The sequence below is a fragment of the Miniopterus natalensis genome, chromosome 3, assembly GCF_054644295.1.
Source record: "Miniopterus natalensis isolate mMinNat1 chromosome 3, mMinNat1.hap1, whole genome shotgun sequence".
NCBI lineage: Eukaryota > Metazoa > Chordata > Mammalia > Chiroptera > Miniopteridae > Miniopterus > Miniopterus natalensis.
Genome location: NC_142083.1, coordinates 95,580,861 through 95,646,974, shown reverse-complemented (window position 1 = coordinate 95,646,974; position 66,114 = coordinate 95,580,861). Strand labels below are relative to the sequence as shown.

At 51.9% G+C, this 66,114-nt stretch overlaps 1 protein-coding gene across 1 annotated transcript; it reads right to left on the bottom strand.

Moving 5' to 3' along the window:
* Positions 1-14,750: 14,750 nt before the first annotated feature.
* Positions 14,751-51,641, bottom strand: LOC107539670 (interleukin-4 receptor subunit alpha-like). The gene is given in 11 exon segments (XM_087815762.1): positions 14,751-14,773; positions 14,776-16,244; positions 17,068-17,117; positions 18,560-18,638; positions 20,466-20,565; positions 23,541-23,697; positions 26,300-26,451; positions 27,543-27,694; positions 30,200-30,326; positions 31,827-31,917; positions 51,590-51,641. Coding segments are annotated over 10 exon segments (2,379 nt in total). The 5' UTR covers positions 31,897-31,917; positions 51,590-51,641.
* Positions 51,642-66,114: the final 14,473 nt, after the last annotated feature.

Below are 66,114 nucleotides of genomic sequence, written 5' to 3'. Positions count from 1 at the left end.
AACACAAAGCAAAGCCTGATATGTGGTGTCGGCTGCTTTCCCAGTGTGAAGGCTCCCGCCACGGCCTATTCCAAGCTGCCAAGGCGATGGCACAGGACACAGAGCCGAGAAAAGGTGTGTGTACAATCGGCTCTCAGGAGCTGCTGCGAGTCAGCCTCAGCACCCCACCGAGCCACACCCCTCTCTGCCCAGGGGCACAGGAAGGATGGAGCCAGAGCCCTGGTGCCCGGGGCAGGGCAAGAGTCCCAGCTGGAAGCACCGAAGACCAGAATAAAACTACCTGTTAGCTCTTAAATGCCTGCTCTGATTTGTCCTTCTATGAACTCACACACACACCCCCATGCTGGACACTGGGCACCCCAAGGTGTCTCAGACCATCCCTACCTGAGCTTATGGGGAGCACAAGTGCTGAGGAGCAAAACCTAACCAAGGCCTGGGAGCCAGAGGTCTTCCTGGAGGAGGTGGCATCTGAGCTGAAACGTAACGGAGTGAGGCAGTGAGTAAGGGTAGAAAAGAGTTCTTTCCAAGCAGAGGAAGTGGGGTGTGCAATGGCTTAGCGATCGCTTGAGCCCCATGGTTAAGCCAGCCAAAGCATCCTGTTTAACAGACTTCTTAAATGAGCCAGCATCGTCTCAGTGCTGAACACGTCTTCACTCACTGAATCCTCATATGACCCTACGAGGTACTTACTATTTTTAACCCCATTGCACAGATGTCACAACTGAGAAATTAAGTCAATGTGCCCACAATCAGCGGTTCGCTTTGCCTGCCCACCGCACTACCTTTAAGCATCTGCAGCAGTGAGGCTTGGGGAAATTTTGGGGGGTACCCAGACGGGGCAACCAATTGTAAGTTTAGTTTTGGGTTTAATTAAATGTCAGAGTGTGGGAAGCCATCGGTTCAGTTAAAGCATGCTCCTCCGCCCCCTTCACACACAAACGAGGCAAGGGTGTCACCCAGCGTGGAAGTGTTCAGCAGAGACATCGGTCAGCCAGTCAGCAAACCTGTACCGGCGTCTGAGCCTTGGCCTTTCCTCGGTGTTTTTTTCCACTGAACACTTCATCTGGGCCAGGCCCTGGGCTGGGGCTGGGAGACACAAGAAGAAATAGGCCATAGCCCCTACCCTCAAGGAGTCTAGCAGGAGAGACACAGGAGTGGTGGCTCTATGTATGTTCAAATTATTCCATTATTAAAAACAAAAACCAAAATCGAGTATTACAATAAGTGATAATAAAAGAACACGCACAAAAGAGAGAGTCCTGCCCTGTGCCTGGGAAAGGCTCAGAGAAATGCCCACTGCAAGTGGGCCTGTAACGATGAGGCTTCCTTAGTGGTGACCAGCGAACCGGGGAGCAGCAGTTGGGGTCACTGCTAACGAGTTAAGGGGTTTTTGTGAAGGATGGTGGTGGGTGATCATGGAAACAGGTAATGGCGATGGGTGCGCAACATTTGGAATATACTGAAACCCACTAAATTGCATATATTTAAATGATTAAATGGAAAATTTTATGTTTTATGAATTCTATCTCCATAAATTAAAAAAAAAAAAAATGTTTCAACCAGCAAACTTGTAGTTGCAGGTGACAAGACCAGCTTTTTTAAATGAGTGTCCTGGCTCAAAAAATTTTTTTTAAGGTTAAGAATACAGTTTCAGGTCAAGAAGATGCATGCATGAAGGTGCTCAAATGGCTTTTTCAAGCTGCGAGGCTCCACCTCGGGGCTCTGCTTTCTTCTGTGCTGGTTTCATCTTCAAACAGGCTGAGTGAGACTCAGTGGCAGAAAAAAAAAAAAAAAAGAAAGGTTCTCAGAAGCCCAGGTTTATAACGTACCGCTTAGGAAGCACCAAGGAAAGCGCAGGTCTTTTTCCAAAGGTTCCCATGATCATCCCACGAAAGGCTCTTACTGGTCAGTTTACTAACACGCCTGTCCTTACGCCAGCCAGGGTATAAATGGGGGGACACCATCCTGATTGGCCAAGCCTGAGCCGGTGTCCTACTGAAGAGCTGGGAGTGAGTTTAGTTCCATGCAAACAGCACGAGCTGAGCGTGGGAAGGCCAGGTGCTGCTTTCAGAAGGCCCGGAGCCGGGAGACACAGCCAGAGCCCCTCTGCTGAGCACGGAGGGGCCGATGGAGCGGGGGTGCTCAGGGAGGGAAGGGCAGGGCTACGGCTTGGGGCTTAAAACTTGGAGTGTAGCCTGGCTCCAGTGGCCAGGCTATTCCTGGTGTCTAGGGGTGACCGGTCATGGTGTCTAAGGGTAACCAGGAGCCATCCTGACGCTGATTCCGACTGCATGTGTGTGCATTTGTGCTTGTGCGTGTGCATGTGTGCATGCGTGCGTGTTTGTACACTACAAGAATTAACTCAGTTCTGACACTGTCTGCCTGGAGATTGCATCAGATCCCACAGGTTGAGGGCTCGGTCCTGCAAGTCTCCCCCCTTACACTTCACACACCGATCTCATGTCCAGTGGCAAGCCCAGGTTGTCATCTGGGCTTCTGACCAACCGGCAATAGACGGACGGTTCCAACGACCCCCTGTGGAGGTTAAATTTATTTGCTAGAGTGGCTCAGAAACTCGGAGAAACATTTATGTACTAGGTCACTGGTTTATTATAAAAGGTCACAGCTCAGGGACAGCCTGATGGGAGAGATGCGTAGGGCAGGGCATGTGGACAGGCCCCCTCCAGAGCTTGCCACCCTCCCAGCATCTCCACATGGTCCCCAGCCCGAAGGCCCCAGGCCCTGCAGTTTGGGTTTTATGGAAGCTGTGTAACGGGGGCAAGGTCGATTAAATCATTGGGTGTTGCTGATCGAACTCAATCTTCAGCCCCTTTCCCTTCCCCCAAGTTTGAGGGGTAAGACTGACAGTTTCCCTCCAATCACATGGTTGGTTTCCCTGGCAACCAGGCCTCATCCTTAGGTGACTTAGGGGCTTCCCAAAGGTCACCTCATTAAAACAACAAAAGATACTGAAGGTTCTCACCACTTAGGAAACTCCAAGAGTTTTAGGAGCTCTGTGCCAGGAACAAGGGCGAAAACCAAATTTATATGTCTTATTATAAATCACAATATCACACCAGGTCATGAATTCTGGAGGTGCGCAGGTCATGGGGTCTAGGAGTGACAGGTCACAGTGCCCAAGGGTGGCCAGGTCATGGTGCCCAGGGTGCCCCTGGTCACGGATTCTAGGGGTGAGAGTGTAACCACGAAACCACCTCCAGATGGTCCCGTCCTGCTTAACGAGACACTGAGCTGCTTCTCAGAGACAACAGACCAAAACCACGTGCCATGCAGCCCAAGTCTGCACAGAGGAAACTTTGACCTCCAGCTGCACCCGGACCCACAGTCTTGTCCTGCCCCCGCCTGATACCAAAGGACAGGACGCGACCAGAACGTGAACACCGGGACCCTTTCAGAACCCAAGTGCCCATTTCCCAGGAAGATCCGTGTTGACGCCCCTTTACCAGAAATGGCCAAGTGCCAAGGTCCTCCAGGTAAAACCTGCCCCCAGCACTTCTGATACTTGTCCCCCCAGCCCCTTAGATACCCTCAACCTAGTCGGGCGAGCAAGACGGATGTGAGGATTAGGCCTCTCGTCTTCTCGGGTGGCCCCTTCTTGATCAATGAATCTTTGCTTACTCCAAACTGACATTTTCAAAAATGGTTTTATGATTTGAGAGAGAGAGAAACATCGAGGTGAGAGAGTGACGTCAATTGGTTGTCTCTCGTAGGCACCCCGACCCGGGATCGAACCCACAACCTAGGCATGTGCCCTGACAGGGAATCAGGCTGGTACCCTCTCGGTGCATGGAGTGTTGCTCAGCCACCTGACCCACACCCGCCAGGGCCAAACTGACATTTTGAGTTCTGGCCTTTTGAAGAATCGGGCACATGGACTTTGGTTCAGGTCCTGGCGTCTAGAGGTGACAAGTCACGCTGCCTAGGGGTGACAGGTCATGGTGTCTAGAGGTAATAGGTCATGGTGTCCAGGGAGTAATATAGGCTGAAGAAATGAGAAAGGAGGGAGCCAGGAGCCAGCTAGGAAAGGAGTTTGGACTCTGGTCTACAGACCAGTGTCTCCCAAACTTTCATCCCCCTTGAGCACTGCCACAGGTATTTCTTCCAGATTTACATTTGCTCAAGTGGTTAGAGTGTCAGCCCTCGGACCGAAGAGTCTCGGGTTCGATTCCTGGTCAAGGGCACATACCTGGTTGCAGGCTCAATCCCTGGGCTGGGTCGGGGTGCTTGTGGGAGGCAACCAATAGATGTGTCTCTCTCACATCGATGTTTCCCTCTCTCTCTCTCTCCCCCTCTTCCTTCCTCGCTCCCTTCCCCTCTCTCTCTGAAAAGCAATGGAAAAAAATATCCTCAGGTAAGGATTAACAAAAAAAGAGAAGCACTGTGATCATCACGAATGGACAACCAGGATTCTTGATCGTATGTCAAAGAGAACTGTAAAAAAAATAAATAAAACCAAAACTCAGTTATTAAATTCTTGCTCCATGTGGTGTAGCCTGTGGAGGGCTAGTCAGAGGAGAGAAAGAGAACTGAAAAAGAAATCACTTTCTCAGTTTGATTCCCTTAAACACCACACCCTTGTGCCACCTAAAGTCATCATAGGGACCCCAGGGGGCTGTGTCCCTCAGCTGGGTTACCCCGGGGGAGGGGTGTCCCATGCTTTTGCTTAATGGGAGCCAGGAGGCTGTGTGAGCAGAGAAAAGACACTGTCAGGAAAAATAACTCCAGTCATGGTGGGGAGAATGTTCGAGAAGAAAGATGCCATTTGCATAATTCTAGGTGATAAAAATGAGGAGGCTGACATGTCCAAACAGAGTTGCTGGAGAGAAGGGGCCCTAGGGACAGAGTCCCCGCACCCGAGTCTCCTTGGGGAGGGGCAGGAATGGGCAGGCTGGGGAGATGCCGGCCCTGGAGCTTTAACCATTGAGACCAGGCCCCGGGGGGAAGGGGTGTGGGGAGGACTTGGAAGGCTCAGTTCTGGATGTACTGGGTCTGAGATGTGGGGACATCCACGTGGAGATCCACTTATTTGTTCAGAAAGTATTTACTGCGTACCTACTGTGTGCCACACACTGATCTCAGGCCCTGGGATACAGCAGTGAACCAACCAACCAAGACCTCTGTGCCCATTGCATCTACCCTCCAGCGGGGGAGGCGGGGGAGGCCTGATAGGAAAGAAAGGATTTCATAAAATAGTATCTCCTCATATATGTCACACTGGATAGTGACGTGCACAGATAGGACATGTGAAATGCCTGGGTGGGAGGTGTGGAAACTGAGAGGATTTGTGGGTCTGACGTTCAGGCAAGAGATGTGGGCTGGGAGATTTATTTAAAAGACATCACCCATGCATTCACCCATTCAGCAGGTGACTACTGAGCACACTCTACGTGCCCGCCGCTGTGCTGGGTGCTGGGTGCTGGGTGACACAGTCCCTGCCTCATGAAAGGTTGTAGTTAACCCTATGGAAGCAGATGAGCTGCCCATGGAGTGCGTGTGTGTGTGTAGGACCCGAGATGGGCCCTGAGGACCCCCGATGTTTAAGGGGGGACAGAGGAGAAGCCCCTGGGAAATGAGCCCGAGCAGGAGCAGGCAGCCAGCAGCAGAAGAGCCACGAGGGGCAGGTTCGAGGGCGGGGAAGAGGCTCGTGCTGCGGGAAGATGCGGATTGAAACGGGCCTGCGCTTGGCAGCTGGGCTGGCGCCGGTGGCAGCAATTTCGTGCAGAAGTGCAGGCGGCTTCTGCGCAGTGGGGGGGGGGGGGGGCGGAGGAAGTGGGGACCGAGGGTGCAGCTGCGGCGTCTGGGGGAGAGCGGGAGGGAGAGGGGGGAGCAGGAGGCGGGTGGAGGGAACCTGCTGGGGTGTGGAAGGGGCTGGAACAGGTTGCCACGGGGCCGGCGGAGGACACCGCAGAGGCAAGGAGCTGAAACCCGGGGCGATGGTGTTCGGGGGTCCAGCTTTGTAGAGAAGGAGTGACCCTATGTCAGTAATGGCCACATAATCTGAGGGGCTCGGTGCAAAATGAAAATGCAGGACTTCTTGTTCACAAAGTCCTAAGAATTCAAGACGGCGACTCCTGGCACCCACATCAGGAGTGGGCAGCAGGTCTGACTTGCTGACTTGGCTGAATTGTGGCCTCTGGCCACCCAGCAGACACACCCGAGGCAGGGATGGCCACCAACCACCACGCTGCAGACTAAGATCTCAGGAGGTGAGCAGTGACGTCGACCCTCCCTGTGCCTGAGCCTAGACCCCCGCCAGGGGCCAAAGGCAGCCCGGTTGCTGGGCAGAGGTGGGGAGGAGGATGCTGACTGGTGTCCAGGGTGCCAGGGGGTAGAAGAGAAGCAGGCCTGGTGGGAGGGGGGCTACGTGGGAGCCGAGACTGCAAATCCTTGCTGTGTGCTCCGCTGTCCAGTCGGACCTCCCTCACAAAACACAGATGCAAAGGTAAAACTATTGAGAATGTCAAGACAGGGGCCTCGGAGCTTCAAAGTCCGAGCACTGCTGCTGATGGCACGTCCGCGAAGCTGGCCTGCTCTACACTCACTTTAATAAGACGATGGATGCTGACGGAACTGGAGAGACTGAGGGCCAACAATGAGGGAGAGGGTAGGGATATAGGGAGAAGGCTTGAAGAAAAGCAGGTGGGAGTGTGTCTAGAACCCAAAGTCAGGCGCATGAAAGAATGTTTCCTGTTGCTGCTCTAGCAGATCGCTGCAAATCTAGCGGCTTGAAACATGAAAATGTGTTATCTTACAGTTGTGGGGGTCAGAGCTCCCAACTTGGCCTCAGTGAGCTAAAAATCAAAGTGTCACCAGGATTCCATTCCTCCTGGAGACTCTAGGACAGAATCTGTTTCTTGACTTTTCCAGCTTCTATGGCTCATGGTTGTTCTCCATCTTCAATGCCAGCAGCACAGTATTTTCCATCTCTCTCTGACTCTCCTATGTCCCTCTTTCACTTATAAGCACCCTCATGATTATATTAGGCCCGTCCAGATAATCTCTTAACGTCAGCTGATTAGCAATCTTGATTCACAGGTTCACAGTTTCCAGGGATTAGGATAGGAATACCTTTAGAGGGTCATTATTCCACCTACTATAATCTTTAATGTTCCTTTATGGCTACAAAAGTAGCACCACAGTGGTTTCAGCCAAAAAAGATAAAAAAAGCAAGTTTATGGTTTACTTAAGAATGCAGAGGTTGATTTGATCACTCGATGAAGTAATCAAGGGAGCGGGCTCTTTTCTCCTCCCACTGTGCCATATTCAAAACACTCATCTCCAGGCTTGTCCCCTCGTGATCATAAGGTGGCTCCCAAACCACCAGACATCACATCCAAAACAGAAGGAAGTTGGCAAAGAGGCCTTCTAATGCTGCTCTGATTAAAAAGGAGCACTGTCACCCGGCTGGGTGTGGCTCGGCGGTTGAGCGTCAACCTAGGATCCAGGAGATTGGGGTTCAATTCCTGGTCAGGGCCCAGGCCCAGGTTGCGGGATAGATCCCCAGTCGGGGGGGGTGCAGGAGGCAGCTGATCAATGACTCTTTCATCATCGATGTTTCTGTCTCTCTCTCCCTCTCCTTTCCTCTCTCTGAAATCAATAAAGATATATTTTTTTTAAAAAAAGGGGGAGCACTGTCAGCTGGCCCTGTGGTTCCATGGCAGAGAGGCAGAACAGACAGACCAGATGTGTTGACCAACCTAAGCTGAATTTACCAGCTGGAAATCAGGAAATGCCTGTTCCTGGATGAGGTGGGCTGTCAGTGAGGGATCTGGGTGGCCAGCCTCAGAGATGAGCCTATGGCTGGGGTCAACAACTAGTCTGTGGCCAGGGCTAGGGGTCAACATTGCCTGAGTCAGTCTGCAGCTAGCGTCACAAATAGGTCCCAGTGTGGATCAAGCACCAGTCTATGGCTTGAGTCAGAGGTCATTCTGTGGCTGGAGTCAGGTATCAACCTGCAGCTAGGACCAGAAGTTTGGTTTAATGTCTCTCTGTACATCTCTGTCTCTCTTGTCTCTGGAAAGACCTGTTGGAAGCTCGGCAACTTGGGTCTACAGGGAGGAGAGCAGAGTCAGGGCAAGATCCTATAAGGTGGCGTATGGAAAAACCTAAGGGGGCAAGAGGAAAGTGGCGGGAAAGGGAGGGAGAAAATACATATAATGCATGTGGCCACGTGGTGAGAAACGCAGGACATAAACCTCTGCAAATGCACACACACTGGCTCTGCACGTAGACGGCGTCTGCAAGTCACGTGGACAGACGAAAACGAGCTGGTGGGATGACGCCATCCGGACCATTTCTGGGATTTCTATTGCTCCGGTCTTTCCTTATTGCAATAAAGTAATGCAAACTTTACAATGTCATTTTCTTTATGTTTTATAGCCTCGGCTCCGCAACACCCACCGGCCAACTCAGCGTAATGAGAAGAAAGCCAGGAAACACTGGGACGGCATTAATCACATGCAGGCACCACTGTGAGCCTCACACGTATTAACACATTTAATTCTAGCTATGTCTCCACCAGCTCGGTACTGTTATTATTCCTATTTTACAAATGAGGAAGCCAGCGCAGAGAGGTTACATGACTGGCCCCTCGTCACACAGTCAGAGTTCCTAATGTATGGCAACTAAGCCCTTTTGCCAGATGCTGGAGGGGATGGGGGAGAAACACAGAAATGAAAGAGAGGTAGGGTCGCATGGGCGGGGATTTCTCAGGCCCAGTTTTCTGGCCTGGGCAGGGCCCTGGGACTGGACCTGGACCTGGAGCTCCCGGAACAGAGGCGGCGCTGGAGCAGAGTGGGCCACTAGGGGGCAGCAGGGACCAAGGAGCCGGCCTCCAGCTAGTCCCATGCCGCCTGCTCTCCACTGGCCAGATAGTCAATGGGTAACGTGGGAAAGGGTGGGGCTTTGTCTTTTAAATATATCTTTATTGATTTCCCAGAGATGAAGAGAGAGAGAGAAGTACCAATGGTGAGAGAGTCATTGATCTGCTGCCATCTGCCCACCCCCTCTTGGGGATCGAGCCCGAAACCCCGGCATGTGCCCTGACCGGGCATCGAACCGCGATCTCCTGGATCCGAGGTGGATGGTCAACCACTGAGCCCTCGGACCGGAAGAAGGGTGGGATTTTGAGGAAGCGGGGCACTGTCTGGCTGCGGTCAGGAACCGTAGGCAAATTCATCACAAGAGCAGCTGGCACCGCCTGGCTTTCACCCATCGTGACATCTGCTCCATGCCACCAACTGTGGGCCGCGGGGTACTTCTTTTATCTGTCTTTGACGGGGAGGAAACTGAGGCCCCGAGTGGTCAAGCCTTGTCCATGGTCCCACAGCTCCCCTGCAAAGGCAGGCTCAACAAAGGCAGGATGAGGGCAGAGCCCTTGCTTCTCTGAGCCTCAGTGCTCTCGCCTGTGAAAGGGGTGTGAGGATACGAGGGAGGGGTGGGCAGGAGTGAGGCTGCATCATGGGCACGTCCCACACTTGCTCCGCTGCTGGGAGGAGCCGGTGAGGTCATACCTCCCTCGCAGTGTGGGCTCAAAAACCCCTTGTTGTGTTTTTAAATTAATAACTTTCGTAGGAAAATAATATCAGAGAAGTTATTCAACAGGATGTTAACAGAGATAGCTGTATCTTCAGAAATATTCGCTTGCGACGCCCACGTGGTGCCTGGTGCTGGGGCGGGGGATGGGATTTCCGGTGGTTTTCACTTTCCTATTTATACCTTCAGGTTTTCTCTGAATCGGAGAAGGCTGGCATGTGCCAGTTTAGTAATTAGAACAAAGCAGCAAGTAGGTTGTTTAAAAAAAAAAGCAGATGCACCCACCACCCAGGAAAAATCTTTGTAAGATCAAGGCTGGGGTGTGTAGCGTCAAGGCGGGGGGGCTCCAAAATCAATGGCTGCGGAGGCCTCCCGGGGTCAGCTAAGGCCTTCCTCAGGGCCCCCATCCACCCCTGCCACGCTCAGCCCCCCTCTGAGCTGCCCCGCCTACGGTCCACCCTCCAGGGGGCACTGGGAAACTCCAAAGCCAGCATCGCCTTTTTCCAGTTGGGGTGGGGGGCGAGCCTGAGCTGGGCCCACCTGATCCTCCGGACCCCCACCCTGGTGGCTCTAAGGCAGACATGTGGCACAGTCCGCTGGTCCTCCGCTCTCCATCTTTCTAGATCTTCACCTCTTCCCTCCACGCTGAGACAATTAAGTGGTACATGGACTAAAATGATCTTCTAGCCCTGCTCTGTCCAATACTGGACTCACTGGACATGTGTGGCTATTTGAATTTACAGGTTAGCTCTAGCGGATTTGAGCAGTGGGTAGAGCGTGGCCCGCAGACGGAAGGGTCCTGGGTTCGATTGCGGCCAAGGCCATGTACCTCGGTTGCAGGCTCCGTCCCCGACCCCACTGGCACGAGAGCGGGAGGCAACTGATCCATGTGTCTCTCTCACACCGATGTTTCTCTCTCTCTCTCCCCCCCCCCTTCCACGCTCTCTGAAAAGCAATGGCAACAATATCCTCAGGTGAGGATTAAAATAAATAAATAAATACATTTACAGGTTAATTCAAATTAAAAAATCACTTGCTCAGCCATGGCAGCGGCTAGCGGCCCCTGCATTGGATGGTGAAACGTTTCCTTAGTAAAATGTTCCGTGGGACAGCACTGTCCCAAACAGTCATTTATCTTGTTATAAAACCACTTCCTTAGATTGTTCTTTGAACCAAAGTTCTCTTTTTTTCCTGATTTCCTGTCTTTAAATCTAAAATAAAACTTTGATCCATGCTCTTGAGAAATGTACTTCTGGTTTAACAATTTCCTCTCAGGGAGTAATGTTTGAATGGAGGAGTGAACGGCCAGGCCTAGTGCGGGGAAGTCCTGGCCCAGGAAGGCGTAGGCATAAGCCAGACAGCAGGGGGACCCAGGCAGGGCGGATGCTGTGGGCTCAGGGCAGGTCTCACCGCCGGCAGCGGAGCGGCCGAGACGTACAGGGAAGTCCGAGGAAGCCTGGAGCCGTGGCGGGGGCCCAGGATTCTAGATTTCTAAGCTGTATGTAACTTCTGATTTTTTTTTAAATATACCTCTATTGATTTCAGAGAGAGGAAAGGAGAGGGAGGGAGAGAGAGAGAGAGAGAGAAACATCAATGATGAGAGAGTCATTGATCGAGCCCACAACCCAGGCATGTGCCCTGACCGGGAATCGAACCCAGATCGCCTGGATCCTAGGTCAACGCTCAACCGCTGAGCCACCCCGGCCGGGCCCTTCTGATTCTTGCCACCTGTGCCCCAGCCAGACCGGAGTAAACCCAAGAGATGGCGAAGACGATGCTATGGAGAGGATCTTCAGGAGGCGAAGGCACAGGGAGCAAAGGGCACGTAGAGAGCAGAGACGGGGCCTAGCCTATGGCTTCGCGATCCAAAGACCCTTGGATTTCGTGCCTAATTTGGAGACCAGGGCTTGGGGGGGGGGGGGCAAGGGCCAGATTTTTAAGGGGATTTTTAAGTCTTTTGTCAAAGAAATTCCAAGAGCTATTCCCCCGTTCAGATCAACTCCTTCCCGGTGGGAGGCACTTTATTCCTGGGTGAGAATGTCAGCGATGAGGAGGTGAACCAGGCGCTGGTGTCAGCGAGCCTCAGTCTCCCACTTGGGCAAGTGCTCCTGCTGGGGGAACCTTCCAGGGGCCCATTTCCTCCCCCTGGCTCCTGCCTAAGGGCAGGTCACATTTGGGGACTGGGGAGACCAGTGCCTATTGGACCATGCTTCTCAGTGGGTGGGGCTAATGTGTATTTAAGCCAAAACATAAATTCCTCCCTCCAGCCCTCCTTATGCATGACCTTATCTCCCACCCCACCCCCCTCTATTCCAGCGGGACATCCTCCGGGCTTCCGCTCAGCCAGGGAGACTGACCTTCGGAGAAAAAGGAACATGTGTCCTGAGAGCCAGAGGGGACCTGGCTTATATGGACAGAAGTCCCTGCCCCTGGTCCCTGATTGGTCTATCCTCATGCAAAAGAGGACTCCAAATCCTCGAAATTTGGTTGGTCCAAAAGGCAAGGTCCTGATTGGTCAGAATAGAGCCGCTCTGGTTGGTTGCAGCTGTGCAGCTCCAATTGGACAGTGACAGCCTCCGTCCTATTGGTTGAAGCAGGATTCCAGGGTGTCCCTTATAAGGGCGGGCTCAGGCCGCAGAAATACAGATGTAAGATCCTGGAGGGAGGCAGCGTGTCTCCCTCAGTTCCCGCCCCACCTAGCACAGTGCCTGGCATAGTAGGTGCTCAGTAAATATTGGGGGGCTTTGGGCTCTCCCGCTACCTGCTTTTCTGCCTCTCTGCTTCCTCCTTCCTTGTGGTACGCTGGAGAGTGGGGGTGAGGGAGCAAAAGGTGGCCTTTCTCCAGAGCCTGGGAGGGTGGGATTAAATCCAGGTAAGCGATGGGAGGCGTTTGTACCTAATTCTCCATGCCAGCTTCCTCAAGCCCAGCCAGTGCTGTCAGATCAGCCTCAGCTGACAACTCAGGCCTCCTGTAAGATCCCAAGGAGAGGACAGTGGCCAGGTCCATTCTCTTGGACGTCCAGCCCACTGCCTCTCCGCCACTCACACAAATGTATTTTCTCTGTTCCCTGCTTAATTTTTAAATTCAATTTTCCGAGACGATGCTCAAAGTGGATTAGAGCTGACTTTTGAATAGGTGCCATGCTGTGCATGAGATGGCATTCTGTGGGGCCTGGGAGCTCTGCAGTCAGACCTGGCTTCAGGAATCCCTAGCTGTGTGGCCCTAAGCTAAACCTCAACCTCTCTGGGCCTGCTTCCTCATCTGTAAAACTGGGATAATTGGACCTGCCTGCAAGAGCTGACATAGTAGATATATAGCACTTAGCATACAGCTTGGCACTAAACAGCTATTTTTAATTATGTTTTGTTATAAAAGCTCCCAAAGTCAAAAAGTCCAGAGGGCTAGTTCAGGCTCTGCCACTCACTGTTGACCTTAGCAAGCCCCTTTTCCTCTCTAGAGCTAAGTTCCCCATCTGTAAACTGTGTGTGTGTGTGTGTCTGGGGGTGGGGGGTGACCCCACAGCTAAAGAGAGAGTTTGGGGCTCAGCACAAAGAAGGCATTTAAAAAAAAAAAAAGAAGACACTTTGATACTTTTAACAAACATCAGGCTGCATTAAGGTAGTGAGCTCCCCGTTACCTCTAGTGCATTGTGTAGAATGCCAGAGCAGGAAGGAATCTCAAACAGCCAAGCCCCTCATTTTGAAAGTGTGACAGAGACACAAAGTAATCACAGACATAGGAGCTTAAGATCCCCTGCCTGACCATCTGAGGCCCACTCCATCATGCCACCTACCTGGATGTCCAGAACAGGTCACCTGCAGAGAGCCTGTGTGACAGACACTGCCTGGGTTCAGCTATGGGCCTGCTACTAACTAGCTGCATGACCTTGACAAGGTGTAGCAGCTGTTGCCAGTGCCCCTGGAAGTGGCCCTCTAACGATGATGGGAGCTGGGATGAACACCCCAGCTGCCCACCCCTTGCGGGGACACCTCTAGGCATGCGCTGTGCATGGCTTTCCAAAGCTCCTGGCAGGCGGGATTAAGCAGCAGTTGCCCACGCTGGCACTGTTTGATAACACAATCTTTATTGCCTCCTGCCCTTCCCTGCCTCACTCCCCAAGCAGGGTTTCCTGGGATCACCTCCTAAATCAACTCACTGCACTTAAATTCCTGTCTGGATTCAACGAGTTAATAAAGTACTTACGATGGCAGTATGTTTGTTTTATAAGTAAAAAAAAAAAGAAATAAAGAACCTTTATTTATATAAAATTTCACCCCCTCCCATGCCACCCTCCTCAACAAATACAAACACCAGGTTTAAAACAATCTTTGAGACGCACACAAACATTACTCAAGCTGAGGTCCGGGTCAGCATGCAGGCAAATGTGCCTAGTGTGGCATCTGGAATGCCCAGCTCAGCTGGTCTCGGGCGTGAAGCTTTCCCTCTGGTCTCTGTGGCTGCCAGCAACAGTGTCCATGGGGCACAGACTGACCCCAAGGTAGCTGAGTGTGTTATTCTGGGGACCCCATACTTAACAGGAGCCCCCAGCAAACTGTTACTGCTTGGTAATCACCATTTTTCTTGTGTTTCTGTCACCCCCAGTTGACTAAGCACCCCTCCAAGCCCAGATCCTGCCTCCTGTGTTGACCTACTGAAGCTCTGTGGAACGAATGGGCCCCTGTGGGCAAATAACCACCCTCCCAGGACGTCAACTGCCCATCAGTTTCCCAAGGCTCCCAGTGCTCCCCTGTTGGCTTGGTTAGTTTCTAGGCTCCGTGTCCAATCTAGTGACATGGCAGCAGCTAGTCCCAGGAGTGGGCAAGACATGGGCAACCAAGTGACTAGGACAAAACATGCTTTGGGTGGGCACGACAGGGACACTACACTGGAGAAGCTGTGGACCGATCAAGTGGCTAATGGCTCGTTCATAAGCCAAGGTGCCCAGGAACCTCCCAGTCCCGGCAGCTGACTGCTGCAGGCACAGCTCCCCAGCGCATTCCCCTCCCATGGCATGTGCTGATCTCCAGTCAGTGTTGGGAACAGGGGAGTTCAGTCTGTAGCCCCAGGATCAGCCCACTTCACTTCATACCAGGGCTCTCGGAGTCTTTGGGAAATCTGCCAGACTGGCTGCCTTCCAAGGGGAGGCATTTCGCAGGCATGGGTAAGGCACACACAGCAACGACAGGGCACACACCTAGGAGGCGCTCATGAGTGTGGGCCTGTGGAGAGCATGGCCACCATTTGGAGGGTCTGGCTTGAGCTCTGAGCATTGCTGGGGCCAGGTTGAAAGAACGGGGAGGACTTGCCCTCCTCTGAGACACCCAAGGGTACCAGGGAGGCCAGAGGGAGGTTAGACTCCAGTGGAACCACAGGTGGCAGGGGGCTCACTGGGGACTCGGACCTGTCTCCACAGCAGCAGCCACAGCAGGGGGCGGCCACAACGTGGGCCTTGCCACGTTCCTCCTGGCCATGACACTGCTTCAGGTGGCCACACAGGTGGCAGGTGAGGGCTGAATAGACGATGCCACTCCCCAGGTCATCCCTGAGGGGGTCTGTGGCCTGCTCCAAGAAGAGTGGGAGCTTCTGGCTGTCCTCTCCCTTTGCCACTGGCTCCAGACTGGGGCACTCTGGGGAGCTGCTGCGGAGGGGTGAGTTCTGAGGGCTGTGAGGTGGCTCCATGTCCAGTCCAAAGGTGAACAGGGGGACTGAAGAGGGAACCCCAGAGCAGCCAGAAGTGATGCTCTGAAAGGGCCTGTAGCACCCCTCCCCACTGCTGGCCTCAACCTCAGACGTGCCTGGGCAGAGGGCACCGCTGGGGAGCAGGCTGGAGAAGGCCTTGTACCCAGCCTCCCCGGAAGGGCCGCAGCCCTGCGCCACCGCGTGCGCGAACTGCCTGTAGCCGCCGGCGGGGGCCGGGGCGCGGGCCGTGGCCGCCCTGTGCTGCAGGACGCTCCAGCGGAGGGCCTGCTCCCAGCTTTCCGGCTCGGGGGGCTGGGGAGCAGAGAGCATGTGAGGGTCCCCATCCCCCAGGCAGGGGGCCAGCTGTGGGTCTGCGTCAAGCTCTCCAGGACCCGAGGACTGGCTGGGCAGGGTGCTGAAGCTGCGGTAAGAGGGGTTGTCTGTGATGACGACAGCGGGCAGCTCTGTGCCAGCCGGGCAGTCTGGGCTCTGCGTCAGAGTGGCTGGAGGGGTTGGCTCTGGGCCAGAAGGCTGCTCCCCCCCCTGATGCGACAGCTCCTGGGGCTCCTCACTTGGTTCCTCAGCCCAAGGCATGTGCGCGCTCACGCTTCCTGAAGGTGGAAGAGGGCAGGGCTCCCCGAAGCCCTGCGAAAAGCCGCCATCCTCACCCCCGAGGAGGTCCAGGAACAGGCTCTCTGTCAGCCGGGCCGCGATGCCCGCCCTGCCCTCCTGGAAGCCCCCGCTGCTCTCAGGCGAGGGGCAGAGGCTCCCTCTACCTTCGCCCGCTTCCTCCTCGCTCTCCACCGCGGCCTCTAACAGCTCCACGCACTTCACCACGCTGATGCTCTCTGGCCAGAGGACCGTCCTGCTGACCTCCACAGGGCGCCACGCTGGTCCTCCAGGACCCTGGACAGGCCCGCTTCTTGCAGCCTTGGAGGAACTGTCAGCGTTGCCCACGCCATGCTCCAGCAAACAGGGCAGGAGCTTAGCCAGACAAGTCTTCCAGTGTCTGCAAAAGCAAAGTTTGGTCAGGGTTCCGTATCTCCCCTTGAAAAACTCCTATTCATCCTTCAAAACCCAGCTTGAAGTCACCCTGGACTGATATCTACCTATTGTAGATATGCTTCCTGACTTTACAATCAATAATCTATCAGTGTATCCCACTACTACCCTGGGAGCCCCTTGAAGGCAGGGTCCTTATATTCCTTTGGGATGTCTGCAGCTTAGCATACAACCTGGTACCTACTACAAACTCAGCCTATTGAATAAATAAAAGTCTTTGTCAGGGATGGTAGTATTTAAAATACGTATCAGCACACAGCATAAGGAATGACCAGTTAGAATGGCTGTGGGTCCTAGGGTTCCCAGTGTCCTAAAGTCCCCTGCTGTGCCAGGTCTAAACCCTTCAGTTACTGCATTGGTCAGGGCCCAGGAGGCCCTGAGGAAGGAGCTAAGGAGGCTAATGTGATGGTGGCACACTCAAGGGTTTAGGACAGTGGTATTCGCCGACCACTATGCAATTACATCAGCATTTTAACAACTGGCACAGCTGCCCCGGTATTCAAAACCAGCCTTGCTCAGGCCAGACTGTGCATTCCCAAGGGGTTTCAGCACAAGCCTGACCCGCCCGGGGATATTCAGGGGGCTCAGCCAGCAGCCCACCTACCCAGACCACTCCTCCTCCTGCTACCCCTCGAAGGGAAAATGCTGAATGCCAAGGAAGGAAAGGCAGGCATGGAGGGGGAGGACCCCACTCTCAAGATGGGGCCCACCGTGCCAATTCCAACCCCTTCCAAATCCATATAGGCTACGACCGAAGTTCATATACATACGGGCACTTGGCTGGTTCCTGGCCTCCGGCCCTCTTCCCCCACGGTGGCGCCTGCAAATAGAGACAGCCAATAAACAGAGTGGAGAGGGCTTCCCAGTCAGCCTGCCACAGCAACGCTCATTACTGGCCATGGGAAGACTGTAGGCCCTGACGTCACATGGGTCTGAGGTCAGACCAGACCACTTCAGCTCCCAGAGCCTCAGTCCCTGGGAACGAGCGAGACCACATTAATATTAAGTTGCTGTGGCTGAGAGCAAAAATGGCCACTGTCATCTGCAGCTCCTTCCAGCCCTTGAATCTGGCCTGGCTGTGTGACTTGCTTCGGCCAATAGAACGTGATGCGAGTGACACGGTGCCAATGGACCAACCAGCTGGAGGCTGAGATGCATGGTTTAGTCACTTCCATTGCCCAGGTGAGAGTCAGAGAGCTGCCACACCTGTGAGGGAAGCCACTGGGGACAAGCCAGTCCAGAGAAGAGCTGCCCAGCCCAGATCCCCTACCCAAGCCCCACTGGTGAGCGACCTGCAGAAGCAACAGCTACAGAAATGGCTGTTGATTCAACCAAGTTTCAGGATAATTAGCTACATAGCAAAAGCTGACTGATACATAAAGGACACTGACTGTGCAGGACCCTGTCATATGTACTTTACGCGTATTGCCTCGGTGAATTCCATTGTTACATAAACACTACTATAACCCTCACAAGAAAACTGAGGCTCAGAGAAGTTAAGTCACTTGCTCAAGTCCATTCTGCAGGCGAGTGGCAGAGCCAGGGTTCAAAGTAAGCACCACGGGACTCCAGAGCCTGCCAGAGGGTCCCCAGAGACCTGAGAACACTTAGACCTTCTAGACAGGACCTGCACCCCCACTCCCTCCCTCCTAGAGAACCCTGATTAGCTCAGGCAAACCACACGTGGCCAGCGCACTGGGGAAGCCAGCTCCACCCCTAGCTCAGGACTGGCCACCTGGCTGGTCTCACTGGGAAGCTGGTCCCACCACCTGGCTGGTCTCACTGGGAAGCTGGTCCCACCACCTGGCTGGTCTCGAGATATACCCACTCCTTACAGGTGAATGGTTTAGGAAAGAGCATGTGAGGCAAATCAGGCCACTGAGAAATGAAGAGAGATTTGCTGGCGCTTTGATGGCATTTTCTTGCTCGTAAGAGGAAGACACAGAAACTGTCCCCCCTCTCCCTCGCCTTTTGGCCTCCTGCCCTGGTACAGGTACCTCCCCAGGAGACGACATGCAGATGAATTCAGGGGTCATCTCCTCCCACCAAAGGCTGAAAAAGTGGCTATGAAAGCCGAGGGGAGGGGTGGGAAGCCTATGGGCTCCTATGACCACACTGAGCTGCACAATCCACTTGCCCTGAGGCCCTCCTGATGGCTTAGGTACAATTCCAAAGCCAATGAGTATCTTTAACATCCAGGCATCTGAATCCCATTTCCCGATGCCTGCAGTCCAAAGCACCAGAACCAACGCACTCTCTTACCTGAGACTCGTGGATGACAATAGCCACAAGGCGGCTGTGGGCCGGGTTGGGAATTTGGTCCCACCATTCTTTCTTAATCCTGAAAAGAAAGGCAAACGTGTTAGTCTCTCCTCCCATAATCGCCAATACTTCCTAGGAGTCAGGGACCATGTTTATTGGTCTTGGATGTCTCACCCTAAGCCCATGAAACAGGTTCTACTGTAAATCCTGTTCACAGATGAGCAGACTGAGGCTCAGAGGGGTGAAGAGACAGCTGGCAGGCAGAAGAGCAGGTTCGTGCCCCAGCATTCTGCTACCCAGAACCGAGTTCCTAATGCACCACCTCTGTCCGCATTGGGAACAAGCCCAGGGAAGTAGGAGAGACTCAAGCTGCAGAGAATTCTGGATGTGCCCATCAACAGTTCCCTCCATGGAGCAGCCAAGAGTAAGGTGCCAGGGAGAGACCTGGAGTGGCCTGAGAAGCTAAAGAAATCCAGGGGAAAAAAAGATTCCTTCCCTGTCCCTGGGTCGGCCTGGAGCCATGAGTGTCAGCTCTGAGAGGGAAAGTCCTCAGATTTACCCCTGGATTAGCTCCACTGACTCCACTCAGTCAGTCAACATGTCCTTACTGAGCACCTACTATGTACCACTCACTGTGCCAGGCCTCGAGGACACAACAGTGAACAAGACAGAAAAAAGCCCTGCCCTCACAGAGCTGACCTTCTAAAAGAGGAGACAGATACAGAAATGATTATATATGACATTAATTATGCCAGTAAGTGCCATAAATAAAAATAAAGAAGATAAGAGAATAAAGAGGAATGGAGGGTGTGATCCAGGAAGGTCTCCCTGAGGAGGTGACCTCTGAGTGGCAACTGAAGCTGGAAGAGGAGTGAGTCATGGCAATGCAGGGGGAGAGGGGAGGGCTTTCCAGGTAGGGGGCACAGTGAGGGCAAAGGCTCGGAGAGAACTTGCTTGGTGCAATCAAAGAACAGCAAGAAGGCTGGAGTGCTAGACACAGTGAGTGGGGCTGGGAAGGACAGGCAATGGGGAAACTGAGGCTCAGAGAAGGGGAAAAGACCAGCCCAGGGTGGCTAAGAGGTTTCAATAACAATATGTGGAGAGGAAAACTTGCAATCCCTGCACACTTAATACGTGCCCAGCAGAGTGCAGGGCACCTGCTCATGTCAATCCGCAGCCATCACTAATCCTTACGTGGTAAGGCAGGGCTTGCTAGTCCCCTTTCAGAGATGGGAGGACTGTGGATCTGAGACACCATGTGTCCTAGGGCTCAAACTCACTGGAAACCAGGCTCCTCCCTCCAACCCTCTGTGATCCAAGACTCTCAGAACTCTTAGGACTGACGAAATACATTCTCGCTATATCTCAGCCTACAAAGGAGGAACTCAAGGTTGCTGGTCACACAGCTGCCAAGAGCCAGGGCAAGCATCCAAAGCCAGGTCTCCTGACTCTGTCAGAGCAACTGTCTAGAATTCCTCGGTCTAATGTCGCGTGCCCTCAACTATCTGGACCATACCCTGGGCATGATCCATCTCCCTTTACCAAGGGAAGGCCCTTCCTCCAGCTCCACCCTGGCCAGCTCATTCCCCCAGGCAGGTCTCAGCTCCAATATCATCTCCTCTCCACCTAACACAGCACCCTGGAACATTTCTACCCTTCACCCTGGTTTATGTCCTTCAGTGCATGCATCACTGTGGAAAAGGCCGTGGTTATCTGTTGACCTGACATCTGTCTCCCAGAAGGCGCACAGGGTCCTTGTCAGTTTCGTTTCAGTTGTTGCCTCAGTCCCTCCCACATAGTAGCTGCTCGATAAACATTTACTGTTGAACGAAGGGCTGCAGGCTGACAGATGAGAGGAGGGATCCCTGCCCACTCCACACCCCAAAGGGGCTGGCCCACGACTCACTTGATGATGCTGAAATAGCAGAACAGGCAGATGATCAGGATGACAATGCAGGTGACGCTGACGGCGAGTGGGAGGTGCTGCTCCCAGGGCCACGTGTAGTCTGGAAGTGAGAGGGAAGCCGTGAGTCTGCATCGTGCTAAGTGCAGCCAGATCTCCATTTCCCAGAGCTGGAGACCGATGCCTCAGGAGTGTCTCCCGGCCCCCGCATGATCAGGCCACCACCAAGCCCTCTCCCCTCACCCCTTCACCCTCCCCCTTGCACACTGAGCCTTCGCCACACTGGCCTCCTCGCGGTCCCCTGCTCCTCCAAAGCTCAGGGCCAGCCCAGGGTCTTGAACTTGCCGCTCTTTTTCCTGAAGCACAGAGGTCAGGGCCAGTGACTCTGGACCTGGGCTACCTGAGTTCAAAGCCTGATTCCATCGTATCCTCATTGGTGACCCAGGACATATCCCTCACACTCTGTGCCTCGGTTTCCTCACCCTTACAATGGGGTTAACAACCGTACTGATCTCCAGCAGTAACATGTGGCCATGCGGCCACAGGGAGTTGTGAGGATCACACGACTTTCTGTCTCCCGCCCTCAAAACAGTCCTGCGCGCCCCTGAGCACCTGCTGTTACCACCTGCGCCCAGCTGCCTCCCTCTCGTTCCCCTCCCCCGCACCAGCTGCTGCTCCCCTCTCATCACTCCATCCCCCACCCTGCTTTACTGTCTTCCAGACTTACTACCATCTGGATCTAGAGCTACCCGATTTCCTTTTTTGTTTACTGGTCTATTTTCTGTCTCCCGCAGACACACGTCCCCGCACCCCACCCCCAATGCCAGTTCCACAAGAGCAGGGATTTTTGTCTGTTTTGTTCACTGCTGATTCCCCAGTGTCTAGTACAGGGCCAGGCACATAGTAGGAGCTCAATAAATACTTGTGGAAATAATGAATGTGTTTCCAGCACATCGTATATGTCCCATACAAGCCGTTTCTCTTCCTTTCCCTTCCCTTCCCAGGTCAACGGTAGAGTCAAATCAATTCAACAAAACTTTCCCAAGGACTGACTGTGCGCCCGGCCCTGCTCTGGGCACTGGAGACAGAGACACAGGACAGACACTACCCACGGAGCTCGCAGCCCAGGTGGGAGACGGGTGGGGTGGGGTGGGGTGGGAGCACCTGCCAAGCACACTGTGCCAGCACTTTGAAGAACCCTTCTCTCGGTGAATGTGAACAGCCCCCCTCCTGCCCACTGTGTGCCCGACGCAGCCACCCCTCTCCTATCTCCCTCTCTTCTTTGCCAGGTAGCAATGTGCCCACCCTGAGGGTTGGGCCAATCACGATGGTCCAAGTCCCCTTTCCAGTCATTTGAGTTTCCCGCCTCCACTGCATTGGGAGAAGCCATGGGACAGTCCCAGCCAACGAGATGCAAGGGGAGTCTGCTAGGGAAGCTTCTGAAAAGCTTTTTTGCTTCCTGGCAAAAGAGAGAGATGAGCGAGGTACATTCCCTTGGGGCAGCCTTTCATCCCCTGTGGTCCTTGGGGTCTGCGGGCTGTGCAGCAGCCAACTTGGGGCCACGAGGTGACAAGTCTAAAGATAAAACACTGCTAAGTAAGGATGGCCGAGAAAAAGAAGGCAAGACGCCGGGGTGGCATCGTTGAGCCGCTGTATGAACTGGGGAGGTCCGCTTGTAAGACTTTATTTTATGTGCGATAATTCAACGTCTTTATTCCAAAAGCCATATGATAAAGTTGCAAAGAGTTGTTTAGGGGGATGCAGCTACAAGTGAGGGACGGCATTTCCCAGGATCTCTTGCAGTCATGTGTGGCCCTGTGGCCACTTTCACTAATAGAACCTGAGAGGGAGTGATGTGTGTCCCTTCCAGGCTAAGGCTTTTTTAAAATATATATATGTTTAATTGATTTCAGAGAGAGAGGAAGGGAGAGACAGAAACATCGATGAGAGAGAAGCATCGATCGATTGGCCGCCTCCTGCACACCCCCCACTGGGGATTGAGCCGGCAACCAGGGGATATGCCCAGGCTCAGAATTGAACCAGCGACCTCCCAACGCACTGGACAGTGCTCAACCAACTGAGCCGCACCAGCTGGGCCAGCCTAAGGCTTTTAAGAAGCAGGTGTGGCCTTAGCCACTTGGGCTCAGTGGTTAGAGCACTGGCCCATGGACTGAAGGGTCCCAGGTTTGACGCCAGCTAAGGGCACGTGCCTCGGTCGCAGGCTCGATCCCCAGGCCCAGTCAGGGCACGTGCAAGAGGCAACCAATCGATGTGTCTCTCTCACACCGACGTTTCTCTCTCTCTCTTTCCCTTCCACTCTCTCTGAAAAGCAATGGAAAAAATATCCACAGGTGAGGATTTAAAAAAAAGAAGTAGGTATGGTCTCCCTGCTCTCATTTCCCTTCTGCTGGCTGGATGCAGACAATGGCAGGGCCCTTAGAGATTATTAACTTGGGGTCCACAGACCTCTAACAAGGTTGCAGACAGAATTCAGAGGTTGGCACTGGATCAGAAAGAAGCGGCATCTTTATTTTCACTAGCTCCCGACACCTAGCATTTTATTTTATCCCTTTAAAAACATTATTTGGCATAACCCACGGACACAGACAATAGTGTGATGAAGGCCTGGGGCGGGGAGTGGGGGCGGGGTAGAAGGGGGGCAATGGGGGGAAAGGGGGACGTCTGTAATACTTTCAACAATAAAGATATTAAAGAAAAAAACATTATTCGGAATGGGGTCCTCAGGCTTCACCAGACTACCTAAGGGTCCGTGACACAAAAGGTTGATCATCTTTGTCCTAGAGAGTGATGGAGCCCCTGGGAGGAAAACCACCCGCAGGCCCGTTCACGTTGGACTGGTACACGAGCGCCACGTTTCCACAGTGTTAAGGCACAGACCTCACGGGCTCACCCGCTACGGCCGCCCAGCCTGCCAGCCCGCCAGTCTCCACTGCTGCCCGCAGGAGAGGCCTCCCGCCCTGTGCAAACCCAGACGCCGCGCCAGGGCGAGTGTCTGGCCACAGAGTGACAGCGGGGAGGACAGATTCTAACTGCTGGGGGCTCGCCACAGATACTCACAGTTAAACCACTTGACGCTGGGGCTCCACTCACTCCACAGGCTGTCGTACCCCTGAGCCCAGGCCTTCACCCGTGCGCTGTAGAAAGCCCCAGGCTTTAGGGTGGTGGCTGAGAAGCGGAGGATGGGCTCCAAGTAGGTCACATTGTAGACTACGAACTGGTGGAGGGGAGGAAAGACGTCACTGCGCCAGCTGGGGCGAGAGGAGTGCCAGTCCCACTCTGGCTGCTGCCCTTAGCTGACCCCACAGTGGTTAAGAGCCACCCGTCTGGATGTCTGGCTCTTCCTCCAACTCAGGCATTGTTTGCGACTTCCATAACTGTGACCAGGCTGGCGTGAGACGGGTCAGGAAATGGGCCCTTACCCCACCCCACTGACCAGCGATATGACGTGACTGGGGCAAGGCGATTAACCTTCCTGAGCTTTAGTTTCTTCCTCTGAGGGTAAGGGTCCCTACTGTCACTTTTGGGCTGAGTGACCTTAGGGAAGTGATCTCAATGTCTTCTTCTGCCCGCCTCCCAGGGCTGCTGTGAGGACTAAACGGGCTCACGCAGCCAAGCGCTCAGGACGGGGCCTGGCACAGAGAGCCACGCGCCCCTCTCTCCTTCACGGGCTCTCTAGGGCCTCACAGTCGAGCCCAAACCCACTGGCCTCGCATCGCAGCCCCGCTCAGCCCAGACTCCACTGGGAAGAGACGTCTAGGATCTGCTGTTAAGTGGAAAAGGTAACATGGCGATTGGTATGTGTTGCCTGCTGCCGGTGGTGTTACAAAAAACAACGGCAAACTGACTCTGAGAGGGCTCCCAAGAACCCCACCCTGTAGTTCCCCTTCTGCGACACACTCTTCTCGAGTGTGGGCAGGACCTGTGACTTATTTCTCACGGACAGAACATGCAAAGGTGGTGGGTGTGCAGGACCACGCGCGTGATTACATTATGTGAGATCGTCGTTCCAACCGGCAAGGACACCCTCTCTCTCCCCCTCGCTGGCTTGGAGAAGGCCACAAGGGAAGGAGTGGAGGGTGGCCTCCTGCTGAGGGCAGGCGAGGACCTGCGGCTCTCAGTCCAACAGCCCACAGGAAACGAAATGCTGCCAACATCACAGGAGCCTGGCAGTGAGCTTTCCCTAGTCGAGCCTCAGGTGAGACCACAGCCCCGGCCAACTCATCATTTGCAGCTGAGGGCCAGCAAGGCCGTGCCCAGACTCCTGACCCCCAGAAACTGGGGGGCAATAAACGTGTGCTCTTGAAAGCAGCTGTGTCTGAGGTGACATTATTACGCAGGAATGGGAGACTGACAAGGTGATAAATGGACATCCACATTTGCTGGCACAGACGTAAACTCTGGAAGGACACCCACACCTCCAGGCCCTCTGCCTGCTCCAACCGGCCTCCCTGCCCTGCTGGCAAGAGACAGAGCAGTGGTCGACCTCTGGGAAGAGGCGCTGGAGGCCGAGGTTGGCGTTGGAAGAGAAACACATCTCCATTCTAGGTCCTTTCTACCATTTGAATTTTTGGCTTCATGTAAAAATTACTTTTTAAAAAACCTTAAAAAAATAACATGAAAGAAGATCTGTGTTCAAGATCAATTCTGCCAGCAAGTGAGTGGCTCAAGCCTTCTGCCTGGAACTCCTCTCCCTGCGGGGCCCCCCCTTTGCAGCTCTCCCTGCTCCTCTGGCCCCTGCAGCCCCTTCCCAGCTACTGGCAGCTCTGCTTCTGCTGGAGGCTGGAAGCGTGTTGGGGGAAATGCCTTGTGTGAAGTGAGCTGAGGGGAGGCTGAAAAACAGGGAAGCAAAACTTCAGCAGGTTGCTGGTAACCGGGGGGAAGCCAGAGCTCCCCAGCGGAGGGAGGGTGGTGGGAGGTGCAGGCCAGGGCGTGGGAGGGCGAGGGGATGGGGATTTCCAAGGCCCGTGGCACTTGGGAGAAGTGAAGGGTGCTGTAGCTCTCTGTGCCGGGCATGGGAGCTTATCTGGGTCACCCACTTCGTGCTCTCAATAGCCGATGGGGTGCTACTCTTGTTATCCCCCCGTCACACAAGGAGGCTGAGTGGCATGCTCGAGAACACGCCGAGGGCAAGCTGCAGGGCAGGTACTGGAGCCCAGTTCTGGGGGACACCGGGCCTGCGGTGTGCAGGTGGCCCTCCAGTGGGAATGTCGAGGGGCAAACATGGTGGCGGGAAGTGACTTCCACCCCTACCTGCAACTAAAACTGCGGGGCCCCCCCATTGCTGTGCCCATCGCTAGTAACTGCCTGACAGGTGGCTCAGCGCCGCTGGGAGGTGCCTGCGCCCATTTAGAAAGGAGCCACTGCCTCGGCGGGGCCCCAAAAGCAAGCATCGGACACCACGAGTGCCACACAAAAGTAATCGCAGTGAGACCAGCGACGGCACTCAGTTCTGGCTGAACCTGCTCCTGGGGGAGGGCTCCGAGCCCGCAGCCTCCTCTCTGTTACAACGAAGGGAGAGTGAGCCCGTCAGCTCCGCTCAGCTGAGTCGCCTTCCTTGACCATTCAGGGTCGGCAGGGAGACGACACTGAGTGAAGGTCTCCTGGTGGGCCTCAGTCATTTAAACGTGTTCCTGAAATCTCAGTGTCCCTCCCGGCTGTGGGACACACAGCCATGGCCCAGAGCCTCCTTTACAGGGAGGAGCAGGGCCACAGATCTGCACACTGGGCTTCGGGTGAGGGGTGGAGGGACAGAAGCCCCTCTAGGTCCCTGGGGCTGCTGTGAGCCTGGGGCCAGAACCCCCACAGCGCCCACTCACCTCTGTGGGGTCGTTGTCATTGGAAATGTTGACCATATAGGAGAGCTCGAGGTGCAGGAAGCTCTCATGAGAGTACGGGATGCTCCAGGTCAGCTGCCACTGGCCCGAGGCGCTGTTGTCAATCGTGAGGTTTCTGGGGGCCCTGGGTTTCACTGCAGAGAAGCAGGGCCTGGTGAGGACTTGTCACCCCGGGCCATTGAGGTTCTTACTCACCACCACCACCACCGTGTACATTTGTAAGGTACCATGTAGATTCAGTCATAACAGAGAATTACAATCATAACGCTCATTCTAACATTGCTACACTCCTACTTGGCACCATAGTGGTTATTAACTTCCTATCTCCAGCGAATGCAAAATGTGTTCGCCAAAGCAGCCAAACCTCGGCATTGGCACCTGCGTCCTTCGCACTTTGGCCACAGCTGTGCGCTTTATTATTTGCTACATATTTTCCTTTATTTTGATTCATGTGTTTAAAAACTTAGTCTCTTTTTAAGCAATCACGTCAGTGAGATCGCAAGTATGTAATATGCATTACATCACATGTGAGAATTATTTTAATTCATGGGTCAATTTAAATAACCCCAGACCACCAGTAGGATGAGCAGGCCCTTAGGAACTGCAGACTGGTGGAGGCTGTGAGCTCTGTGAGGCCTGCCAGAGACTACCTCTCCTGCTCAGGAGCTGTGTGACCTTAGGCAGGTTACTTGCCTTCTCTGTACTACAGTTTGTAAAATGAGGATAAGAACTCTCTTCTGAAAGCTGAGGCTCAGAGAGGTAATGTGACTTGCCCAAGGTCACACAGCAATAAATGGTGTTCTAGACTCCTGTTACTACACCCAGCAAGCTCCTGGAGAATGCCTACAGGGACTCTGGGGAGCAGGATAAGGTCAGCCTTCCACAGTCCAGAGTGAAGCAGCAGCAGCTGAGCAGTTGATGGAGGGTAGAGGATGGTTCCCAGTTTGGTTTCTGACCTGCATCAAGCAGGTCTTCCATCACACAAGTCTGCTCAACACCCCATCAGGGCACTGACATTCAGGGAGCTAAAGTGTTTGAGCTGAAGAGGCCTGGTGTGCTGCTGAACCCAACCCATTTCAAAGATGGGAGGACTGAGGCCCAGATGAGGGCAAGAACCCCATCGAGTTTAAGGGAAGGTAAGAGGCTGCTTGGGCCCCTCCTCCCTCAAACAGAGCCTGCTTCCCCCACCGCAGGGCCCAAGCCCGCCCCACCCCGCCTCACTCACCATGCTCGCTGGGCCTGAAGGTGCCACTCCACAACCGCTGCTGCCCAGCCCAAAGGTCCAGCTGGTAGGTGTCCCCACTGGCTATGTCATCCATCAGCATGTGGCACAGGCACACTGCACTCCCCTTGTTCTCAGGCACACACGTGCGGTTTCTGTAGAAACAGTGCTGCATTAGGCTGGTCGTGAGCACACAGGTGTCCCCCTGTATATGCCTCAAGGAACTACATGCTCTTCCAGTTCCCCGTCTGGTCCCTGCCTCAAGGACCAGATCAGAGTGGCCATGGGTGTGGTGGGGACAGTGGACTAGGACTGCCTTCCCTGCTGACCACAGCCCCTCACCACACCCACATGGACTCTGACACACCACTGGCCGTGGCCTTGGTCCCAGGACTCAGCTCATCCCTAAAGGCCAGTGAAAGTGAAGACCATGGCCCGGCCGGGCGTGGCTCAGCGGTTGAGCGTCGACCTAGGATCCAGGCTATCGGGGTTCAATTCCCGGTCAGGGCACATGCCCGGGTTGCGGGCTTGATCAATGACTCTCTCGTCGTTGATGTTTCTATCTCTCTCTCTCCCTCTCCTTTCCTCTCTCTGAAATCAATAAAGATATTTTTTTTTTTTTTAAAAGTGAAGACCATGGCACTGAAGGCTCTGTAACAGCATGTGTGTGCTAGCACACCTCCGGAGCACAGCCTCTCCATGCACAGGACTGCCCGGCACACCACACGAGATCCTAACATGCCTCCCAGACAGCCAGCCTGAGTCTCGTGGGCTGGGCCGGGGGCGGCAAACCTTTTCCGAAAAGGGCCGGACAGTAAGTATTCAGGCCTTTGAGAGCCATACCATCTCGTCCCTACTACTTAACTCCGCTGGGCAAGCACAAAAGCAGCCGTAGACGACATGTAGATGGATGGGCCGGGCTGTGTGCCAAAAGCACTTTATTTACAAAACAGGTGGTGGGCCCCCTGTGGCTCCTGGGCGTTTTCCATCTCTGATCGCGGCCCATGCACCACATGCAGAAGCCCAGCGCGTGCACCTTAGCACATGGCGGAATGCCTTAGCACATCTGTGGATGTGCCTCCCTTCTGCTGTGCCAGAGGGCCTGACTCTTCGTGCCTCGAGTACCTGATCGTGTCCTGGGCACCCCTGTAATGGCACCCCGTGTACACGGATTGTCCCAGTGAACCACAGGGAACATGCACCCCACGTTCCATGCTGAACTCCACACTAACACTGTGCCCCAAACAACAGCCATGTCTGCAGGTCTCTGCGTGTGGTCTGGGAATCCACAGGTCAAACTGTCACAGGTCAGTAAGGAGCTAGGAAAATTCCAGGGCAAGTGGAATAGAGAACTGAGACAGGAAAGTTAAAACAAGGCCGAACAGTGTGGGCAATCTGCAGTCAGCTTGTAAATAATAAGCCATTATTTTCCCCAGCCAAGGACACTTGAGAGCAAATGGTTAAAAGCCTCCCTAATGACAGAATGCAGGAAAGGAGCTGGGAGGGGAAAGGAAAAAAGGGCAGTTTTACTCCCTAAACAGAGAAGCCAGCAGTCTCGAGGTTTGGCAAGATAAAATTCTCATGACTTCTGGGAAGGCTTCAACAAAGTAAAAAGGGACCTTGAGAATTAATCTGTACCAAAATATTCAGCAGAGGAATTTTGAAACCTATAGACAGGAAGGTATATAAGGCCTCGGACCCCCAAACAACTCGCTCTTCAGATGAGCTGAGAGCCCGGCTGCGCTTCATAAGCCAGACGTGTAGGTTTGCTTGCCTTGCTTCTTTAATAAAAGTGCTTGCTCTAATTGCTTTAATAAAATTGGCTTCATCACAGTGCAATCAAGGTCTCTTGGATAAATTCATTTATGTGAAAAGACAAGAATCGAGGTTGGGGACAGCCCTCTCCCACTGACTCGGGGTGTCCAGTAACACCTCTCTGGTGTCGTGAGAGGTGCCTGTAACAGAACTGCTGCTTTACTCTCTTTCACACGCAGACGATGGAGTTTTCTAGAGGCCGCATGGTGAGTGATGTCATTGTTCTGATGGCTCGTGTGCTGTTGTGATTTAAATTTTCTGGTTTGATTCCTAATAGGGCCCTAGGCTGGTTTGGCTGAATGGTTAGAGTCTCAGCCCATGGACTGAAGGGTCCAGGTTCGATTCCAGCCAAGGGCATGTACCTCGGTTGCAGGCTCGATCCCAGGCCCCGGTTGGGGCGCTTGTGGGCAACCAATTGATGTGTCTCTCTCACATCGATGTTTCTCTCTCTCTCTTTTTCTCTCCCTTCCACTCTCTAAAAAATATCCTCAGGTGAGGATTTTTTTAAAAAAATTCCTAATAGGGTAAATATCGATAGCTACAGGCTACCTAGACAAAAGCTTCTGGTGCTCACTAATTTTTAAGCATGCTAGAGTCCTGAGACCAACTGCTCGAGAACCGCTGGTTCCACCCACACCCACATGCCACTCGCCTGGGTGACACTGTGCTCAGAGCATTGCGACATACCCATCGTATCACACAAACTGTGCCCCGGTGCCCCAGCTCTAACCCTGTGCCCAGTGAGCACCGTGAACTGCATTTAGCACCCGGCACTCCAGGGCACCCCGGGCCCGGGCCAGCTCCCAGGGCCAGCTTCCCGGCCTCCCCGCTGCACCCGGGCTTACTCGGAGTCCGGAAAGTCCAGCTGGTAGGTGAGGCGGAGCTCGGCGCTGCAGTTGGCGGCACTGCCCATCTCCCACTCACAGGTGGAGGTGCTCAGGTAGTCGGAGAAGCAGGTGGGCCGAACACTCCCTGAGGAGACAGGGGCGCTGAGCGGCGGAGCCCAACAGCAAGAGGGACACGCGCCACCAGGAAAGGGCGAAACCCCCCCGAACAGGACCAAGGGGCCCATCACAAAACAAGGAAACCGCAGTCCCAGGACCCGTCGCGTGCCAGTCTTCACAGGGCCTCCCAGCTGACACTGAGATGACTCCTAAAGCTGAAGAAGCACCCTGGGGTGCAGGGCCCATTGAGGGGATACCCCAAATGCACCTTTATGTCATGCAGCTCACCTCACCTACCTGTCCTTGGCCAAATTAAAGGACAAGTCCGTGACAGTCTGAGGAGCGCTACCTGCCAACAGGCACCTGCCCGGCAGGGGTGTGCGGGAGGCTGCTATCCCTGTGCCCGCTCCCACCCCATCTATTCTCCACCCATCTCTGAGCTCAGGAGGCTGACCCCCGGAGTCTCGTCACACAGGAGCCCTTGTCCTCTGGCTTCTTGTTGGGTTCAGCCAATTTCAAAGGGCAAGATGAAAGGTTGGGGTTCTTCTCCCAGCCAGCCAGTGGCACAGCTGGATTTGAACCCACCAGGATATCAACTGGGTTTGCCAATCACCTGAGAGCCATCACCCAGCTCTAGGCCATCCAGCACCTGACCAGCAGGCGTCTTCTTGCTCCAGTGGCCAGCACTGGCCCCATCATAGCTGCCCTCCACTTGCACTTGTTCCCTGGATAGAGGACTTACCATGGCAAGGAGAGTCATAGGTATCGATTAATATCTCAAACTCTCTTCATCGGCTCCTCAGAACCCATATTCCTCTGCACCTCAGAAATGGCAACTGCGTCCTTCCTGGTTGCTCAGGCCAGAATCTCAGGGTCATCCCTGACACCTCTCTCCCCTCAATCCAATCTGTTTTCAAATCTCCCTCTCAGAAGGATTCAGGAGTCAGTCCCCTCTGCTGGGCCAAACCACCTGGCTTACTGCACCCTGGCCTCCACCCTTGTGCTTAAAGACAAAGGGATCCCTTTTAATGTAACAGGTCATGTCGCTGCTCTGCTCAAACCCTGCGAGGTCCTTCCTGACCTGGTCACCCTGTCCCCTGGCACCAGCCTCCTTTGGTTCCTCTAACACTCCAGGCAGGCTCTCAGCTCAGGCCTCCACTGAGCTCCTCCTCCCTCAGATACCTGCATGGCTCCCCCTTCCTTCAAGTCTTTGCTTGATTGCCTGTCACTCAATGAGAACTTCCTTGAGCACATATTTTAAATTGCAACCCTCCACTCCACCCAGCTTTCCCAGTCTTCCCTGCTTTATTCTATAATGTCTTCTCCCATCATCTTCTAATAATCCTTAGAATTTACTTATAACTAGGACAATCTGTCATTGGCAGTCTCCTCCCACTACCATGTAATCTCTTCAAGGCCAGGGATCTTTGTTTTTCTTTACTGACTGAGCCCGGCACATACAGTGAATATGCATTTACTGAATGAATGAATGAATGAATGAATGAATGAATGGGAGGTGGTAACTTACCAGAGCCTGCTGCCCACACCAGGATCAGGCAGCTCACAGGGAATGTGAGCCCAGAGCCAAGCCACCCCATTGAGAGATCCTAAGGCACCTGCTGAGAGAAAGTGGGCCAGGTTAGTGCTGACTCATGGTCCCCACCATCCCCATCATCCCAAGTGCAGCCCTCAGAACTCACCTTACTTCAGACACAACTGTCCCCCAACCCTGGCCATTTGCATCTCTGTCAACAATGAGCCCTCCCTCCATGTTCATCAGAGATCTGTTTATAATCATGAAACCCAACCCAGATGCACAAAGCCCGGAGTGAGTCACACAACACCTGTCCCAAGAGATGCTTCTTAAAAAAAGTCCCATGGCCTGCTGAGTTTGAGTGTCCCTCAGACTTTTGGAGTTCATAATGCACATTTGCATATAAAGGTACTGAGAAGTCCTGCAGTAAGAAAATTTATTTTTCTTCCTTTAACCCAACACTTACGAAATCTATTCCTATACCCAACCTTCATTTGTGTGTGTGTATAGGTCAAAACTCCGGAAGGATTTATACTTCCTTGAAATATAGTTTGAAAATGTTAACATGACTGTTCAACCTTACAGAGCTGGTTAAATAAATGATGATATACCCATGCAATGAAGTATTAGGCAGCCACTAAAAATAATGCTGTTGACTGTGTTAGACTGACCACAATGATGGCCCCAGTTTTCACTCCTGTGTCCATGTAACCTTGCAGTGCGCCCCCACCCCCACCACTCTGGGCAGAGCGTTCTCCCTGCATTTGGACGCTGGGCTCACCATATAACTAACTTTGGCCAGTAGAATATTAGCCAAAGTGAGGCATGCAGAGGCCTGCTTCGGCATGACCATTGCCTTGAGGACGTGCCTGGCCTAGCCTGTTGGAGGATTGTGACAGGCAAGTCGCAGCAGTTTCCTTCTGAATTAGGCAACAGGCAGCTGGCCCCGTCCTGTGAGTGAGCTCACATACAGGCAGGGCTGGCAGCTGACCTGAGCTGACCTCAGATGCACTAGTGAGCCCAAAGGTCAGCCAAGCCCAGATGACTGGCACCTGCATAAGTGAGTTAACTAAGTGGCCCTTATATGTGCTGAGGCTTTGTGCTTGTTCGTCACAGTGTTAGTATTGTTCCCCTGCTATTACCCCCGCAGCCTTACCTCTAACCCCACAGAGGATGCCTGCTGTTTTGTAGTTTATATCAGTGAAATCATGGACCACCCTCATTGTATTAACGGCATCCACAAGACATAACCGGGGAATAAAAATTAGAAGGTACAGACGCCCAAAGAGAAAACACAATTCAAATCCCCCAAGTCACAAAGCCCAGCAATAACCCCACTCACATATTAGTCTCTATCCTTTCAGACTGTTGCGATGAATATAGGGAGATAAATGTGAATTTTATTTACCAAAGCAGCAGCACCTTCTACACACGAAAACTTACGTTTTAAACTTACTGTATCACTACATCGCTCCACACCACAGACTTTCGATCTGAAGCCTCAGATCAGCGGGGTGCGCTGCGCACAGCACTGGGCTTGGCCCGTTCACTCTCGAGTTACTTTGTTACACACAGTGTGGTGCCCGTGCCTGTCCCTGGAGAGCCATCACGCACCTTTCTCTGACTGTTCCCTTCAGTGTAAACACCTGCTCTGTCATGTGCTCCTTATGAGCCTGAGCTAGCGGCTCCACCCCTCCGTGCCTCGGTTTCCATTGCGCTGCGGTGCTGTGAGGACTGGATGAGCTAACACGTGGAGGCCTCAAACGGTGACGTGGACACAGAAACGGCTGAGTAGGGTCGCCAGTGGTTATCATTAAGAATCCCATCGGGTCACGGAGTGTGCACGCCCCCAACACCCTGGTACCTAATGCCAAATGCCCTCTACGGAGCAATGTTCTGGGGCATATCCCCCGGCGGTGCTGACAGTGCCCACCCCCGTGCCCGCTTGGGTCTCTAGCTTGGGGTCTATTCCGAAAGGCAGCTGCCAGGCCTCCTCCTGCCACTTAGTAGCCACATGCTGTTCAGACAGTGACTCGGTCTCGCCGACTGCCACCAAGATGAAGCTCTCGGGTGCCCTGCGGGGGGGAAGCGGGGTGAGGGCCTGGCACGCTGCTCAGTGTCTGGAGCACAGGGAGGGCCAAAGGCCACAGCAGGAGCCCCAGCACCCTGCTGGAAGCTCTCCAGGGGCTTCATCCCGCCGGAAGGCTCTGCCCAGCCGCCCCCCCCCCCCCCAGCAGCTGTGCACAGTGCGCCTGTCACCCGCTGGCCCTCACTTCCTGCTGCTCTTCTAACGCACCCCACTCACGCCCACCTCCACGCCTTGCCTCCCGCCGTCCTTTCATTCCTATTCCCCCGCTCCCAGCCTCCCTTTCTTATCTATTCACAGAAATAAATTACCCTCAATGCCCCAGTGCAGATTTCAGGGAAGCGAGGACATCCTCCTGCACAGCGACACACGGCCATCAAAAGCAGGAAGTCACACTGGTGCATGACGCACCGAACCCGCTGACCCTATTTCCATTTTGCTAGTGGCCTCCACAGTGGCCTCTGTCAGCCCAGGACCCGGCAGTGCGTCTGATCGCCGGGCAGTCCCAGCGCCCAGGTCTTGGCTCCTAAATACTATTCTGCTGCGAAAGGAACCAGGGCCCTTTAGAGAAACGGCCGAGTCCAGGAGCAGGGCGGGATTCCTGCTGTGCCAAGAAGTAAGGAAGTGCTCCAAGAATGCTGGGGACACGTTAAAAAGACAGGCATCAGCTCGAATGGGTGCCCACTGGCCCAAATGGGCACAACTGAAGCATCGCAGTAAACATTATATAAACCAACTGTAACCCTAGGGAGTCTGCAGTGACAGATTGTAAATGGAGGAGAAGGGGACAGCTCTTGTCACCATGGCAGCCTCCATCTCCCCACCAACCTCGTATTAATTATTTACTAATTAATGAGTCAAAATAATTGACATTATAACTTTATATACTTTATATAATTGTATGTAAATTTATATACAGAGCCCGGCTGGGCGTGGCTCAGCGGTTGAGCATCGACCTAGGATCCAGGAGATCCGGGTTCCATTCCCGGCCAGGGCACATGCCTGGGTTGCAAGCTTGATCCCCAGTCGGGGGCGTGCAGGAGGCAGCCGATCAATGACTCTCTCATCATTGATGTTTCTACCTCTCTCCCTCTCCCTTCCTTTCTCTGAAATCAATAAAGATATATTAAAAAAAAAAAAAAAGTATATACAGAAACCTGGAAGACACCACCTTAACCAAGTGATCAAAGTTAACATTGCCAAGAATGGGACAGGTCAAGGTCATGAGCTTTTTTTAAACTATGTCCCTAGAGGAACAGGACATTGCTTCTCTGGTGTTCCTGCCCCAAATTCACAAATCCTGCAGAAGCATCAGACAGACCTAAACTGAGGGCATCCTACAAAGGAGCTGGCCTGTACCCACGGGGCAAAGGGCAAAGAGCGTGTGGGAGAGAGCGCTGTTCTTTCAAGGGCCTGCTGCCCCATCCCAAGGGCCAGCAGCTGCCTTGTTCACTGCCAACCTGCAGTACCTACATCGGGGTTGACACATAGCATGTGCTCAGCAAAGATCTGTCGAATTAAGTCATTTTGGACAGACATGGTGTCCCAACAGTCTCCGCATGGGGCTGGAAAGCTCTCCCTAGGGGGAGACTGGGTACCCCACAAAGCCCCAGCCTGCCTTCCTCGCAGAGTCACGGTGCAGATGAGGAAGCAGTGGTGGGAGTGAGGTGGTGGGTCTGTGACGCTGGTTTCCTCTGCAAAGCCCCGGTAACTTTCCCTCTTGAAAGTTCACAGATGCCACAGCATCCTGTGGCAGAGATGGCAAAGGAGTCACTTTAGCCCCAATTTTGAATAAAGGGAAACAAAGAGGCCAAGAGGCCTGTCCAAGGTCACACAGCAGAAAGGCTACAGTGGTCAAGTCCTCCAACAGGGTGGACAATCGCAGCACACTGAGGGCAGTCCGGGTGTCATCTTTGATCTGACAAGTGCACGCGCACACACATACACATACACAGCCACACACCAGTTGGCTTCACAGGATGTGGGTGCTGCAGTTCAGGGAAACCATGGCACAGGTGCAGTGAGCGGAAAGGCCTCCCTGAACATCGCAGGGAACGAAGGACAGAGGTAAATAAGGAATTAAAAAGAATAATTACCAAGCCATCCCGGTCAAGCATGTGGCAAGAGGAAACAATTTCAAGTTCATACCCTCAGCCATGGATTCCTGACCTGCTGGAGTTGGGAGGGGTCTCAGCGGTTGCCTGCCTGGCTCAACTGCCAACCTGGACAGGGGTGCCCTGCAAATATCCCATCTCCAACATGCTGCTGTCCAGTGTCTGCTTGCACTCTTCCATAAACGGGGTGCTCATCCCCAGGTCATGGTTGAGCAGAGCCTGACTATCGGAAACAGCTTCCTTATGTTGAGCCAAGGACCTGTATAAATAAAATCCTGCTTGTCAACTGTCACATTGTGCTCGACACTTTGCTAAGGGCAGTAGAAGCATTTCCTTATCAAATCTCCCCAAGACGCTGCAAAATGGGTTCTTATTCCCACTTTCCACTCAAGGGAACTGAGGCCAGAGAGGTCCAATAACTTGCCCATCAGGTCCCACAGCTAATGAGAGGGCAGAGCTAAAGCCAGAACCCAGGTCAGTTGGCTTCTGAGCCCAAGGTACACTCCAATGTATCAACGCCTTCAACTTCTCCCAGGACCACAGGCTGAACCCAACAAGATGAATGAAATAAGCCAGAAAGATTCAAACATTGGTAGCCTGAGCGTAGAACCAGAAAGCCTAACTGAGCAGCAGAAAAGGCCAAAGATCTGTATTGTCTACAAACCCCCATGAGCCAGAGGTAAAGCAGCAACTTAAATGAACAAACAAAAAAGCCAACTAAAGCCGTATTAGCAGAGATTCGAGATCCAGCACAAAGGAGGTGATAGTGCCCAACCACATCTGTGCTTCCCTTTGGAAGAAATGCTGCTGGTTTGAAGCTTGTTGAGAGGATGACAGCTGGCACAGAGAGGGCCCCGAGTCCCAGAGGGTCGAAGGTCTGTGCCTAAAAAGCTCTGCCCCCTACATCCTGCAACCTCATCATTCACTTAACATATAATATTTACTACATGCCAATTTCCTTCTACACATTTTAATCATATACTTAAAACAGCTCCATAAAGCAGGTACTATTACTTCTCCCACTTTCAGATGAGGAAACCAAGGCACAGAAAGGTGCTAGTGACTTGCTGGAGGTTGCACAGCTGTGACAGTCCTGGGATATGAGCTCAAGCTCCAGAGGTTCAGCTCTCAACCTCTACCTCTGTATGCCAGCCAGAGTCCTTAATGTCCTGGAGACCACGGACCATTCTGAACATCTGATGTAAACTCCAAAGCCTCTTTCTAGAAAAGGCCAAACATTTAAGTTTGCATTCCATTTCAGGGGTCCCAAGTGAGGACTCCAGGTCACAGGCCCCCTCCTCTAGGCAATGAGCAGATTTTGAGGGTCTTTGAACAGAGTCGTGGCAAGATTTTTCTCGGCCCAGAGTGGGGCTGAGAAGATAACAGGATGGGGGACCGCGGGGGCAGTCAGCAGTTGCTGCAGACATGAGTCACCCCGGCTCTTCCCCATGCTGCAGGTAGTCATTTTTAATCAGAAACCAGGCATGAACTGCCTTCTCACACTTCTGGCTCCTGAAGGGTGTCTTCACCCAGAGGCCACAGATCCCCACGGGGTCATGGCCCATCCAAGAGGAGCGTCCCTGACATAGAACACAGTCCACAGCCAGCAGTGAAAACAGCCAATCCAAAAGGGCGCAGTGCGAGATTCCATTTATGTAACATTCTTGAAATGACAGCACATGGAAATGGAGAACAGATTAGTGCCGGGATTAAGTGGGGGTGGGCGGAAAGGGAGGCCCATGTGGCTATAAAAGGCAACACAGGGAGGGATCCCTGTGATTACCCAAACCTTCTGTATCTTGCCTTCGGTGGTGGACACACAGAGCTATGCGTGTGCTAAAACTGCACAAACTAAAGCCCTGCACACACGCGAACAAGTGCAGGAAAGCAAGGGGATCTGAGCAAGCTCATCGGGTGGCATCGATCTCAATATCCTGGTTGTGACCATGTACCATAGTTTTGTAAGATGTTACCCTGGGGGAAACATGTATAGTATTACTATATTATTAATATAATTTATATTATATTAATATAATAATCTATATTATTTCTCACATTGCATGGGAGTCTACGATTATCTTAAAAGTTTAAGAAAATAAAAAACCTCAAGCCCCCTGCCACCCACCTCCTGTCCCTCCTGCCCCCTCCCTCCCCCACAAGTCTTCAGTCCCACCGGCCTCTGAGCAGCCTGACACACTCCCAGCCCTTTTGTCCCGTGCAGCCTTCCACACGGCACCCTGTTTGTTTCTGTCACATACTTATCAGCATCTCTAATCACATCACTGAGGTTACAGGTGTGAATGCTTATTTTATTTCAGGATATAGATGGCAAAGATACAGAGATCTGACGCAAAAATTTTTTCAACTTCCCCAGGTCAAAACATGCCAGAAAGAAAGAAAAGAAAGAGGAAGAAAGAAAGAGAGAGAGAGAGAGAGAGAGAGAAAGAAACAGAGAGACTAGAAAAAGGTAGTAATCTACATGACGGAGATTCTGGAGTAAGACTGGCCTCAATATATGGCCTTAATATATAAGGAGATCTTACAAATCAAGAGAGAAAAACAGGCGAAGGAGAAATAGCCCCACTCACTCTGCAACTAGTTCATGGAGTGGGGACCAGAAAAGATGACCCGTGACATTTAATGATCTCTTTGTCTGCGTGTGTATATGAGGATGCATGTCCCATGAGGGCTGAGCGTCACGTCTGCCGTGGGCATTGCTTTGTCCCCAGTGCCTCAACAGTGCCGGACACGTACAAAGTAAGTGCTCAATAAACAGCTATTAAATGAATGGTTGGCAAACAATCAACCGTAACATATTCAGCCATCTGATTTTAAACACGGGTATGTACCAAGCTCTCGTCCATAATAACTGCAATGCATGTATAGTGCTTATTATGTGCCTTGCATTGTTCTCAGTGCTTACAATGTATTAATCAATTTGGTTCTCACAACAACTCTATGAGGTCGGTGCCATTAAATTCCCCATTTTACAGATGAGGAGACTGAGGCACAGAGGTTAGAGCACTTGCTTATGGTCACAGAACTAGGGCCTTGAACCCAGGCAGTCTCACTCCAGAATCCATGTGCCTAATCCCTGTTTTGTTGCCTTTGAAATGCAGCCCCTGCAGCCCTGGGATGCGGTTATCATTGTCCAAAGAGAAAAATTGAGGCCTAGAGAGGGCAAGTAACGAAGCCAAGGTCACAGAGTTAAGAAGCAGCAGTCAGTGACAGCCTGAGCCAGGAAGACGGCAGAAGTGCCAGAGGCGAAAACACTCCTCTGGCAGAGAAATACATTTAACTCACTCTTTTTATTTGGGGGGAGGTGAGTGGCAAGTCTTGAAATGTCAGAAGCCAGCGGCAGCCGGAGTGACTGAGGCGGCTCCTCCCGAGCCCAGAGGGCAGACAGGCCTCTTGCTCTTCTCGCTCTTGACTGCAAACCAGCTTGAAGGGGCTGGATCAGCAGACAGGATACAGTCAGTCCCATGACAAGAGGCATGTGGAGAGGAAGCCAGCGACACAGCAGGGGATGCGGTGGCCTCTCTTGGGAGCCACTGATCCCTAAAACCCCACAATCTTAGGCCAGCCTGCAGCTTCCTCTGGCCTCGGGGACAGCTGGGCCGCTATGGCAGAGCGCCAGGGACATACTTCTCTCTGAGGCAGCAGCCTTACTGGAACTGCTGTCTAGCTGGGGTTCCCAGAACCAGCAGCCACGTCAACAGCCCCACCCAGGACATCGACGCAGGCCAGGCCAGGGCCCCAAAATGGCCTGGGCTCCGCCTGCCTGCCCCACCTCCAGCCCAGCGAGTGACTGGAGGGCTGGTGGCATATTGGTTCTGCTGCCACCAGGAGCAAGAATCAGTAACCTCAGCCCACCAGGCTTCCACGTACCTACTGTGTGCTCCAGGTCCTCCCCCACTGGCCATGTCCTTGTGTATTCTTTTTTTTTTTTTTTTTTTTTTTTTTTTTTTTCTCCAATGGAGGATATTTTCTCCATTGCTTTTCAGAGAGAGTGGAAGGGAGAGAGAGAGAGAGAGAAACATCGATGTGAGAGAGACACATCAATTGGTTGGTTGCCTCCGCACGTGCCCCGACTGGGGCCAGGGATCGAGCCTTCAACCCCAGTACATGCCCTTGGCTGGAATCGAACCTGGGACCCTTCAGTCCAAGGGCCGACGCTCTGACCACTGCGCCCAGCCGGCCAGGGCTGGCCTTGTTATTCTCGTTGCAGGTGTTTCCTGAGCACCAACTGTGTGCCAGGTGCTACAGATGTGAACCAGGCCACTCATTCATTCATTCATTCATTCATTCATTCCTTTCTTCCTTCTTTCCTTTACAAATATTTGAGTGAGAAGTTACTGGAAGGTTTCAGGAGAAACGTGACTTCATGAGACTTTCAAACCATCCCTCTGGCTGTGTGGTGTGGAAGGCTGGTGGGGTCAAGGGCGGAAGCAGGGACAAGTGCGGAGGCCACTGGACTGGCCCAGGCAGCAGGTGGCGGCTGGCACAGGGCTGCAGGGAAGGGCTGGTGGGAAGGGGCTGGAGTCTAGATCCAGCTGAAGGTAAAGCCAACAGGATTCGCTGACAGAGCGGAATCGGGGGGGGGAGAGTGAGAGGAAAAGAGGATCAGTGAGGCCAGAGCCCTGAGGAGTGGCCACTGACCCGACGGAGGGGACCGTGGGAGGAGCGTGGGAGAAACACACCCGCAGAGGGCAGTGGGGACCGGGCGGCGCCACCGGAGGCAGGCAGGAGGCAGCTGTGGGTGAGGGTCGCGCTGCTCCTCCAGGGCAGGCCCCGGGGGAGGGAGAACAAGAATTCTCCAGGGGAGGGGGCCGGGCTGGGGAGAGGGAGGGAAAATGTCCCACAGAGGCACCGTGGGCTCGGAGGGCAGGGGACGGTCTCGCCCACAGAACCTGAACCCGGAGCCCAGCGCCCCGCACGCAGCAGGCGCTCAGTAGCGACCACGTGGGCCTCGCTGTACCCTTGCTGTCGCCCGTAACGAGCGCTTCCTTAGGGCCAGGTACTGTTCCCGGGGCTTTAAGGTGCCCCCCGGGAGGTGAGTACAATTATTAAACCCATTTTACAGATTCTGAAGGACCCTGAGAGAGGAGGGAATGGAGGGGAGGGACAAGAGTGAGGGAAGGGCGAGGAGGAGGGAGGGCACAGCCCAGTCCCCACCACACAAGACGGGCCCTTGGCTGCAGCGATGGGTAGGAGAGGCCGGGATGAGGGCAGAGGGGTCGGCCTGTCCCCCAGGCATGGTAAGCAATTACGACTCCATCCGCAGGCCCAGGGGCATCGCTGAAGGATATTCAGCAGGAGGCGCTGCTCTGCAGAAATGCCACTCGGCCCGTGTGTGCAGATGATGCAGGGAGAGAGGACAGCCTGCTGCCGGAGATGGAGAGGAGCGCGGACTCCAGCCCCGTCTGGGAGTGGACATGGCAGAGCTTGGTGGTGGCCGGTGGTGGGCAGCTGGGAGGGAGGAGGTGGCCTTGGGCGCACAGTGGTGCTGGGAAGGGAGCAGGCTTGCTGGGGGAGACCACGCACTCCAGACACGGTGACTTCCTGCGGACGGTGGGCCCCAGGAGCCATCCAGGGGGTCAGATGTCCTAGTGGCCTGGACTCAGGAGGAAGGCTCGGGCTGGAGACAGATTTGAGGGTCACCAGCTGTGGCTGAAGACCACGGGGTTGTGCGGTGAGACACAACTTCGAGAGGGACAGGAGAGGGGTGGAGACTGTGACCTCAGTCATGGGACATGGCAGTGCAGACACCCTGGAGGGAGTCACCGTCTCGGGGACAGGCTGGCATCTTGAAACAATGGCCACTTTATGGCAACGTGTACATTTATGTTGGCTGCGGACACATTGAGTCCAAGCGTCCAGTGGGGCCCCTGGGAAGGCACTAGTGACTCCATCTAGGATTCTGGAAACCACAGCCATCTGCAGAAGGCACCGGAGGCCCAGGGAGGAGGCTGAGCCAGCAGCCGACCTCCATCGCTCTACAGGCCCTTCTCCTGCTTCATTTCTCTGCACAGCACTCGCTCCCTACAGCATATCACACAGGCACACTTCCCGTCCACTGTCCAAGTGCCCACCGGAGCCCCAGCTCCCACAGGGCCAGAGCCTGTGGGCACCACCTTCCCTGCTGTAGCCCCAGAGCCCAGGCCAGTGCCCAGGGCAGAGCAGGTCCACAGATACTTGCTGAATGGAAGAATGAATGAACAAACTCCTGCTGGCCGTGTGCAGGGCGCCCGGTCAGCTGGCATTTTTCACCTCTCACTGTGGATAAGCACTGACCACTTCCCGCTTGCAGTCCCCTTAATACCCTAACGCAGGCACAATGCGCCACCCAGGAGAGCTGACCCCCCCGGGGAGCAGTAATTGGGGCATTACCACCATTATTACTCATTTCCCTGAAGAGAAGACACATGATGTCAGTCCTCAGGGCCCTGATTAGATTGCGGTTTTGTTATCATCGACAGTCTGGCTCCTAGTGGGCCTCCTTCTTGAGGTCCGCAGAAGTCACCACAATTGCCCCTGTGTGTCCCCAGTCCCTCATACTATTAGAAACCATGGGTTCCACCCTCCCCAACCCAAAAACCATGGTAGGTGCTGGCTGTGATTCTAATTCCCATTGTAGACACGGGGAAACCGGAGCCCAGGAAGGCTCAGAAACCTGCCTGAGGACGCACAGCTGGTAGTGGTGTGGCTGGGATTTGATCCTAGACCTGGCTCTGGAGTCCACGGCACAGTGCCTGGCACAGAGGAAGCACTGTAAACATGGTCCTGATCCACCTCTCTGTGTGCTCCTCCCGCCAGCCCCCTGTGAAAGATGCAGCCAAACGCCCCCCCTCACAGAGGGGGAAACCAAGGCTCAGGGGGGTTCAGAAATAGTTCCAAGGTGATGATGCAGGAAGTGACAGAGCTAGAACTTGGCCTCCATCCCCTCTGCCCCAGGCCTCACCAGGGAACGTGTCTCCACAGTGACCAGGACTTTGTCCCCAAGCAAATCCAAAGCCAGTAACACATAGGCACAGATAAGAGCTCCCCGTTCATTTTCTGTCTGCAGACCGGCTGCGGGGGTGGGAGGGGGAGGCGCTCCCCCCATGTTCTTCCTGTTGTCTCACCCCAGATCACTCCTGGCAGTCAGGACGCACAGATGTGTGGGGCCACTCACGTCGGCAGGGACTCCAGGGCATCTATGACTCGGAGCATAATTCTGGGCCTGAGTGTGCAGGCCCCACCTTGACTGTCTGTGACACTGTGACAAGCTGGGGTCCTCTCAGAGCCTCAGTCTCCTCATCTGTGAAGTGGGGGCAGAACCATTTGCTCATGGGGTGGTCGCAGGGAGGCAAAGAGACCGTGGCTGGGTGGAAGGGGCCTCGGACAGTGCTGATGGACCAGGGGGCGAAAGCTCATCTCTAAGCACCAAGTAAACCCTCTGAGACCCTGAGTAAATGATGGCTGCCGTGGCAACACAGGTCTCACGGGGACAAGCTGATTCCATTCATATAAAGTTCAAAAGGAGACAAACAGATATTGGGGTTAGAAGTCGGGATAGTGTCCTTGGAGGTGGGGGCAGGACACTGAGGCCCAAACAGGAAAATAACTTGCCCAAGATTACTGAGCAAGTGGGTTGCAGAGCTGAGACTGAGACTGGAACGCAAGTTTGTTTGTTTTTAAAACTCATCTGGCCACCAGACTGAAGTCACAGAAAAGTCCTACAACTTTAGAGTTGAAGAAAAGAAAATAAAGAATCAGAAAATTAGTCAAGAAAAGTGCAAATAAAGACAACAGGTATATTATTAATACTAAATAAAACATAATTGAAGGTATTGACGTATTAAAAGAAAGGTGGCTGTTTTATACTGATAAAAGGCGCAATTCACCAAGAAGGTATAAAAATCATGACCCCTTCTTCTATTCATACACAGGAGTATTCTATTTACATGCACCTAATAACATAGCTTTAAAAAGAAATTTAAAAATGGAGAAGCCAAGGAGAAATGAATAGCTCCTCTATCACAGTCCTAGATAAATCAGGTAGGCAAAAACATACAGTATCAATGCTAGCTTAGCAAGCTTTAGCTAATACACGTATTTCTAGAACTTTACAAACCCAACAGAACATATCCTTTCAAATACAAGAGAAAGACAGAGAAAATTTTACCAGAAAATCCTACAAACAAGATCTTGATAAGTTCTCCATTACTGGTATCATAAAAGCCACAGATATTGACAACAATGCAATAAATTTAGAAATCAACAATTAAAAAAACTTTCAAAAACCTTCCTTCCACCTAAAACTTTAAAAAAGCACATACACGTGCAGACAAAAGGGAAATTATAAACTAAGTTAGCAGTGAATGGCATTGTGTAACAAGACCTGTGGAATAAAGCCAAAGCAGTACTCAGAGAAAAATAATATAGCTATTTAGCCTGAAGTACATTTATTTGAAAACAAGAAAGGCTGAAAACAATTGTTAGTCTCAAACAAGTAATCTCTGAATGGAAGAAACTTTGACTGACAGCAGCTTATGAAGAAGAGAGACCTGGAGGTTTTAACTAACGAGCCTAATAGGAGCCCCAAGTGGGATGTGGCTACTACAAAGTATGATTACAGGTTATATCAACAGAGGTATGGGCTCCAGATCCAAGGAAGTAATAGTCTCCCTTCTCTCTGACTAAACAGGTTTTGTGGGAAGTAATGGGTTTTATATGGACTCTGACTAACTGGATCATGTCCAAAGCCAGATTGAACTCTTTACAATTCCCTGAGTCAAGAAGAATGACTGGCTGTGTAGTCTGAAAAAGAAATACTGGGTAACTGTTGGAGAGCGAAGGTTACTACCTCCAAGGGGCAGAATCAGAGCCAGAAAGTGAATGCTCCTGGAAAGCTCATTTGGCTCAATCTCAGGGAAGATCTTCTCCCAGTCAGAGCTGTCCAGCTGTGGAAATTGCTGGAAGGCTTATGCTCCATCATTGCAGGCAAGACTGTCAGGAGGCTGTAGCCTGTGGGCTTGGAGGGCTGCCAGCAGGAGATCTGGTGTCTCTCCTCTCCAGAGAAGTTAATGTCCTCTCCTGAGAAGGCAGAACACTTCCCAGCTGCTCCAGGAAAACCTCTGGCATTCCTCCATTCTCCAAAATGTTCTCAGTGACTGTGCTCCCTTATCTCTGACCAAGAAGTTCAAGTCTCTTACTCTACTGCTCATAAGGATGGATCAGAACAGCAGGTAAGTGCAAATCGAGGACTTCCTGGCCAGCAGCCCTGGGTTTGAATCCAGGCTCTGCCCCTTCCAAGTTGTGTCACCAGGTAAGTCTCCACCTTAAGCCTCAGTTTCCTCCTCAGGGAAATGAGGAGGCACCCCGTCATCTACTGGGCGCAGTGCCTGATGTGGAGTTGGGCCTCCACTCATCCTATCCACCCCACCCCGCACCCCCTCTGCTTTGGTGTGTCCTCACCGCCTGACCCTGCAGAAGATGCTCATTGGGAAAACGATCTGTAAAATGATTCACACAATGACTGATCGTCTATAATGCAGTCCTGGCCTGACCACTCCCACAGGGTTGCTGGGCTGATTCAGAGAGGTCAGGCACGCCGGGGATGATGGGGGTAGTGGGGGCCTTCAGCGTTGGAGCCCCGTTTCCATTATGTGTTTAAGCACAGTAGTGAAGCCCAGGGACTCTGGATCTGCAGGTTCACAGCCCTGTTCTGCCACCTTCCGGCTGTGACCCTGGACAAGTTGCCAGGCCATTCTGTGCCTGCCCCTCATCAGTGAAATCTGAAGAGCAGTTCCTGCTCTGTAGGGTTATCCTGCAAGGCGAATGAGAACGCAGGTGGCTGGCTCCTGTTTACCTCCCTGACCATGCGCCTGCCCCTCTCCGCCTGGCTCAATTCCATCAAACCATATCAGCTTCCTTGTTGTGGGTCGAACGCACCAAGCCTGTTCCAGCCTCAGGGCCTTTGCACTTGCTTTTTTCTGCCAGAACACTCTTTTCCCGGATATCCACATGTCTTTTTATTTCAGATCTTAGCCCAAAATTCGCCTCCTCGGAGTCACCTCCCTCACTAGACTGTCAGCTCCACAAGGGCCCTCACTTGCCTGCTGTGTCCCCAACCCCTGGCACATTTGCTGAGTGAATGTGAGCCGTGAGCCCATTGCTGGAGTTCAATACACTTTGCTTTTAAGTTGTAAGCTGCTCTGGGGGCTGGAGGCTGCTTAGTTCCTCACGAAGTCCTCTGTTCAGAACTACAAACCTCCCCTCAGGAAACCTGCTCCACCAAACCCTTGAGGGCCAAGCCCTCCAGCCCCCACCAGGCCCACATCCTTCCTCTTTCCCGGGAGGGGGAAGAAGGGGACTCAGATGCCAGCCCCACTGCTGATCTTCCCCAGCAAGTCACAGCACCCAGGCCTGCTTCAGCCAAGACCCTGGATTTCTTAAGCAACCTGGAGGCGAGGAGGCCCAGGGTGAGAATGGGTCCCCAGAGTGAGAATGGGTCCCTCGAAGCCAAACCTAAACCTCAGGCATCAGCGCTTCTGGGAAAGGCACAGACACGCAGCGAGACAGAGCCACGCACGCAGGGCAGGTGGTGGAAGCGGGTGGGCAGAAGGACAGGGCCTTCTCTACTGTCGTCCCCTCCACCTGGCCGTCCTTCCAGGCCTGTGCCCCTGTCTTTCTAATGTCCCTCCTCAGAGAGGCCCCTGCCACCGCCCTCACCCCGCTCCACTTGTCCTCCCAGCCCTGTCACTACCTAGCAGGACATCGCAGGTCCAGGTTCTCTTGCATGAAATCCGGGGGCCAGGCATGTTTCAGAATCCAGAATCTCAGTTATACAAGGTCACCCTGTATACAAAATACCAGCGGGCGGAAGCCCCCCACCCCATGTGTCCAGAGCAGCCCATCACACGGACCTCTCTGCAGGACAGACGCGCTCACGGGAGGAGAAATAAAGGCCTTAAAGGGCCTTGTGCTTAGCTCACGTCAGGTCGTGCGCCCAACTGAGTTGTGAAAAAACTGCCAGTTTTCCAAGCCCGTGGTTTTTGGAAGTATAGGTAAGAGATGTAAATCTGTGTGTATATATCTGTTTGTGTATGGCCTGTCTTCTCAACCAGAATTTAAACCCCAGGAGGCAGGGACTTTGTCCAGGGCTCTGTCAGCAGCACCTGGCACAGGTAAGTGCTCAATAAATATTTGAAGAAGAAATGAGGGAGGAAGCCAGGTGTTGGATATGGAGAAGTGACTCTGTCCTAAATGGGGACAGAAACGGCAATCACTGAGCCATGGGCAAGGTGCCTATAAAAATTATCTCATTAATACCCCCCATAGCCACTTTACTGACAAGCAAACGGAGGCTCAGAGAGGTTAAGCAGCTGCCTCCAGGTCACAGATAGGCAGCAGCAAGCTCATATCTGAATGTGGGGCCCCTGTCTTCAAGCCTGTGCCTTTCTTTGTGCCTCCAGCTCAGAGGAGCAGAACGACTTGCTGGAAGTCACATAACAAGCAACGTGAATACTGGCTCCTGCAGGACCCTCCAGCCACCGCTGGGTTCTCCCATCCACACTCTTGCAAGGGCAAGTCCATGCAACACCACGCAAGTTGTCGGCCTCTCTGCTAGACTAGCCAAGGGAAGTCTGGCAATATGTGACCAGGCATGTCTCCACAGTGCCAGCCACGAGAAATGCTGGGAAAGATGTCCCTCTTGGCCACCCCCGCAAACTGTGACAGTGGGAAGGAACACAGGCTGGGATGGAAAGTAGATTAGAATTCCTAGACTTCAGTCCTAGACATGGGACCTTAGGCAAGGCCACCCCGCACATCGCGGATTCTGTTTCCTCACCTACAAAATGGGTAGACTAAACTCATCCAGTGGGGTTCATTTCCTTATTTAACGAATACAGCTGTAAAGAGGAAGGACCTTTAAGCCTTTGGCACAGCACAGAGGGAACTAGAAAGTATTATGCTAATTGAATAAGCCAGTCAGAGAAAGGCAAGTACAACATGACCTCACTTATATATGAAATGTAATAAACAAAATAAACTGATGAACAAAGTGGATCCAGAGACACAGAAGCATGGAACAGACTGAGGGATCTCAGAGGGAAGGTGGGGGGGGGGGGACTAATAAAAGACCTTATATGTTTATAAGCATAACCCATGGACACAGACATTGGTATGGGGAAAGCCTGGGGGTGGGATGGATGTGGGGTGGAAGGGATAGAAAAAAAACTAATTAAATTAAATTAAATTAAATTAAATTAAATTAAATTAAATTAAATTAAATTAAATTAAATTAAAAAGGAGTTATTATCACATGGTGTGATGAATAATGCATTAGAGGACTTGACATAGAATCTGGCTTACCATGGGCACTCAACATTCCACATTTCACATGATCTAAGACACCATCAATTGTAATAGACATTGGGACTTTATGTACCACTGAGGAAGAAAAAGCTGATTAATCTGTGATAAGACATTGATTATGTAAGACATTCTTATTTCAGAGCTGTGAAACTATGAAAGAAGAGTGTCTCAGAATCAATGAAATACAGTATATTAGGCTCAGATGATCTAAGCAGTAATGTTAGGCACAGGTGATTATAGGAGTGAGCAAGACTGATATTGTCCCTCAAGATAAAATAAAACAAAAAAACACACAATACATAATGCTTAGTCTATACCGAGCATTGTTCTGTATGCTTGACAGTTATTAATTCCATCATTACCACACTGGTATAAAGTAGTCACTATAATTTCACAAATGGGAAAACTGAGGTCCTGAGAAGTCAGCTACTTAGTAAGTAGCAAAGCCAGCCTCTGCACCAGGCAATGTGGCTCCAGAGCCCATGCTCTGAACCTCCAGGCTATGCGTCTTCTTTTTGTTTGGATAATCCTCACCAGAGGACATTTTTTCCCATTGATTTTGAGAGAGTGGAAGTGAGGGACGGAGGTGGAGAGAGAGAGAAACATCAATGTGAGAGAGACACATTGATGAGAGAGACACACTGACTGGTTGCCTCCGGCACGTGCCCCAACTGGAGCCTGGGGATGGAACCTGCAACCCAGGTATGTGCCTTTGACCAGGAATCGAACCCGAGACCCTTCCATACGTGGGCCGACACTCTAACCACTGAGCCACACTGGCCAGGGCTAGGCTATACTTCCTGTCAGTAACAACAGACATGAGCACTTACTGTGGACATACAGTGTGCTGGAAATTGGGTGAAGTATCTTATAAAGCATGATGCACAATTTTGCAAACGTGAGGAAGCAAAGCACGGAGGGGCCTTCGGTCCCTGCCCCCTCCCAGGTACACAAAGCAACTGAGGGCAGTGAGCTATTTGATCCCAAACTCCTCCATCCTGGGTGGGGGCAGGGGGTAGGGGGTAAGAAGAAGAGGGGTCCAAGAAAGGTTCTCTTCCCACTTCTTTGACACCTCACTTAGGGGACAACCTCCCTGCCCCTGCCCCTGCCCCTGCCTAGACTTTCTGCAGTCCTGGAATCCTCTGTACAAAAAACATCAGTACTGAGTCACTGCTCAGAATGTGGAAATCCTGAGGTCATCCCACACCTGCTGGTAAATGGGTGTGTTGTAACCAGGCCGACTCACTAGTGGTTTTCCCCCTGCTGCCTTCCTTTGGCCTCCCTCCAAATTCAATTCCAAAGGCCAGGGTGGGGCCCGGGAATCTGCATGGTGACTCTTATGGCTCAGGTAAAGGTGGAATACACTGGCCTACTCCCCTGCACGACATTCGAGACCTACAACGTGGCCAAGCCCACCTTCCCATCCATCTCTGGCTTCTTCCCGGTGCCACTCCACACACCACTCCTCTCACACCTCCCAGCCTTTGTCCACACTGCGCCCACTGCTCAGCACACCGTTCCTTCCCATTCTCCCTCTGCCTAGCTCCTCTGCTCCTCTTTAAAGGCTGGCTCAAAGGTCCCTGCTCTGGGAAGCCTGTCTCACTGCCCCAGAGCTGATCACCCCTCCCCAGCCAGATAGCTCTGTTGGTTACAGCGTTGTCTCCTATTCCAAAGGGCTGCAGGTTCAATTCCTGGTCAGGGCACATACCTAGGTCGTGGGCAACTAATAGATGTTTCTCTCTCACATCGATGTTTCTCTCTCCCTCTCTCTCTCCCTTCCTCTCTCTCTAAAAAGATCAATGAAAATATATCCTCAGGTGAGGATTTAAAAAAAAAAAAAAAAAAGCTAATTACCCCTACCGTGCTCCCCCTCCCCAGAGGGAAACCTCCTTCAGGGCAAACACCAGTGCCCAGAACAGCACTGAAGCAGTGCCCAGTAGGAGCCCTGCGAGCGCTGGTGAGTGAGGGATTGGCTGGGCTGGACTGGCCCCCTTCCCGTCCACACCTCAGCATCCTGCTCTAACCACAGCTTGGACCAGCTGTATTAAGGGGCCTGTGCAGAACTCTGGGATCCCCTGACTGTGTGAGACACCCTGGCCAAATGGACACCACAGCCTGCTTCCCAACAGACTTTAGGATTTTAATAAAGGCGCTGATGTCCCAGCAAATGCTCAAGCTCCTAAGAGGCCACCCATAGGGAAGGAGCTGCAGGGGGTCACAGCTCACAGAGGACTGGGGACAGGCAGAGACCAGGACTCAAGCAGGATTAGTGCTGGCCAGAGGGCAATCTGTGAACCCCAGCATCGGCCGCTAGTCTGCTAGTCCCAGTCTCTCCCAATTACAGAAAATATAGATTTGGGGTATTGTTTTTAAATCAGATACTTGAGTTTACTGAATCTGAATCTCACAGACGGGCATCTGGGGATCTGCAGTTTATTCAAAACCCTGGAGAATTTGTTGATGGGACAGTTTGACAAATATTGTTGACAGGTGGAGGGCAGCCGGCGGCAGGATGCCCGGGTTCCCATCCTGACCCACACTTTCCAGGTGGGCCTCACCTTGGGCAAGTTATTTAAGCTGCCTGTGCCAACGTGCCCTAATCTGAAAAACGGCCAAGATTCACAGCACGACCAGAAAGGTTATTTTGAGATTTAACTCGCAATACCTTCAGCGTTCAGAACCAAGCCTGCACAACATAAGCCCAGAAAATTATCCCTAGCATTGGGTCCATCCAACAATATTCAAATAAGGAGGCCAACGGCGGAAAGGCCTGTGTCCCACATCCTTAGACAGTTTCCAAAACTTCCCCCCCACTTTCTCCCCTCCCCCCCCAATCCTCACCAACTCCCCGTGTCCGCGCGGCAGGTGACAGCCCAGAGAAGGGGGGCCTGCGTGGCCCAAGACCGGCCTCCCCACGATCGCGAGGTCCCCGGGGCCCCGGGGAGACCGCCTCTGAGCGCACGCGTCTGGGGGCGCACGGGTGTCCACGCGCCCCGGAGGCCGCCCGCCTGCCCGGCTCCCGCCCCGGCTCCCGCCCCGGCTGCCCGCGGGCGACACGGACGCGCGGGCCGCTCTCCGAGCCCCAGGAGCGCGAGGGCCGCCCCCGGTCCCCGCGCCTGGCCCAGCCCTTCCCGGACGCGGGCTACGTGCCGCCGGCGCGCCCGCCTCCGCCCCGCGCGCGCCCCGCGTCCTACCTGCGCCCTCCGACCCATTCCCCAGCCGGTGCCGCCGGGAGCGGGGACCCCAGGTGGCCCCGCGGGCCGCGCTGCGCGGGACTTTCCTGCGGCCGCCCGAGCCCCTCCGGCTCCAGAGCCCGCCCCGCGCCCGCGCCCGCGCCCGCCCCCGGATTTGCATGCGCCGCCCCGCCCGCCCAGGGCGCCGAGTCCCAGTTTCTGTCCCTCCGCCCCCTCGGGGCCCGGCCGCTGATCTTTCCAGGGGGCGCCCCCTGCTCGCTGTCTCCCGGGCTGCAGCCGAGGTCACGCCCCGCGGAGAACCCGCAGTAGTTCCCCGAGGCTCTCAGAATAAAAGCCCGGCTCCCGATTGTGCCCCTCCCGCTGCCCTTCCTGCCAGGTCCCCAGCTCGCTCTGCCCAGCGCGCAGTGCCTTTGGGGCTGAGGGGCTGGGCGACTTCAGTCCCTCTCCCAGCCCCAGCAGCCCAGCCACCACTAAGTGCCAATGTGTGTTCACTGCGCCCACCCCGAGCGCCTGCTGAGCGCCTGGGTATGTATGGTAGGCTCCAGAAAAATGTCAGTCAATCAACAGCTAGTACACCAGACGGGCCCTGTGCGAAGGGCCTGTATTTACTCATTTAATGCTCACAGCTACCCTGAGGGAATTCAGTTATTCCCAGCCATTTTATAAATGGGGAAACAGAGGCACAGAACCTCTAAGGGAAACTTGCTCAGAGTCACGCAGCAGGTGTGACAAACCCAGGCCCTGTAGACCACTAACCACCGGGCACCGTAAGAGCCCTGATGCAGCCAGAAGGCAGGAAAAACACTAAGTGGCTAAAGCGTGTCAGGTAACAGGCGGTCCCAAGAAGAAAGTAAAAAGAGAGGGACCTATTCGGCCCGTGGGCCTGGCTGTTTGAATGTGTCCTTGAAGATGAGACATTTGAGCTGAGAACCCCAAGAGCATATGGGGGAAGACTAGAGAAACAGCAAGTGCAAAGGCCCCAGGTGGGAGCCAACTTAGCATGCTGTAGAAATTGCCTGAAGTCCAGGTTGGCTGGAGTCTGGAGGAGGGGAGAGCAGAGGAGATGAGGTAGGAGGTTCGAGGACTCAGGCCCAGCAGTGCTGGGGACCCAGAGAGAAGTCTGACCCCACCTTGCCCTCAGGAGCTTCTGGTCTGAGAGTGGAGGCAAACTCCTAGGACCCAAGCACAGCCCAAAGGGGTTCTGTGCTGGAGGGTGAGCCAAGGAAAGAGCAAAGCCTCTAGTGAGTAAGGGTTGGCTTGGGGTGTAGGGGACAGTACTTCAGTTCTCCTTCCTTATTCTTCACACACTCATTCTCTCTTGGTCCTACTGCGTGCCTAGCCTGCGACAAGTGCTGAGGATGCACATATGAAGATATGAAACAGACATGAGCCCTGCCCTCTGAGACCTTACAACCATGTGGACAAGACAGCTGCCAACCCTCAAGAATGTGACAGTACAGTGGACTCAGTCCCCTGGAGTAGTCAGGGGTGGCTTCCTGGAGGAGGTGACCTCTGATAAATGCCTCCAAGGATCAATGGAGAAAAGGGAGGGAAAAGGAAGCAAGCATTCAGGTGGAGGGGACTGCAGGAGCAAACACTTGGAGGTCAGTTGTGCATAAAGGGGGGTGGGAGGAATGACACTTATTTGCATGTATTTATTGACACCTCCATGGGCCTAGTCCTGAGCCGGGGACTTCAGAGAGTGAGAAGTAGATCCGGCCCCCGTTTCCCTAGCCCTGTAGGTCTGGTTGGGGCCCTAACAAGTAAACAGACACAAACAATGGAGTGTAATGAACTCTGTGATGGAGCAGCTGAGGGGACAGGAGAGGGGCCTTAAGAAGGACCTGGTAGCTTGGGCTTCCAGAGGGAGAAGGAAGTAGCTAGACAGGGTGTGAATTGCGCAGGTCAGCTGGGAATTCCGCACTGGATGCGAATCTTACCAAGGCCACGCCCGGGCAGCTCCAGCGGGTTGCTTCACTGAGAAGGGTTTGTTCCTGCCTAGTAAAGCTCACACACAATCACACTCACATATTCATTCACACACTCACACTCACCTGCCCAAACACCTTCACGCTCACATATTCACTCACATACTCACACGTCACACACACACTTCACTCATATACATCCACACACATTCGCTCTCACACATTCCACTTACTCAGCCCTATGTTCACAGTCATCACACTCTGGTCCTTACGTACCACACACATTCAAGCGCTCACACTTGCCTACACACCCCGCATGTTCACACTTATTCACACATCCACACAGTCACACCCACGCACGGACTCAAACTCGTACAGTCACACGCACACCCCTCCCTACACACACCAGCAGTCACGCTCACTCACACTCACAGTCAGTCCCTGAGCCCGGGCGGTTCAGCATGAACGCCGCGGGCTTCCCTCCGTAGAGAAGAAACCTTCTGTCCTCCGGTCCTGGCGCCTGAGTTTGGCCCAGGCTCATCTGGACGCGACGGCAGAAGCCTCGCTTGGGGAGCGTGTGGTCCGGGCTGACTGCCCCACGCTGGGCTCCCGCCCTGTTTTCTGCAGAAGCCTCGCTTGGGGAGCGTGTGGTCCGGGCTGACTGCCCCACGCTGGGCTCCCACCCTGTTTTCTGCGTCTTTAAGTCATTCTTGGCCCCTTCCTCGCTCTGGCCCAGGTCGCCCACGTCCCCACACCATCTCTGCTACTTGCTATGAGACTTTGGGGAAAGCCCATCAGTCCCTGTGCCCCAGCTTCCACATTTCCAGAGTGGGGGTGGGGGTGCACCACACCTCAGAGGGCTGTGTGAGGGTGGAGGGGTGAAATACGTGAAAAGTGCCGGGGACGGTGCCTGGTACATACGAGGCGCTCGATCAGTGTTCACTGCTGTCCTCATGAGAATGAGAGAAAGAAGCCAGGGCAGAGCCTGGCCCTCCAGCTGTTTGCTCGGTTGTGAAAAGGAGGAGGAAACCGAAAAGACAGGAAAGGATCGAGCAGATGGGGTCGGTTGTGAAGACGTTTGGGAAATCTGGGGGAAGGGAATATGTGAATTCTTTGTACTTTTCTTGCAACTTTTGAGTCTGAATTATGTCAAAACAAAGAGTAAAAGGAAACAGGGCATTGTCCCGAGGCCCACAGGAGAGAGCGAATGTGAAGGCTGCATCTCGCACACAGGCCCTGCCCAAGCTGCCCTCTGTATCAGGGGCTGCTCTGTGTCAGTCCTGGAGACGGCCCGGAGGCCCCCAAATCATAAAACCTCAGGCCCTCAAAGGGGCTTCCCAAGTGTAGCCGCAATACAAGCTCCGCTCACCTACGTCACAACACGCTCACTTGTTTTCAAGCCTATCCTTCAGGCCTTAAAAAATTAATTTTACAATTACAGATGTGCAGAAAAAATTGATAATACAGAGAGTGCCCATAAATCCCCTCCCCTGTACACAGTTTCCCTCGTTATTAACATCTGGCATTAATGTGGTACATTTGCTACAATTAATGAGCCCGTATTTGTGAATTGTACTAAAGACCGTAGTTTACATTAAGGTTCGCTCTTTCTCTGTACAGTACTGTGGGTTTGACAAATGCAGAGTGGCTTGTAATGTAAAGACTAGTTTCACCTCCTCGAAGTCCCCTAGGCTTCACCACTCATTTCTTTTTGCCTATGAATAACATTCCCTTGCCTGGGAGCACCACAGTTGATGTGTCCTGTCACCCACTGAAGGACTTCCAGTTGGGGCAGTTATGAAAAAAGCTGCTGCAAACACTCAGGCTCAGGTTTTTGTGTGGACATGTTTTCAATTCCTTTGGGTAAATATCAAGCGCATTACTAAACCATATGGTAAGAATATGTTTCGTTTTACGAGAAACCCAAACTGCATTCCCGCCAACAGTGAACGAGAGTCCCCGTTGCTCTGCATTCTTGACAGTGTCAGTGTCTGGGCCCTCAGCCCGTCTAGTAGATGTATAATGATTATCTCTTGATCGTTTAATTTGCAGTTCCCTTAAAGACATACTATGTTGAGCATCTCTTCATTTGCTTATTTGCCACCTATATATCTTCCTTTTTGTCTGGTGAGATCTTTTACCTATTTATCTTTTTTTTTTTTAATACGTTTTTATTGATTTCAGAGAGATGAATGGGAAGGGAGAGAGAGATAGAAACACCAATGATGAGAGAGTCATTGATCGGCTGCACCCTGCACCACCCCCGCTGGGGATCGAGCCCGAAACCCGGGCGTGGGCCCAGACCCGGAATCAAACAGCAATCTCCTGGATCCTAGGTCGATGCTCAACTGCCGAGCCACGCCGGCCGGGCCCTTTACCAATTCTTAAATTGGGTTGTTTGTTTTTTAAATTCTTTGTTTAGTTTGGATCCAAGTTCTTAATTGGATATGTGTTTTGAAAAGATTTTCTCCTAGTCTGTGACTTTTCTTTCTCTTAAAAGTTGTTTGTTTTTTTCGCAAAGCAGAAGTTTTTTCATTTTAATAAAGTCCAAGTTAACGAAATTTTTTTTCATGAATCATCCTTTTAGTGTTGTATCTAAAAACTCTTTGCCAAACCTAGATCCCAGATGTTTGCCTATGGTATCTTCCAGAAGTGTTATAGTTTTGCACTGTTATTTAAATATATGATCCATTTTTGAATCCTCACGGAAGGATTTTTTTTCCATTAATTTTTAGAGAGAGTGGAAGGGAGGGAGGAGAGACAGAGAGAGAAACATCGATGTGACAGAGACACATCAATTGGTTGCCTCCCGCACATGCCTCACCTGGGGCCTGGGATCAAATCTGCAACCAAGGTATGTGGGTCAACGCTCTAACCACTGAGCAAACCAGCCAGGGCTGTGCTCCACTTAGAGTTATTTTTGTGAAAGCTTAAAGATCTATATCTAGATTCTTTTCCTTGTCTTCTTTTTCTTTTTTCACAAATGGATGCCCAGTTGTTCCAGCACCATTTGTTGAGATCATCCTTTCTCCATTGAATTGTCTTTGCTCCTTTGTCAAAGATAAGTTGACTATATTTGTGCGGATCTTTTTCTGGGCTTTTATTCTGCTCCGTTGATCCATGTGTCTGTTCTTTCACCAATACCACATCGTCTTGATTACTGTAGCTTGACAAGTCTTAAAGTTGTGCAAGGCTAGTCTTTATTACTGTGTTGACTATTTGGGGTCTTTTGTCCTTCCATATAAACTTTAGAATCAGTTTGTCAATATTCACAAAATAACTTGCTGGGATTTTGATTAGGATGTTTTGATGAAACATTCATCAAGTTGAAGAAAATTGGCATCTTAACAATATTGAGTGTATCTATCCATAAACGGAATATCTCTCCCTTTATTTAGATCTTTGGTTTCTTTCATCAGAGTATAATAGTTTTCTTCATCCAGATCCCGTATATGATTCATTAGGTTTACGTTTGTGTTGTTTTTGTGTGTGTGCTAATGTAAATGGTGTTGTATTTTTAATTTCAAATTACAATTGTTCATTGCTAGTACAAAAGAAAGCAACTGACTCCTATGTATTAACTTTATATCCTGCAACATTGCTACAAACATTTATTAGTTCCAGGAGTTTGAGCATGTGTTTTGTTTATTTTGGGGGGAGGTGTCATCTCTTTGGGAATTTCTACATAGATAATACTGTCATCTACAAACAAATAAGTTTGCTTCTTCTTTCCCAATATGTATACCCTTTATTTTCTTTTTCTTATCTTATTGCATTATCTAGGACTTCCAGTACAACATTGAATAGGAGTGGTGAGAGAAAGCAGCATTGCCGTGTTCTTGATCTTTAAGGAGAAAACATCTAATTTCTCACCATTAAGCACTTTGTTAGCTTTAGGTTTTTTGTAGATGTTCTTTATCAAGTTGAGGAACTTCCCCTCCATTCCTGGTTTGCTGAGAGTTTTTATTATGAATGGGTATTGGGTTTTTCCAAATGCTTTTTCTGCATCTATTATCATGATCTTGTGATTATTCGTCTTGAGCCTGTTGATGTGATGGATTACATTAACTGACGTTTGAATCTTGAACCAGATGTACACAGCTGGAATAAATTCTGCTTGGTTGTAAGATATAATTCTTTTTGTATATTATTGGTTTGGATTTACTAGTGTTTTGCTGAGAGTTTTTGCACCTATGTTCAATAGGGATATTGGTCTGCAGTTTTCTTTTCTTGTAATGTGTTTACTTGGTTTTGGTAGTAGGGTAATGCTGGCCCCCTAGCAGGTTTGGCTCAGTGGTTAGAGCATTGGCCCGTGGACTGAAGGGCCCCTGGTTCAACTCTGGCCAAAGGCACATACCTTGGTTTCAGGCTCAGTCCCCGGCCCCAGTCAGGGTACATGCAGGAGGCAACCAATCCATGTGTCTCTCTCACATTGGTGTTTCTCTCTCTCTCCCTTCTACTCTCTTTGAAAAGCAATTTAAAAAGTATCCTCAGGTTAGGATTTAAAAAAAAAAAAAGTATTTTCTCTGCTTCTATTTTCTGGAAGAATTTGTAGGAAATTGTTATAATTTCTTCCTTAAATGTTTGGTGGACTTTACCATTGAAACCATGTGGACCTGGTGCTTTTTTATTAACTGTTAATTCAATCCTTTAATAATTATAAGCATATTCAGATTATCTATTTCTCTTTTTTGAGTGTTGGTAGTTTGTGTCTTTCAAGGAATTGGTCTGTTTCATTTAAGTCATCAACATTGTGATCATAGAGTTGATCATAATATTACATTATCTTTTTTCTGTCTATGGAATCAATAGTATAACCCTTCCTTCATTTCTAATATCATTAATTTGCATCTTCTCTCTTTTTTTCTTGTTTTTTTTTCTTTGTTAGCCTGGGTAAAGGTTTATCAACTCATTGACCTTTTCAAAGAACTAACTTTTGGTTTCATGATTTTGTAGTTTCAGTCTTGGTTATTTCTGCTCTAATTTTTACTTTTTCATTTTCTTGTGCTTGCTTTAGTTTTATATTGCTTGTCTATTTTTAGTCTCCTATACAGAAACTTAGATTACTGATTTTATAACTTTTTCCTTTATAATATCTGCATTCAATGATACAAATTCCCCTCTAAGTACTTCTTTCACTATACCTCACATATTTTGATAGGTTATGTTTTTATTTTCATTTACTTAAAAATGTTTTTTAATTTATTTTGTAATTTCTTCTATGACTCATGTGTTATATGGAAGTATGCTTTTTAATCTCCAAATATCTGGGGATTTTCTAGCTATCTATTATTGATTTCTATTTTAATTTCACTATGGAGTAAGCATACTTAGTACAGAATGTATTGTTACGTACACACATTAAGGATTATTATGTATTCTTGGAGAAAGACCCTTTTTATAATTATATAATGCTCCTTTTATCCTGTAATATTCCTTTGAAGTCTGTTTTTTCTGAAATTAATATAACTACTCCAGTGTTTTTTTATTAGTGTTAGCATGATATATCTCTCTCCATCCCATTACTTTTCATCTAAGTGGATCTTAATATTTAAAATGGAATTCTTGTAGACAAAATATAGTTGGTCTTGTTTTTTAATACACTCTGACAGTCACTTTTAGTTGGTATATTCAGATCATTGATATTTAAAGTGATGACTGAGAATAACAATCAGCCTCTGGATGCTTTGAGTCTTTGCCTGATTTGCTTCTGGACCCAGGCTTTGGGAAAGCAGACCTTGGTGCACATTTTGGTCATTTGCAAATGCACCCAGCCCCAGGAGAGTGAACCATAAGCTGTGGAGTATGGAAAGCTTCAAACAGGGTACTCAAGGCCAGTCACCAACAGCATCTGACATTGGCCTACACTAGAACCCATCCAAAAGACTGGGAGGCCCTGCCAGGTGTGGCTCAGTGGTTGAGCATCAACCTAGGATTTAGGAGACCATGGTTCGATTCCCAGTCTGCCTGGGTTGTGGGCTTGATCCCCAGTTGGGGAGCGTGCAGGAGGCAGCCAATCAGTGACTTTCTCATCATTGATGTTTCTGTCTCTCTCTCCCTCTCTCTTCCTCTCTCTGAAATCAATAAAGATATATATTTTTTAAAAAGACTGGGAGTACTACCCCAAAGCTGCAAAATACACATTCTCCTCAAGTGCACATGAGACATTCTCAAAGATAGACCACATGTTAGGACACAAAACAAGTCTCCACAAGTTCAAGAAGATTGAAATCATATCAAGCATCTTCTTGGACACTTATACCATGGGATACTATGCAGCTATAAGAAAGAAGGATTTCTTACCCTTTGAAACAGCATGGAGGGACCTGGAGAGTATTATGCTAAGTGAAATAAGCCAGTCAGAGAAAAACAAGTGTCATATGATCTTACTCATATGTGGAATCTAATGAACGAAATAAACTGATGAACAAAATAGATCCAGAGTCATAGAAGCTGGAACAGACTGAGGGATCTCAGGAAGGCAGGGGTGGGGGGAATGGAGGAGGTGAGGCATGAGGAGAGATTAACCTAAAAACTTATATTCATATATGCATAACCCATGGACACAGACAATAGTGTGGTGAAGGCCTGGTGTGGGTACAGTATGGAGGGGATCAATGGGGGGGGGAAGGGGGACATTTGTAATACTTTCAACGATAAAAATAAATTAAAAATAAATAAATAATGATTGAGCCTTGGCCAGTTTGCTCAGTGGGTAGAGTGTTGGCCCGAGGACTGAAGGGTCCCGGGTTCGACTCTAGCCAAGGGCATGTACCTCGGTTGCAAGAGGTACACAGCCCCAGTCACGGTGAGTGCGGGAGGCAATCAATCAATGTGTTGCTCTCACATCGATGTTTCTCTCTCTCCCCCCCCTCCTCCACTCTCTCTGAAAAGCAATGGAAAAAATACCCTCAGGGGAGGGTTAAAAATAAAAAAGTGATGATTGATATAATTGTGCTAATATTTATCATGTAATTTATTGTTTTCTTTTCCTACTTATTTTTTATTTCTTTCTTTAAAAAAAGAAAACTTTTCTTTTTCTATCTTCTCTTATCCTAATTGAACATTTTATATGATTAAATGTTCTCTCCTGTTTCAGCATATTATACTTCTTTTTTAAAGTTTTTAGTGATTGTTATAGATTTTGCAATATGTATTTACCTAATCTAAAGCCACTTTCAAATAACATGATATTGTTATTTGATGAGTAGTGCAGGTACCTCATAATAAGGTATTCCCGATTCCTCCCTCCCTTCCTCTATAACATTGCCACCATTCATTTCACCTATACATGTGTTATAATCACCCAATACTATTTTTACTTTGAACAAGCATTTATCCATGGGGACAAATAAAATTAAGTCTGATATCAAGCCCTCTTGCCCCAGAGTACAATAAATTACTCTCTCAGTGGTTGCTGGAGTCTCTCCCTGCCTCCAGCTGAAAGAGGGTGGAGGTGTTCATACGCAGTGCAGACACTTACGGAGAGTCCTCTGGGCTCTGATCTGAGCAGCCCGGGGCCAATTCCACTTGCTCCTAGTAGGTGGGGGGCCTCGCTGCTCCTTCCCAGGTTGGGCATGAGTGTGCAGGCAGTGCTGAGTGACACGTCCCCTCAGATCATCCACAGTCACTCCCACTGGGGTCCTGTCACCTCCCTGGGTACCATGAGGCAGCACTGCATTGTCACACAACCTGGAAATGCCTGCATCCCTCCTCCCGGTTTGGGGAGCTCTGACCTCATTCTCATTGTTACTTGCAATGGATGTTTCGTTGCCTCCTCAGCAGTCATTCCAACTCCTTTTTTCCACTATAGAGACTGAAAATGCAAAGAGCTCACCTTCCCATCCTTGCTTGCAGCTGGGGCATCCCTCAGCGGAACACCTTCCTGAGATCCCTCAGTCTGAACACTCCCACACTCTCTTTCAGCCTGGAGGCAGGGAGAGACTCCAGCAACCATGGAGAGTAATTTATTATACTGTGGGGTAAGAGGGCTTGACATCAGACTTAAATTTATTTGTCCCTATTTCTACTGTGATATCTTCAACATGTTAACTTTTATCCTTAGCTCTGTCATCATGGTCACGAGATGGCTGCCCCAGTTCCAAACATCACCTCTCTCCATGCCTATGTCCAAAATCTCTTTCTATCTCTCTGTCTTTTTATCAGAAAGGAACTCTTTCCCAGAAGACATTCGCATAGTTCCATCCAAACCCTATGGCCCAAGATTGGGTCACACGGCCATGCCCCAACTGCAAGCAAGGATGGGAAGGTGAGTTCTTTGCATTTTCAGTCTCTATAGCAGAAAAAAGGAGCTGGAATCACTGGTGAGTAGGCAACCAAACATCCACTGCAAGTAACAACAATGAGAATAAAAACTATTAATAGCAGCTGATATTCACTGAGCTATCAGGATGTGTCAGGCAGTGCTCTAAGGGGTTAACGTGCATTCCCTTGGTTCATCCCAACCACACTAGTACAAGATTGATATTTTACAGGCAAGGAAACTGAGGCTCAAAGAGATTTTAAAAACGTGCCACAATCACACAATTAGAAAGACCGCTCTCAGATTTTTGGAGGCCAAGATCAGTGAGACAGTCCTTGGCCTCAAAAGACCCACAGTTCAGAGGAAGGCCCAAGGGGGAACTACGTCAGTGCAAAGTGGTGAGGTAAGTGCTATCCGTGTGTAACAGGGTGTGAGTTAGTAGGAAGCTGCTGGCCTCAGCATCCCTTGCCCCCTCCCCCTGGCAAGGCAGACGGACATTGTGCTTCCAATGAAAGCTCCCAGGGGCCCCCGGAGGGAAAGCGGTGGGATAAGAAATTAAGGCTATGATTGCGCATCTGCAGCCACGGAATATCGTCTCGGGCCCCATGCTTCCTCGGCTGCGCTGTTCCCTCCTGGTGTCACCATGCTCCTGTGAGCCTGGCCATATTTCATCTCCATGCCACGCACTGTCTAGGGTCAACAATGGCAGTGTCACGGAGCTGGCGAGCGTCCTCTCGGGCCCCGGCCAGGCTCCTCCACCTCGGCAGCCGCGCCTCCTCCAGGAATGTTCTCCTGCCTTGGTTTACAGGGTTTGGTCCGGACTCTAATCGCTTTCTTCTCTTACTTTTTTTCATCCTGTCCTCTACGGAGGAGTCATTCCCCGCGTGCTCCCTGTTCCTCGAGCATCGCCTTTTGTTCAGCGCATGAAGTCAGTGAGCATTTCTCCTGGGTCCACCCCCGCCCAGCCCTCTGCCCAGAAGGAGCCCCGAGGGGTCATCGGAGATGCGCGGGCTGGTGCCCTGGTGCGCACAGCGGCGTCGCTGGGCAGTGCGGCCCTGATTGCAGCTCTGTGCCCCCTGACTGCAGCCCTGTGCCCCCTGACTGCAGCTCTGTGCTCCCTGACTGCAGCTCTGTGCCCCCTGACTGCAGCCCTGTGCCCCCTGCCTGCAGCTCTGTGCCCCCTGCCTGCAGCTCTGTGCCCCCTGACTGCAGCTCTGTGCCCCCTGACTGCAGCTCTGTGCCCCTGACTGCAGCTCTGTGCCCCCTGACTGCAGCTCTGTGCCCCTGACTGCAGCCCTGTGCCCCCTGACTGCAGCCCTGTGCCCCCTGACTGCAGCTCTGTGCCCCCTGACTGCAGCTCTGTGCCCCCTGACTGCAGCTCTGTGCCCCCTGACTGCAGCCCTGTGCCCCCCTTGACTGCAGCTCTGTGCCCCCTGACTGCAGCTTTGTGCCCCTGACTGCAGCTCTGTGCCCCCTGACTGCAGCTCTGTGCCCCCTGACTGCAGCTCTGTGCCGATCCCCCCGTCTGTCCCCCTGGCCCTGCCCTGCCCCCGTGCCCATGTTTGCGCCCACACCCTGTGGGCATTTCCCCACTACCCTGCTCACCCTTCAGACTCCAAAGGCCTAAGACCGAAGTCCTTCTCCCACCTACTTCTCCTCTGTGTTCTCAGCCTCAGGTGACATGTCGCCATCGCCATCCAGTTAAGCAAGTTGGAAACGATGTCGTCATCCCCAGCTTCCCTCTCTGTCCCTACCTGTCTCTCCCCTTTCCCTTCTCTCTCATGACAGCCTGAGCCGGGGTCTGTCCCCTCCACGCCTGCACTTCTCTTCACATCGGGCCCCTTCCTTCTGCCCGTCCAGGCCCTCGCTGCCTCTCGCCCTGATTCTGCTGATGGTGGCGGCCTCTGTGCAGAGCCTGCAGCCCCGCTCTACCCTCTTCCCTCCAGCGTCCGGCTGCAGCGGCCCCGCCTAGGGACTGGATGGCCATGGACAAAGCCAGTAGCAGCAATCCTAACCCCCTTTCGCAGAGCCTCACTTTCCCGGCCCCTCTGCAGCAAGGGGTGGCGATGAGACTCGGTTCTGGCCAACAGACATGCAGGGCAAAGCTGGAAAGAGGCCCATGGGGAGGAAGACCTCTGCTGATTCCTCCCACCCCCTGGTAACATCATCAAAGGACATGAAACACTTATGTTTTAAAAGTTTAAACTCTTTAGGCTGGCACTTAAAGCCTGCACAACCTAGCGCCCCACTTATTTTTCCTCTAACATTACCCACTTCTCACCACATACCTCACATGGGGCCGGCGGCGTAGGAAGGCCAAGTATAAGTGTGTCCTCCATGGTAGCTGGTCCCAAAGATGACCCCAAATGAACCCATCTCCCAGGGTTGACAATCCTGCACAGCCCCCACCCCCCAGTCTGCACCGGGCCTATGAAATAGTTTAACTCCTGGAATGCAAAGGGCACGATGCTGTGCCAGCCTGGGCCACAGGGACCCAGGAGACTCTGCTTCTGCCCCTCCAGAGCCCTGAGCCACAGGATAAGCCGCCCGACTGTGCTGAGACCACCGAGCAGTGAGGAAATATAACCTGACCGCAGGGGAGGCCCGTGGGGGGGACTGAGAGTCTCAGCCGCCACAGGAGACCAAGGCTCCAAGCTGGTGAGGGGGCTGCAGCCATGCCAGCCAGCCCTCACCCACTGTGCCCCCTGAGCTGACGCCATGTGGGACACAGACAGGCAGGGTAAGTTGGGGTGAGAAAGTAACTAAAAATAATTTCTAATCAAAGTCAACTAGTCTTCCTTTCTGCATCCACACTTTGCTTGTATAGCCCTTTCAGCTTACCTTAGTTTCCTCGCCATCAAATTCATCCCATCCTTCAAGGCTCTTCCTGAGTGCCACCTCTTCTGTTGAACCCTCTCGGTTACGCCAGCCCTGAGCACTTGGGGTTCTGACCGGCTCTGGAGCAGGTACGTGTTTTTGCCCACCTTAGCTGCACACCAGTTTTGTTTGGATAAATTATCCCTCCCCTTTGTGGGGGAACTGTCAATCAAATTGCCCACTTACCTTTGTCCTGGGTGGGACATAAAACCTGACTGGGTCAGTCAGCTGGCTGCTTTCTCCCCCCAGGGCAGATGCTAAGGTGGGTGACAGAGAACTGCTGATGGAGGACAACCTGACTGGAGCGCCCGCTGGCCTGTCTCCCTGCTGCTGTGATCCCTGTCCAGAGCAAGAGCTGATTCTTCAGCTTTTCCCTTGAGTCTCTGAACGCCCCTAGAGCAGAGACAGTAAGCTCACCAGTTACTCCATTTGTCCCCTTGCATTTCCCAGTCCCCTGCAGCGAGGACAGACCTTGGGATTCATTCGCACCTATGACATTCGAGTCGCAGTAGCACATACCATTTTCAGGCTGAGGCGGTAAAAAGCTTCCATGCAAACCTCCATCTCTAGAGACTCCCTCATGGTCCTGGAGGAGACTTCATACTTCAGGTGTTTCAGGTGATGCAGCGGCAAAATCGTGGCTCCCCTGCGGGCTGAGTCCCTGAGTGAATGCAGAGCAGAGCCTCTGCAGACCCACATGCGACACGCAGCATGACCCATGTTTGTTACAGCACCATAACCTGGCCTATCCTGAATAATACGAAGCCAGTACCCTTCCAATAAGCTGTTTTTGCTTAAATTACCCAGGCAATTCCTTGCACCTAAAACTGCTTAACTGATAAACTCTAACAGAAGAAACTTAGCAGTTTCTTCTTATTACACTTATTACATCTATATTATTTTTTTTACCAGCTGATAGCAGCTTTGCACCCATCACACTAGTGTACACTTATAAGGCTCTTGATAATTGTTAGGATGAACACAAAAATGGAATAAAAATTTAAAATTTGATGGGTCAGCTGCATACTTTCTGTTCAACCTTGGTTTCCAAATCCATTTTCAAGTGAGCATTAATGAAAGGAGATCCTAAAATATGATTGTACCTCTGTCTTTATGATGATGCACATTTTTTTCAATCAAATTATTATTGGTTATCGTAACTTCAAAAAAACTTTATTAAATCCTAAAGAGGAAAATGCTTTTGAAACATCAAAACAACAGCAAGCCCCGGCGGGTGTGGCCCGATGGTTAGAGAGTTAGCCTGAGTGCCAAAGGGTCTCAGGTTTGATTCCCGGTCAAGGGCACATATCTGGGTTGCAGGTTAGATCTCCAGGCCCAGTTGGGGTGCATAAGGGAGGCAACCAATCGATGTGACTCTCTCACATCGATGTTTCTCTCTCTCTCCCTCTCTCCCTTCTTCCCTCCCTTCCACTCTCTGAAAATAAATGGAAAAGATA